The 60,948-nt window shown below is 41.3% G+C and overlaps 2 protein-coding genes across 2 annotated transcripts; both read left to right on the forward strand.

Moving 5' to 3' along the window:
• The first annotated feature begins 6,086 nt into the window (after window positions 1–6,086).
• On the forward strand, window positions 6,087–25,401 carry LOC125452024 (dendritic cell-specific transmembrane protein). Its single transcript, XM_048529909.1, has 4 exons — window positions 6,087–6,193; window positions 15,121–16,184; window positions 21,034–21,366; window positions 23,977–25,401. Exons 2-4 carry the CDS (start codon window positions 15,138–15,140, stop codon window positions 24,082–24,084), a joined length of 1,488 nt encoding a protein of 495 aa, XP_048385866.1. The 5' UTR covers window positions 6,087–6,193; window positions 15,121–15,137; the 3' UTR covers window positions 24,085–25,401.
• Window positions 25,402–32,588: 7,187 nt separating this feature from the next.
• Window positions 32,589–58,518, forward strand: LOC132209619 (dendritic cell-specific transmembrane protein-like). Its single transcript, XM_059646344.1, is given in 8 exon segments — window positions 32,589–32,810; window positions 35,793–35,848; window positions 44,810–45,599; window positions 45,601–45,813; window positions 50,138–50,473; window positions 53,412–53,537; window positions 53,681–53,790; window positions 58,338–58,518. Coding segments are annotated over 8 exon segments (2,034 nt in total).
• Window positions 58,519–60,948: the final 2,430 nt, after the last annotated feature.

Here is a 60,948-nt window from a genome sequence, read left to right on the forward strand (position 1 = left end):
TGAGGCAGCAGTGCTATCCACTAAGCCACCATGCTACCCTGGCTGATAGATAAGAGCAGAAGTGTCAGATGTCCTGTTCACTCTGAAAGCTGGCAGTGAGGGAGCTGGGTCAGTGTCAAGAATACTCCACATGTAAATAAAGGGTATCTTAGTGATGAAATACATGCCTCTTTGGAGTTATTTCACTGTCTAAGCCACAAGAGAGGAGATTCTGTATTCACAGAATTATTACAGCTCAGAAGGCCATTCAGTCCATCATAGAGTCATAGGGCATAAGGATCTGGCCCACCCTGCCGATGCAGAGCAACAAACTGCACTAATCCCATTTACCTGAGGAATGAGGAAGGGTCAGTCAATCTGAAACATTAACACTGATTTCTCTCCGTGGATGCTGCCAGACATGTTGAGCTTTTCCAGCAATTTCTGGCTTTGCTTCTGAATCATAGCATCGACAGTTCTTTCTGTTTCCATTTGTCTACACTTGGCCCATGGCATTTTTCAGTATTCATTCAGATGTTTCTTAAAACTTGCAAAAGTACCTGCCTCCACGTACATGTCAGGCAGCATGTTTCATACATCAATCAACCTCTGGGTGAAAATACTATTTCTCATATCTCTTCTAATTCACATGCTCCTCACCTTAAACTGGCCTGAGAAGTCTGCCATTGGGAAAAGATTATCATGATCTGCTCTGTTTATACTTCTCATAATTTTGTGTACCTCAGTCAAAACCCCTCAGCCTCCACCTCTCCAAGGAAAACAAAACCGGTCTATCCAGTCTCTCCTCATATCTGAGACTTTTCATCCTTGGCAACATCCTGACGAATCTCCAAACCCTTTTCAGTGCAACCACATCCTTCCAATAGTGTGGCAACCATAACAACCCATATATTCTATCTGTAGCCTAAGCAATGTTTTATAAAGCTGTAACAAAACTTCCTCACACCTATATTCTATGCCCCAGCTAATGAAGGTAAGAATCCTGTATGCCTTTTTCATCACCCTATCTATCTGCACTGAAATCTTCATCCATGAATTTGTACACCAAGATCCCTTTGTTCGTCAGTACTCCCTAGGGACCTACCATTCATTTTCTCTGTACTTCCCTTATTTGACCTCCCAAACTGCATCATTGGAATTAAACTCCATCTGCCATTGCTCTGCCCAATTTACCAGCTGATCTATGCCAGACTGGCCTGAGATCACCAACAACATCACCAATTTTTATGTCACCTGAAAACTTACTAATTATACCTTCTATGTTTAAATCCAAGTTGTTAATTTAAATAACAAACAGCAAGTGTCCCAGCACTGAACCTAGTGGTACGCCGCTGGTCACAGTCTTCCAACTACGAAAGCAACCCACCACCATTATTCTTTGCCTCCTTCTCGCAAGCTAATTTTGGATCATGTTTGCCAACTTCCTTTGGATTCCATTGGTTCTGGGCTACCCTTCCACATGGGACCTTGTCAAAGATCTTAGTGAAGTCCATGTAAACCAAATCAACTACACAGTCCTCATCAATATATTTTGTCACATTTTCAAAGTACCTGATCTCGATCTAACATATCCATGATGATTATCCCTGATCGACACCTGTCTTTCTGAGTATTGATTAATCTTGTCACTCCACATTTTTTCCAATAATTTCCCTACCAATGATGACAGACTATCTCATCTGAAGTAACCTGGTCTATCCCTGTTACCCTTCTGAAAAAAGGAACAATATTAGCTATTCTGTAGTCATCTGGTACATCACCAACATCCCATAAACTTTTCTTAATTACAATCTCAATATGTCCTATCATCTCCAAACATTGATGCACATGAACACTCCTGCACAACAAATGCCAACACCTTCTCAATCCTGTGTACAGCTGGATGAACACAGCAGGTCAAGCAGCATCAGAGGAGCAGGAAAGCTGATGTTTCAGGTTGAGACCCTTCTTCAGTTTTTTTTCTGAAGAAGGGTCTCGACCCGAAATGTCAGCTTTCCTGCTCCTCTGATGCTGCTTGGCCTGCTGTGTTCATCCAGCTTTACACCTTGTTATCTCAGATTCTCCAGCATTGGCAGTTCCTACTACCTTCTCAATCCCTTTGTCACTGTACACTCTTTCGACATCTGTGGTTTAATTTACATTGCCTCTTTCTAAACCTTCCAGGAAAATATACCACGTCATGATTTCCTGGATTAAATTCTATGTTTCACTTTGAATACTCATTTTGGCTCTTGTAGTCAATTGGCTAATATCCTCACTGCTTGTCATTTCTCCGATTTTGACGTAATCCAGAAATGTTGAAATTTTACTGAGTATTCTTATACTCAAGAAATTTATATATATCCAAACATGCAATGGTTCAAATCCTGAGATAACACAAATGAAGCAGTTTGTTTTCTGAAGAAAATTCCTGACCCAAAATGTCAACTTTCCTGCTCCTCTGATGCTGCCTGGTCTGCTGTGTTTCTCCAGCTCCACATTGTGTTACTTCTGACTCCAGCATCTGCAGTTCTTGCTATTTCTGAATAGTTCAAATCCTATTGTTTTGGGAACATCATTGTCTACAATCCTCCAGCCTAGAAGAAAAGTAACTATTCACTATAACCCATGTTTCCTTGAGGAAAACTTTGTTTTCAGGGTGAGACTGACCATTCTATTCTATGAGCTTCATGCTTATTAACCAGCCTTTTACATGGTACTTTGTCAGCGTTATTATTGAATCTATATTTATCGCATCCACTTTATCACTCTTAACTGTCATTTCAATCAAAATATTTATTACATTTGTCAAACATGATCTGTCTTAAACAAATCCCTGTGACTTGACTTAATTAAGTCAAGGCCCTGTGAGACCTTATAGTTTATTTTCCCCGTTTATTGTTTCCATAACCTTACCCTTCATTAATATTGAACTGACTGGTCTGTGGGACTGTCATTATATCCTCTCTTGAACAAGATTAGATTCCCTACAGTGTGGAAACAGGCCCTTCAGCCCAACAAGTCCACACTGCCCCTTGAAGCATCCCACCCAGACCCATCCCCCTATAAACGACACACCCCTGAACATTATGGGCAATTTAGCACGGCCAATCCACCTAGCCTGCATGTCTTTGGACTGTGGGAGGAAACTGGAGCACCCGGAAGAAACCCACACAGACACGGGGAGATTGTGCAAACTCCACACAGACAGTCGCCCGAGGCCGGAATCGAATCTGGGTCCCTGGCGCTGTGAGGCTGCAGTGCTAATCACTGACCCACCGTGCCCCCCAAAGAGTAGCCACTCTCCTATTCTCTGGCACCACCCACATATCTAGAGTAAATTGGTAATTATAATAAACCAATATTTTGTCAGCATCTTCTTCCTTAGTAAATACTAATGAAAAGTATTCATTTAGGTAATCTAGCTTTGTTGAGCACCTCCAGGTATATGTCTTATTATGTCTTTCTGTATTTTGTCACTGCTTTCCTTTGTATTACATTTATAATATGTTTCATCCAGGGCCAAAGGGCCTGTTCTGCGCTTGTATTGTTTTATCCTTTGGGGATCTGGATTTTAATGAGGAGGTAAATGGGCTTTTAATTTTAGTTCTCTGAAGGTAACCCACTTTTTTAAAGTCATAAAGCAATTTTTGTACATTGGCTTCAAAAATAATTTCCAAGAAAACATATGATTTAAGCTAACTGATTAGATAAACTATTTGGGGAGTAAATTAATGAAAGTTTACAAAGTTTAAATTTAATGACATCCATAAAGACAGATCAGGGCTACAGTCAGATTTCAGTTAGGAAAATCTGTGCAGAAGTTTAGTTTGCTGTACTGCAGACTTCCAGAGTGGGAAAGGACCCTTAAAACTGTTTTAGCAGTTTAAGTAGACAGGAGTCTTCTTAAAATTCAGTAAGGAGAAGTCAGTAAAATAGCCTGTATCTTGGGGACAGATATTAACAGAAAGAATCACATCTGGTGAATGGGTAGAACGTCAACAAAAAGAAATGAATGCAACCTTGTGAGTTAAGAAAGAAATGCAGAATTAAAATTGGCATGATCAATCAGTAAGGTTGAGTATCTGTAAAAGATATTGTGGGACAAAGTTTAACTTTACCTTCTTGCTGTTTACTTTTAAGGTCTTTCTAAATTGTTACATTTGCGTGGGTATTTTTGTCTTTTGTTTCCTTTTGTGCAATAAACTCTTTATTTTATTAAAAATAACTTCTTATTTTGTGTAAATATGCTCAGTGAATCACAACTATGGTGACCAAACCTCAAAGTAATAAACTCTGAGATCAGAATTATCTTGTCTTAACATGAGCTGGGATCATTACACAGCGATGACTATTAGAGATAACAAAGTGTGGAACTGGATGAACACAGCAGGCCAAGCAGCATCTTTGGAGCACAAATGACTATCGACTATTGTTGGAATATAAATTCACTGAACTAAAGGGGGAAGCTGTTAATGTTTTAAAGATGAGAGTGTGTGAAGCTACAAGACTTAAAAACGGGAGTATTGTGGGGAAGTGTATTGTATAGACTGGAACTTCAAATAGCTTTTACTATTGATAAGAAATTTATGGTTGTAGAATACGTGAAAATTTTAAATCTTTGACTAAGTTTACACTGAGAAAGTTGGCAGATGAACTGAAGATCAAAACAAAAGCAGGAACTCATAGGGACAAAATGCTGGAAATGATCATTCTGCATTTAGATTTAAAAGGGGGGAATCTGAAATTGATGTCTTACTATTAGGAACAGCAAAAGCTTAGCTAGAAATGAAAAGGATATCTTCAACTGGAAAAAAAATACAATAAAAGAGCAATGGAAAGCAAAGGAGGGGGAGAAAGGAAAAGAGAACTGGAATTAAGAAAACTTGAATTAGAACCTGATTCCCAGGGATGGGTTCATTACTGCTTGATTGGCATGTAGTTCTTCTCCAGCTGGTAAGTGAGACCCATGATGATTGAACAAGATTCCAAAGCATTTTTCTTATCTTTGTATTTACAGAACTTCTGCTTTTTAAAATAAAATGAAGCAACACGGAAATAAAGAAAGGGGAACAATGAAATGCACTTTTTCTCCCATGAGTTAGCAAGACATTATAATATGTGGTTATTGACATGATTCTTAATCATCAGTAGAATAAATTCAGAATTTGTCTCTTCTTCTGGGCCGAATTTCGACTGCGTTCTTCAGACAGAAATACAGCAGTAGGGTACCGTGCTCTTTCAGCTGCACCCAAACATGGAAAAATGTGTTGAAATAAGACATGTTGTTATAATGCTGGAGGGGTTGTTGTTGAGCCTGCATTTCAATGGCAGGGTGCTCTGAGAGGAGGGTAATAGTGATGGGGATAGTCAGGGTCTGGCTGGCAAGCTCCAACAATTAAACTAAGGTTGGGGCTATAGTTTCAGTGGGGGCAGCCACGATTGCCACACTTCCATGTGTTTTGTGGGAGTGGCACAAAAGACAGCCCCGGCCTCTACAATACATTGGGACGCAGCAAAATTCAGCTGACTGTCTCCCAATTTTTTGAAGGCTAAATGCAGAAAAGTCATCAAAATCTTCAAGGTGCCTAGGCTCTGTATTTTTGCTGTGAGCATGATTAATGATGCATGTTTTGAAGTGGTCATCTATTCAAAGCCTGAAAAGAAGATTTGGAAAAGGTAAAGTTAATAACATGAGTTAACAGTACCTAGATAAATAGTTAACAGAAATTACCTCTAAGAGGTATCAGCAATTATCTGTCAATTAGCTGAGATTGGTTACTTGAATAAGACCATAGGTTAATAAGATATAGGAGTAGAAGTAAATCATTCAACCAAATCAAATCTGCTCCACCATTCAATGAAATCATGATTGACCTGATAATGCTCAACTCTACTTTCCTGACTTTTCCTCCACAAGCGTTGATTTCCTTAAAGACTAAAAATATGTTTATCTCAGCCTTGAACATACTTAACAAATCAACATTGACTGCCCTCTGTGGTATCAAATTTCAAAGATTCTGAAGTTAAGCAATATTAATGTAGCAGAAAGCTGATTTGGCAATTGTAACTTGGTGTGAGTCATTAACTCTAAGTATATAGTGAGTGTTGCATAGTGACCTCGTAGCACCTTTGTTTAACATACATAAAATTCAGTGTCTTGGCGTAAATCAGAATTTGACACAGAGGGAAAATATTTTGCCTCCAGTAGCCGGTAAGTTTTTTTAATCTCTTGTGTCTGATTTAAGACGTTGTAACACTATTAATTTACTCTGGTAAATTATTAACTGGTTAAATAAATAAGGTTTGGCAGATATGATGGTGTGCTATGACAGCAACACACGGAAGATTCCAGAAAATGTTCCTGTGCCAGGAAACCAACAACAGATTTCAGGTATACCTTGAGTGCTGGTAAAAGATCAGGAACAGAAGAGTGTGATTGCATTTTAGGCAGGCATGGCAATTTATCAGGTTGTGATGAAGGATTTTCAATCTTTGTGACTAATAGGCATGAGCTATTTACTTCCAGTGTTAATAAGTGCAATGTACTTCAAGGAACGAAGTCTGCCATCCTCATCTGGTATGGCCTATATGTGACTTCAGATCCACAGCAATGTGGTTGACTCTCACTTTCCCTCCGAAATAGCCTAACAAGCCATTCAATTGTACTAATCACTACAAAGTCTCAAAGAAATGAAACCAGATGGATCACCTGGCACCAACCTAGCCACTGGAAAAGACAATGGCAGAAACAGACCTGTTGACCCTACAGAGTCCTCCTTTCTAGCATCTGGTAGCTAGTGCCAAAAACTAGGAGATCTGTCTCACAGACTAGTCAAGTTACAGCCTGAGATAGTCACACTCACGGAATCATACCTTACAGACAATGTGTCAGACATAAGCATCCCTGGATATGTCATGTCCCACTGGCAAGACAAACCCAGCAGGGGTGTCAGTATAGTGGTATACAGTCAGGAGGAAGTTGCTGTGAGAGTCCTCAATATTGACTTTGAACTGCATGAAGTCTTGTGGCTTCGGGTTAAATATGGGCAAAGAAGTCCTCTGTCAATTACCACGAGAAGTCCTCCCTCAGCTGATGAATCGGTACTCCTCCATCTTGAACAGCATGCAGAGGATCACTGAGGATGTCAAGGGCACAAAATGTACTCAGTGTCTACCACCAAGGCCGACTTGGCAGTTGTACTACTGATTGAGCTGTTTGGACCTTAAAGGACATAGCTGTTGGACTCAGTCTGAGGCAGGTGGTGAGGCAATCAACAAGAGGAAAAAACGTACTTGACCTCATCCTTATTAATCTGCCAGCTGCAGATGCATTTTGTCCATGACAGTATCAGTAAGAAAAGCTACCACACAGACTTTATGGAGACAAAGTCTTACCTTCTTGTTGAGAATAATCTCTATCGTGTCGTGTGGCATTTATCGCCATGCTAAATGCGACAAACTTCAAATCAATCTAGCATCTCAGGACTGGGCATTCATGAGATGCTTTTGGGTTATCAACAGCAGGAAAGTTGTATTCCAGCACAATCTGTAACCTCATGGCCCAGAATATTGCCCATTCAATCATTACCATTAAGCCAGGGGATCAACCCTGGTTCAATGGAGAGTGCAGGAGGGCATGCAGGAACAGTACCAGGTATATCTGAAGATGAGGTGTCAACCTGATGAAGCAACCAAACAGGACTACTTGCTCACCAAACAGCATAAGCAGCAAGTGATAGAGATAAGCTATATCCCACAACCAACAGATCAGATCTAAACTCTGCAGTCCTGCCACATCCAGTTGTGATTGGTAGTGAACAATTAAACAACACACTGGAGGAGGAGATTCCACAGATATCCCTATCCACAATGATGGAAGAGACCAGGACATTAGTGCAAAAGATAAGGCTGAAGCTTTTGCAACAATCTTCAGCCAGAAGTGCTAAGTAGATGGTCCATCTCAGCCTCATTCAGTGGTCCCCAGCATTACAGATAGCAGTCTTCAGCCAATTTGATTCACTCCACATGATGTCAAGAGATGGACACTGGATACCGCAAAGACTTTGGGCCCTGACAACATTCCGGCAATAGTACTGAAGACTTGTGCTCCATAACTTGCTGACACCCATGCCCCCCCAACACCACTGCCCTACTCCCCTGCCCCAGCCAAGCTCTTCCAGTACAGTTACAATACTGGCATCTACCTGGCAATGTGGAAAACTTCCCACATATGTCCAGTACATAAAAAGCAGGACTAAACCGACCAAGATCTGGACAATATCAGGGCTTGGGCTGACAAATGGCATGTAACATTCGTACCACACACTTACCAGACTATGACCATCACCAATAAGAGACAATCTGAATACCATCCCTTGATATTCAATGGTGTTTCTAACACTGAATTCCCTATTTTCAAAATCTTGCATGATCATTGACCAGAAATTCAGCTGGATTCACCACATAAACACTGTGGCTAAAAGAGCAAGTCAGGGGCTAGGAATACACCGTTGAGTAACTCACCTCCAGTCTCCCCAAAGGCTGTCTACCATCTACAAGGCATAAGTCAGGAGTGTGATGCAATACTCCCCACTTTTTTGGATTATGTCAGCCCCAACAATACTCACAAAGCTTGACACTATCCTGCACAAAGCAGCCCACTTCTTTGGCATTAAATCTACAATCATCCATTCCATCCAAAACCCATGATAGCACTGTGTACTATCTATAAGAGGCATTGCAGAAACTTACAAGATACTCGGTAGCTCCTTCCAAATCCACGATCACTTCCATCTAGAAGGACAAGGGCAGCAGATACATAGGAACACCATCATCTTCAAGTTCACCTCCAAGCCACTCACCATCCTGACACGGAAACATATTCCTTCATTATAGTTCCTTCACTGTCGCTCAGTCAAAATCCTGGAATTCCCTCCTGAGTGGCATTGTGGATTAACCCACTGCAGGCGGACTATAGCAGTTCAAGAAAGCAGTGCACAATCACCCTCTCAAGGGCAACTAGGAATGGGAAATGAATGCTGGCCAGCTAGTGACTCCTGCAACCCACAAATGAAAAAATAAAAATAAGTCTGTCAGGTGAATGGACATAGACTATTAGGTAAGATGCTACCAAGTGAAAATGATTGTGATGGTGTTGGGGTCAGCTTTAGTCAGACGAGTAGACACTCTTCAGCTGAGACCAGGAGTTTTATTGGTTGTGGTACCTGCCTATTCCTTGATTAAATATGTCCCCTTCACAGCTGGAGGTGAAGTTGGAGTGAGTCTAGTTCCAATGAGCCAAAGAGGAACCCATCACATGGGTAGAACTAAGAGAGATGTTCTTCTGAGAGAATCTGAGCAATTAAGCTCCAACTTCAAATCCAAGGCTTCTACTCAGTGGTTAGCACTGCTGCCTCACAGCACCAGAGACCTGGGTTAGATTCCACCCTTGGGTTACTGTGTGGAGTTTGGACATTCTCCCTGTGTCTGCATGGGTTTCCTCCGGGTGCCCAGGTTTTCTCTCACAGTCCAAAGATGTGCAAGCGAGACGGATCGGGGTACTAAATTACCCATTGTGTCCAAGGACACACAGGCTATGTGGATTAGCCATGGGAAGTGCACATTACAGGGCTAGAGTGGATCTGATGCTCTTTAGATGATTGGCATGGACACAATGGGCCAAATAACCTGCTTCCACATTATAGGGATATTATGAGCTTCAAGGATAATAATTTCTGGCTTGTTACCTTTGCCATGTGCCAAATGTGCACAAGGTCAGGCAGATAAAAAAAATTAAATGCATGTCTCAAAGAATCATGTGGAAACAAAACATTTTGGTTCATAGGCACTGATGCTCATAGTGGTGAGGAAAGGGGCTTCCTATTTGAGTGGGGGTCCATGTAATCTGAGCTGAGATTAAAGTACTGGAAAATTGTATAACAAGCTAATTTAATTAAAAGAGGTGGTTGGGTCAGCTGAATAGAAACTTAAGGCAAAACTCAAAGCAATAGAGCAGTGCAATGATGTAAGTAAAGACAAGCAGAGTTGGACAGGAATCAGCAGTGAGTTCCTACTAATAGTGAATCATCAAATAAAATTCATGTAAAGAACAGTAGTTAAAAAATGTAAGCACATTTAACTGAATGCACGTGCCTTCACAATTTTAATAAATTTAACTTGAGGCACAAATTGAGTTGAATGGTTTAAATCTAATCATTGTTATAGGGACGTGGTTGCAAGGTGACCAAGATTGGAAAATAAGTATTCCAGGGTACACGGTATTTCAAAATGATTGACTGAATAAGAAAGGAAGAAGACCCTTAATTTTCTTAAGCAGTTCAGTGAGATTGAGATTGACTTCCATCCACTCCACGGTCATGGGTCCTGAGGTGATTAACACAGACTAATGCTGGATTTTCACACCCTGCTGCAGATAGAGAAGGTTGTTCTTGAAGAGGTGAGTGAATTGGATGCTTAGGTTTTCATACTCCTTTGTGTTTGGCCTCCATCTGGGTCTGCAAAAGGAGTTTGAGATGGCAGGGATTTTCGCAAATGCTGCTTTTTCACTTAGGCTTGAAATTCCCATTAGCTCCAGGGCATCTCTGCGTGAGTTCGTGATGATACTATATTCAGGTCAGCCATCTTCAGCTGTTTTATCAATTACGTGCCTTCCACCATAACGTCAAAAATGGGGATGTTTGCTGATGATTGCATAATGTTCAGCATAATTCACAGCTTCTCAGATACTGAAGCAATCCACATCCAAATGCAGCAAGACCTGAGCAATATCCAGGCTTGGGCTGAAGAATGGCAAGTGACATTCATGCTATACAGAGCCACACAATGCCATCTCCATTTAGAGAGAATCAAACTATCACCCTTTGACATGTAGTAACATTCCCATCACTGTATCCACTGCTATTAACATCCTGGGTGTTAACATTGACCAGAAACTGAACTAGACTAGTCATAAAAATAAATTTAAAAAGGCAGCTTTGGGTCTGACAGAAATGAGGAGGGAACTGTGGGTCTATTAGTCATTTTGCAGATATTTCTACAGATAGTTCATAAAAATGGAATTGGTTTGAAATGATTAAAAATGTTGTGATTCTTCCACTTTGTAAATAATTTCTTTTTTTCGAATTCTTACACAGCAGAGACCTAAAATATCCTGCAAAGTTTTGACTTGGTTGTAAGAGCAATATTTTATGAAAAAAGCATGGGTAATTCATACATGTTGATGCCCACTGAAATAATACTACAGGTAAATTTCTCTGATTTCCCACTGCAACCAACTGCTGTTTAATTCTTGAGCCACACTGCATGACATGAATGATAATAATGCACTTATATAGACATACCACATAATGTGTGCAGTCACCTGATTTCTGAGTTTGTCAAGAATTATCATCTGATTTTTACTTGTTCTGGCTATTCACCATTTTCTTGTATAACTAGATGGTGGTGATGATAAATCCTGACCATAAAGGACATGGAATCTTCATGGAGCTCTATGACATTGAGTGAAAAGGAATATGAATGGCCATACGAGACAGATGAAGTATAATATGGATACATGTGATGTTATCCATTTTGGTAGCAAAAACAGAAAGGCAGCTTATTGGTAATAGACTGGAAAAGCAGGAGGTGCAATGAGATCTGGGTGTCTTTGTACACCACTCACTGAAAGTATGCAGGCAGATGCAACAGGCTGTGAAGAAGGCAAATAGTGTTTTGACATTCGTAGCAAGAGGATGTCTTGCTGCAATTCTACAGGTGAAACGTCACCTAGAGTATTGTGATAACACAGTCCAGAGCTGGAGGGACACAGCAGGGCAAGCAGCATCAGAGGAACAGGAAAGCTGATCTTTTGGGTTGGGATCCTTTTTTCAGAAATGTGGACAGGGAAGGGAACTCGGAAATAAATAGAGAAAGAAGAAATGGGGCTGGGGAAGGTAGGTGGGATGGTGACAGGGCAGGGAGGGAGTGGTGCGGGGGAGGAGCAGCTAGGTGGGAGAGAAAATGGACAGGCTGTGTCAAGTCAAGGAGATGGGGATGAGAGGGCGGGTTGGACCTGGGATGAGGCCAAGGGGTGGGCAGATTTTAAAACTAATGAAATCCGTGTTTAGGCTATTGGGCTGTAGGCTCCCGAGGTGGAATATGAGGTGCTCCTCCTCCAGTTTGCAGGTGGCATCATTCTGACACTGGAGGAGGCCCGACCTAGAGTATTGTGTGCAGCTTTAGCATCCTTATCTGAGGATGCATGTTCTGGCTATGGTGTAGTGCAATAAAGGTGTACAGATTGATACCTGGGATGACAGGACTGATTTATGAAGAGAGACTGGATCACTTAGGACTATATTCACTGCAGTGGTGCAGAATGAAGGGGAATCTCACAGAAACCTATAAAATTTTAGTAGAACGAGACAAGGCATATACAGGGAGGATGTTCCCATGACTGGGGAGTCTAGAACCATAGATCACAGTTTAAGGATATGGGACAGGCTTTTTTAGGACTGAGATAATATAAAGCTTTTTTTAACTCAGAGAGTGGTAAGCACGTGGAAAATGGTTGAGGCCACAATATTGAATATAGCTGTGCACTAAAGAAACAGGCCTTTGGCCCACCATGTCTATGCTGAGCAACAAACACTAGACTATATTAATCCCCTTTACCTGCACTTGGCCCATAATTTACACAGTCATAGAATGAACTATAGAATGCTTTCAAGAAGAAGATGTAGTACTTAGGGCTAAAGTGATCAAAGAGATGGAGAGAAGTGACAACAGAGTATTGAGTTGGATGATCAGCCATGATCATGTTTACTAGCAGAGCATGCTCAAGGGTCTGAATGGTCTACTCCTGCTTTTCATAGAATCCCTACAGTGCGAAAACAGGCTATTCAGCCCAACAAATCCACTAAATCTCCAAAGAGCACCCCTCCCAGACTCATCCCTCTGCAATCCTGCATTTCTCATGGTTAATTCACCTAATCTATACATCCCTGGACACCAGGCAATTTAGCATGGCCAATCCACCTAACCTGTGCATGTTTTGACAGAGGGGGAAACCAGAGCACCTGGAGGAAACACAGTCACAGCGAGAATATGCAAACTCCACACAATCACCTGAGGTTAGACTTAGACCCAGATCCCTGGTGCTTTGAGACAGCAGTCTAACCACTGAGCCACCGTGCTGCCCCTGCTTTTTCTGTGTTTTTATGCTTCATCACAAACCTCGTTCAAATTGTCTTGTTAGGATGTGAATTCCCATTCCCTGGATTACTAACCCACTAGCACAAACCACTACACCATCATCTGCCATAAATCTTTGACCTCACATGCTAATCCTGTTTGAGGTGACTTACTTTGTTTTACCTTTGGAACTCATGGAATATTGTACTAGCCTAGAATTATTTTTGAGTTTTTAATCGTCCTTTGAATAGTTCACATCTGCTTATTTTGAAAGTTGCTTCTCCCTTTATCTGATTATTGTAATCATTTACTCAGTCCAAAAGCAATAACATATGGCTAAAAGCTAAGGACATTGGAATAATTAACTGTCCTCTGAAGCTTGAGAATGACAGAATAAATCATCAATGTCTCTTTTTTTCATGACTGTTGCATTGACTGTGCTGCATCCATTTTTCTCCCTCGTTGATTGGTAGCAGTGTATTTTTTTTACATTCACAGGATATGGGCATCACTGGCTGTTACGGCTATCATTGCCCAGGGTGCAGGTCAGAGTCAAACACAGAGTTGTGGATTTAGAGTCTCATGTAGATCAGACTAGATATGGATGGCAGATTTCCTCCCTTAAAGGACATGTTAGTGAACAAGATGAGTTTTCACACCAATTGATGACAGAGGTCATAGGTTTAGGATAAGGGGTAGCAGATTTAAAAGCAATGAGGAAAAATTACTTCTGTCAGCAGGTCATCACTCTATTGAATTCTCTACCCCAGAGGACAGTGAATGCAAGGACATTGAGTAAATTTAAGGAGAAAACAAACAGATTTTTAATAGTAATCATTGAAGGGATATAGAAAGCAAGCTGAAAAGTGGAGTTGAGATTGAGATAGAATTAACCTTGATTGCATTGAATGACGGAGAAACGCGAGGGTCTGAATTGCTTACTCCTGCTTCTGGTTCTTTTGCTTCTGATCACTGTTACTCACTCTCATCTTTGGAATTATTCCTTGACTTTAAATTTCACTGGCTGCTGTCATCAGATCTGTCCGTAAAACATCAATCTTGGGTCCTGAATTAATAGTTTAATGACATTGCCATGATGCCACTTTTATGGAATTTGGAAGCATAGACAAAACAAACATTTGCAGTTGGAGTTTGGTTGTAAATATTTCATAATTACCAGTTGAAAACAGTAACTGCCCTTTTCAGGTGAGGTAAAGTTAGTATTAATCATAATTTGGCCAAGGTATGCAAATATATTTCAAGACACATTTTCAAGTCATTTTAGAAATTAGAAAATTAAAGATAAGATGTAAGTTTCTCATTAAAATGATGCAAGTGACAATGAGAAATATGCATAAATCCATTTAATTTCTAAACATTTGTAAGTTGTATTAATTTTGCAATTGAGATACTTGAGCAGGTTTCTTTACTATAAGAACCAAAGGAGCTGCGGATGCTGTAAATCAAGAACAAAAACAAAGTTGCTGGAAAAGCTCAGCAGGTCTGGTAGCATCTGAGAAGGAAAAAACAGAGTTAATGTTTCAGGTCCAGTGACCCTTCCTCAGAACTGTTCTGAGGAAGGGTCACTGGACCCTAAACATTAACTCCGTTTTCTCCTTCACAGATGCTGCCAAACCTGCTGAGCTTTTCCAGTAACTCTGTTTTTGGTCCTGATTTACAGCATCTGCAGTTCTTTTGGTTTTTCTTTACTATGAGAGTTTACTTTAGTTTGATAATGTGAAAGGCCTAACTGTAAAGAATATTTCCTTTACTTGTCTGTTCTAACTGCTAATCTAATCATTATTGTGTATAAAGATAACTAGAGCAGGAGATGAAGTAACAATCTCCAGTACTTGCACTATTCTACATCGATTAGTGATCATACATTTATCATTAGTGATCATTCATTCAAATAATGCTTGTAAATATTTTGTTTAATTTCAGTTTCTTCAATCGTGGAAATGTTAATCAAAATTAAAATGGTCGTTCTCAAGAATTTGGCTCAATGTTTTGCAATCCTCTTTAGACTATTTGCATCAGAGCGGAGGTCTGGTCTGAAGAATATCATCTGTCTAATTTCACTTTGCCTTCTAATAGGGCTGGGGGTCAGTGGTATCCTCTATATATCGTTGCGAGCATTATACTGTGGCCTTTCAGTGAGGCTGACAGTGTGTGGAATCTTTGCTACCATCATTCCTGGAGCTTTGTTTCTCTCAAAGCACATCAGATGCTTTATTCTGATTGTCCTCATCTCATGTGGAACGCAACAAGGACGAAACGCTCTGATCACAGCTGGTACTGGTGTGGTGCTCTTCAAATGTGCCCAAAATAGCTTTCATAACTTAAAAGGGTTGATAGAAAGCTTAGAATGCAATCTGGAAAACCTGCTACCATCTATTGAGAATCTTCTGGCGAAGTACATTAATATTCTACAGTGGATTCACCGACAGATCCAAAACTTACCACAAAATGTAATTGTCAAGTTTCCAGTTCATTTTGAGATAAAACACAGTATAAGAGATGGTGAGTTTAGACAAAACCTTAATGAGACTAAAGTTAACTTGGAGGGCCTAGCCAACCACATGATTTCAACATTAGACATGTTTTCCCAAGTTTGTAAAGGAGCAGTGATCATTCTAGGCCTCTTGCTGGCCCTAATATTCACTGCGTTGTATATCAAGAGGTATTTGTCCAACATAAAGTTTGAAAATATTTACATCACAAATCAATTCCTGCAGTTTAATGAGCAACAGAAAGAACAGGGGAAGCCTCACTTGCTCCAACTAACCCAAAAAGAGAGGAAATCTTTCATTAAGATCCCAGCATTCTCTTTCTCAGAAAGAGAAAGGAAAGCCTTGGCAAGTTTCTGTGTTCCCATCCTCATCAAAGTGTGCTTTTGGACAACAGTCATCATGCTGGATTACGGGCTATTCTTGCTTATTTCTTTAATAAAACATCACCTGGATCATCTGCCTCCAATCAACATTACCATGGATTTTCAATTTGTTGTAAGTAGACATAATTTCTTTAACATAAAAATGTTTTCTTTTGGTTAACTTTTGCAACTAAAATGGCCCAGAAGCACTTTATAACTTTACACTTATGAATGTAATGACTTGGTATATGATTCTTTGATGGAAGAGTTACAAGTGGGAAATGGTAGATTGACTCATTGGGATTTCCTGTTTGTGCACACTTCGAGTCAGCAATTTTCCATCACTTAAAGTGAGGGGAAAGGAGATCAGAAAATCCCAGTGTCCATCTGTGAGAGCAGTCTTTGGCAATCAATTCCTTTTCACTGGCCATAGGTTCTTTGAGTCGTTGCATGGCTAATGAGTCTGATCCTAGATCTGCATTTCCAACCATACATTTGGCTGGTGTTTCCAGGAGGCGGAATTGGTTCCTGACCTTGAGATTACATTTTTTCAATTCCTTTACTGTACATGCTCTTGCTGACGGGTGTCCTCCCAGTCAGTTTCTTCTGAGGAAGGGTTTCGCAGATGTTCTACTTTACAGTTCTTGAGAGAGTCTTTGAAGGGCTTTCTTGGTCTTCCCCTTGAATGAGTGCCTTCCTTGAGCTGGTGAAGAAGATTTCTTTGGCATCTGTTGCCAGTCCTGTGGATTTGGTTTCAGATGATCATGTCTGTTACTATCAGATGCTGATGTTAGAATGCTTGTTCTCCCAAGTGATGTGAAGAATCCAAATGAAACAGCATTGATGGTATTTTTCCATGGCCTTGACGTGGTTTCTATATGCAGTCCAAGTTTCTGAACAATATAGAAGAGTCAGAAGCATAATTGCCTTATATATGAGGATTTTTGTACCAGTATGATGTTTCAGTCATTGAAGGTTCTCAACTTTACATGTCCAAAGGCAGCAGCCGTGGATTGAATGTGATGATGGATCTCCACATCAATGTCAGCCTTGGTTAAGAACTGACTTCCAGGGAGGGGAAATGTTCCACTTTTGGGAGGACTTCTCTGTTGATCTTAATACATTAATGACACTATTCTCCTTCCCAAATATATTCACACCTCCAAACAGAGCCAGAAAAGGATTCCTTGGAGATGAAGACTCTGGTCTGAGGGCATTCTAGTGATGCCAATGAAAAACATGGAATTAGCAAACCTGGAAGCTACAACAGGAGCCATGTGAACACAAGAACACTTACTGAGGAATTTGCCAGTGATGCTGTAATATAATTCTGGCATGAGGATGTATGAGGTACCTTCAGTATGTACCAGCAGAGATATTCTGAAGGGTAGAGTGTTCTGACTTGCATAGGTAAAGTTACCATTGTCCTAGTAAATCATAGAGCTGCTCTCTCACCAGAAAGAATGTCTGCTGGTTGTTTAACCTGTAAATCACCACACCTCACGTGTGGGGAAGAGGTTAAAAGGGAGAGTCCTGTGTCATAATCTGAGCCAGTGCAGGAATTGAACCCATGCTGCTAATCAGCTATATAACTAACTGAGCTAACCAACCCTTGCATCAAAAAGCCCAACGGATTCTGACCACTGTGATTTTAGAGCAAGGGGTTGAGGAAGACAAGTAGCAGGAGGAGGAGCTTAATGGCACCAGTGTGTTGCTGCCAGAGATGCATGCCATGGAAAATACAGATCTGAATAGGTTGACCTAAGACTAGAAAGCCACATGGCATACAAATGGAGAATCCACTCAATTAGCATCTTTATTGCTCAGTGGTCTGTTGCTATCTTCTCTCTCATGGCCCATCTGCACCCCCTGCTGTCCAGCAAATTGAGAGCATTTTGCTGCCCCTCCATGAGGCTCTGAATGGCCACAAGTAAGGCTCTCCTGCATCTTAGTAAGACTGAGATTGAGTTTGTAAGATCATTGTGGAGGATCAGAATGTAGTCAATCACTTACCCTGCAGGCAGTTACTATTTCCATGGCAGAGGCCTGAGGCAACCTCCACTCAGTAAATGGATGATTTACACACCACTACCACTGCCTCAGAGGGAATTCATCACACTGGAAATTAAAGTTAATTTTAATGACTCAGAGCTTCCAGCAGTCTCAAGAAATGCCAACAGCTAGTCACCCCTCTCTCCTGTCAGTCAAGAACACCCATGTCTCTGAACACAACACTGCCAACACACCACCCATACCCATATCATTGGATCAGAAAAATTCTCACTTCAGAACTATGGCCCAATAAAGCATCAGTGCCTCAAACGGATATTAGCAGAAACTCAAGAGGCGAGATCCAAGTAGACAATAGACAATAGGTGCAGGAGTAGGCCATTCAGCCCTTTGAGCTAGCACCACTATTCATTATGATCACGGCTGATCATCCATGTAGCATCAACTCCGTCAACGAAATTTTAAAAATGCAGTGGACCATCCAGAAAAGACCACAGAAAGTTCCATATAGGGTTCTTCAGGAGGATGCAGAGGAGAAAGATAAGGAATAGAAGTGAACCTTCAAATAGAACATAGAATATAGATCATAAAATATAGAACAGTACAGTAGGGGAACGGACCCTTCAGCCCATGATCTTGTGCCGAACATGATGCCAAATGAAACTAATCCCTTCTACCTGTCTTCGTCCATATCCCTCCATTCCCTTAAATGCCCATATTGTACCTGCCTCAACATCACTCCTGGCAGTGTATTCCAGATTCCTACCACTTGCTGTGTAAAAAAAAACTTGCCCCTCAAGTATCCTTTGAACTTACCCCCACTCACCTTAATTTTATACTCTCAAGTATTCGAAATTTCAACTCTGGGAAAAAGATTCTGACCGTCAACTTTCTATCTATGCCACTCATAATTTTATAGACTTCTATCAAGTCTCCCCTCAACCTCTGCTGCTCAAGAGAAACGCCACTACATTTTCTAGGCTCTCCTTATAGGTCATACTCTCTAATCAAGCCAGCATCCTGGTAAATCTCTTTTGCACCCTCTCCAAAGCATCCATATCTTTCCTACAATGTGGCGACCTGAATTGGAAGTAACACCCTAAGTGTGGCCTAACCACAACCTTTTAAAGCTGCAACATGATATTCTGACTCTTGCACTCACTTACCCAACCAATAAAGGCAAACATGCCATATACCCTCTTTACCACCCAATTTACTTGCATGACCACTTTCAGGGAGCAATGGACTTGAACTCCAAGACCCTTTTGAACATCAATGCTATTCATAGTTCTGCCATTCACTGTATACTTTTCCTTAACATTTGATCTCCCAAAGTGCAGCACTTCAAACTTACCTAGATTAAACGCCATCTTCCATTGCTTCACCCAAATCTGCAACTGATCTATAACCTGCTGTATCATTTGGCAACCTTCTGTACTATCCACAACTCCAACAATCTTTGTATCATCTGCAAACTTAATAACCCATCCATCTACATTCTTATTTAAGTCATTCATACATATCACAAACAGCAGAAGACCCAGTACCCCTGCAGAACACCGCTTGTCACAGACTTCTAGTCTGAAGAACACCCTTCCACCACTATGTACAAGCCAATTCTGAATCATGTGGCCAAGTCACCGTGGATCCCATGCATCTTAATCTTCTGCCTGAGCCTACTATGAGGGATCTTGTCAAAAACCTTACTAAAATCCTTGTAAACAACATCCACTACTCTACCCCTCATTGATCACTTTTGTCAATTCCTCAAAAAATTCAATCAAGCTAATAAGACATGATTCTCCCTGCACAAAGCCATACTAATTAGGCCATGATTCCCCAAATGTGCGTAAATCCTATCCCTAAGAATTCTCTCCAATAGCTTCCCAACAACCAATGTGAAACTCATCAGTCTATAGTTTCCTGGATTATCCTTATTTCCCTTCAAGAAGATGAACAACATTAGTTACTTGCCAGTCCTCTGGGATCTTTCCAGTGGCTAACAAGAATACAAAGATCTTGGTCAAGGCCCCAGCAATCTCCTCTCTTGTCTCTCTCAACAACCTGGGTAGATACCATCGGACTGTGCGGACTTATCCACTTTAATGGTCTTCAAGTGATCCAACACCACTGCTTTCTTAATCTCAAAACTTCCTAGCATATTAGCATGCTCCACAAAAATCTCACTACCCTCCATATCCTTCTTCTGTGTGAACACTGATGTAAGTACCCATTTAGGATCTCATCTATATCCTCTGCCTCCAAGCACAAGTTACATTCCGTAAGGAAACATTGAGCCTCCCTTGCCCTTTCACTGGGATATTTTTGGAGACCCCTCCCCAATGACCTTAAACAGAGGAGAGTTACCTTGGATTTGTGACAGTGGTAACCTCCATCACGCCCACTGATGGGCTGAATACCATCACAAACCACACTTTTCAATGATAACTACAGAATCACATACATGTACGCAAAGTTACATTCCAAAATTGCATAGACACACAGTGTGCACATACAGGTGGACAAGCAAACAGAGGCAGGCATGCAGACACACAAATACAGACATATTTATACTGTCCCACACCTGCACATACATACATATGTCCATTTTTTACACTGCAGATCAAAACTTCTTAGTTAATAAGCTATTTACTAAATCACTTGCTTGCAGCCAAAGACCCTTCATACAATTATATTGGTACATATATTGACCTGAAATTGCAGAGGTCATTCCCACGACATCTAAAGCCCTTTGTTCTTGCTCATTTGGTAAACAACTTTGTTTAGCCCATTGAACAAGTTTCTGCAGCATTTACATGTCAGTTAGTTTATGGATATTATTGTAGTGACATCACCGAAACAATGGACAATCTGAAAACCCGTGTAAAAATTCCTTATTGGTGCATTCATTTGAATGTTCATATTGAACTGAGAATCTGATTGTTTACTTATTCATCTTTATATCCCCACAGGAAGAAATCACTTTTGTCAAAACTCCGTTGAAGAAGCACAAATCCAGAGAAACATTCTCATATGTAACTCATTTGTCCAAAGCTGACTGCATCCCCCAACCAACTTTGATGATAAGCAAGATATGGACCCCACTTATTGCAATAATTGCTGCCTTACTGTTACTCACTTTATTTTCTGCAAAATTTACAATATTGAAAGTATTGGTTTTGTCATCATTTTATTCTGAGACAGAAAAAAGGCGAATAGAGTTTCTACATGAAAAAATACTACGGAAACGAACCTGGGTCAAATTAATGGGAACAGAGGAAATTCAAAACTTCACAGATGATAAAGTAAGGAATTTGTTGTAATATGTTTTAATACAAACTTTTTACAAGGTTGATTGAAAGCAACATTGTTACTGTAATCTTGAATAAAATTCCATAGCAGTTATTTAAAGAGCTTATCACAGTATTCTAGCTTCTGACCTGCTGTTGTAGCCATTGTGTTTATCTGGCAAGTCTAGTTTAATTTCTGGTCAATGTTAACGCCAAAGATGTTGATAATCATATTGAATCCTAGTTACATCTCTTCTGCCTTTCTTTTATTGATTCCTTCGTCACCACTTTGTTGTCAGACCTTGCCAAAATCCAGGTCTATGGGAACTGTTATACACTGAGAGAGCTACCCTGCTGTCGCTAGGCTTTTTTTTCCTATTCATTCATGTTACTCATTACAAAAATCTGCAACACAAGCATATTTGTGCATGAAACATAGAATTCCAGTACACAAGATGCAGCAAATATTCAGGAAGGCTAATTGGACTACTGGTCCTTATTTCTAAGATTTGGAGTGCAAGAGTAGGGAAGTCTTACTGCAATTGTACAAGGTGCTGGTGAGATCACATCTAGAGTACTCTGAGCAGTTTTGGTCCCCTAATTTAAGGTATGATATAATATTCATTGGAGGCAGTTCAGAGACGGTTCACTAGCCTGATCCTGGTATGGTGGTACTGTCTTATGATCAAGGCTAAACAAATAGCCCTACTCACTGGCATTAGAAGAATGAGAAGTGATTTCATTGACGCATTATAAGATACATAAGGGGCTTGACAGCATAAATGCTGACAGAAAGTTTCTCGTCATGGATGAGTGTAGGATCAAAGGCCATAGCCTCAGAATAAAGAAGTGCCAGTTTAAGACAGAGATGAGAAGAATGTCTTCTCTCAGAAGGTTTTGTGTCTGTAGAAGTCCTTGCCACAGAGCGCTATGGGGAGGGGCGGTGAAGGGGAAGGATGGAGGGCACAGTCTTGTATATATTTGAGGCTAAGATAGATAAGTTCTTGATCAGTAGGGGAATTGAATGTTGCAGGGAAAATGCAGGAAAATAAGCGTGAGGAATGTCAGATCAGCCGTGATTCTATTGAATGGAGGAACATGCTCTCAAAGGTTGAACAACCTACTCCTTTTCCTATTTCTTATGGTTTCATGGAATATGGGTGTCACTAGCTGGGCCAGCATTTATAGTCAATCTCTAATTGCCCAGCAGGCAGTAAAGAATCATTCCTGTGGGTCTGGAGTCACTCGTAGGCTGTACCAGGTAAGGACAGCAAATTTTCTTCCCTAAAAGGACATTAGTGAACCAGATGGGCTTTTCCAACAATCATTAACAGCTTCATGGTCATCATTAGACTCTTAACTCTGGATTTGTATTGAATTCAAGGATTTGCATCTGTTAAATAATAGTAGTTGGGGAAAATTGAAGTCGCTATCTTCAACACCCCCAATGGAAACATCATTCCTTTACCATTGTTTTCGACTTCGTTTGCAGCTACAATCCCTGATTCATTTCTGCCTCTGCCCTTTAAGTGGTGAAATCCTCAGATATATTGTTGACATCTCAGGCAAAACTAGAGATCTCTCTGCTTCTATTCCTATGTGCACTCATTTTAGCATGCATATTGTCACTTTCTCACTCCCCACAGTCCAGCAGCAGACCATGATATCCTCAGAAGTCAGTGCCAGAACTTAGAAAGATTCAAATACTGAGAATTATTTATATTCACAATACAACAAATTGTCAAGGATAAATTTAATTTTCCCCAATAGTTTAACTATCCTGTACAGGACTGATTGCTGAACGAGTATGGAGTATCCAATGGTGGAAAGTGATAAATAGTCAATATGTAAGCATTTGGAGATACATATACAGAATTAGAAATGGATAATCAGAATCATGACATTAACAGATTAATTTTAATGATCTTGCAGCTACATGAAAACCAAATGACTGAGGCATCTACCTGAGTCAGACAACACTCACCCCTCTCTTCCCTCACCTAGAAAGTCCTTGGCATTGACCAAAATAGTCCTTCAGTACTCCCCTGAGTACAGACTCCACATGTGATGTTCAGGCTGGTACAACCAATCTTGCTAATGCTACAAACAGTAGAAGCTCAGATGAGCAAGAACTTATAACGTAAGGAGATCTCCAGCTTCTCAACTGATTCTCGTTGACACCAAAACTATCTGCTCCACTATCCATCTCTATCACTGTCTCCCCCCTCTCTATTTATTTCAGAGCCCTCTTCCCCTTCCCAATTCCTGAAGAAGGGCCCAGACTGAAAACATCAGCTTTCCTGCTCCTCTGATGCTGCCCGACCTGTTGTGTTCATCCAGCTCTATACCTTGTTATCTCACACTCCAGCATTGGCTCTTCCTACTATCTCTGAGTGATCGTTTATTAGTGGCTCTGAAACCAAGGTATGATGTGGATTTCCCTAGAAGGTTGGAACATAGCCTTGAAGTGGCAGTTCCTGGCCCTTCTGCCATTCCAAAGGTGCAGTAGGAGAATGCCTAAAAAGAATGGAGATTTTATAGATAATTTGGATTTTTGAAGAAAAGAAAATGTGGAATAGAAGCAAATATTTTGTGTTTCACTTTTCTGCTGTGTGACTCCTACAGGTCTCATTTTGGTTTCCAATCCTCAGAATGAAGCAAAGAAAGGGTGACTTACTGCAGAAAACAGAATTTCAACACCAGAGCTCTCATAAGTTATGTGTCGAGCTTTGAATAAAGGTGAATTGGAAATTAGGCAATTGTACTGGGCTTAGCACTTTGTGTGATTATGTGACAGACCATTATAACTAGCGACATGCATTCTCTACAATAAACAATGTAAATATAAGTGTTCACATTTTGCAACACAAAACTGCTTTCTATAACTTGGGCTTATTTGAATTTGATTCCAAAACTGTGTTTTGCTATGGACATTCAGTGAGTGGGAAAGTTAGAGTGAAACTTTTTGATGTAACATCAATGATATATTTCAATGACAGCAGGTATGAATGACTGATATGAATTTTAAAATGGTTGACTGTGGGTAGCCCAGATTTTACTGCTCCCAAGCTGCTCCCAAAATTGCAAGCCTATTTCTATGTTTAATTCTAGATTTCTCACACTTACCACATTTCAGTAGTGTAAGATTTTTATTTTGATTCATTTTTGGTTCTTTTATAGTCAAAAACACAAAAAAGACACTTTCAATTGTGTTAATGGAATTTTTGATAAGGCTTTCCCATATTACTTGTGGATTTCTTACAGTTATTAAATTTCAGTGGCATAATATTATTATTTTGATTCATTTTTGGTTCTTTTATTAGCCAAAAACAAAAATCCCCAAAAGAAACGTGCATGATGTTTTGCAAACGTTGTGTGTTCATGGACCTTTTGAAGTTACCTACATGTGAACAGCTTTTTTTTCTCTAAAATTATACGCTTAGAAGGAGGTATTTTTTCAACATCATTAAAGTTTTTTTTTATGGAGCTTTTGGAGAGACTTACACAGTGGCGGATCTGGAGTAAGACTTTTTTTATATCAGAAGATTGCAAGCTGTCTGCTGGACAACTTGAGGAAGAATTATTTTTTAATTTGTTTGTCAGCTAATTGGTTGATTCTATTTAAGATTTATATATTTGAACAGATACTCACTTTTGAGTAACGTTGAGAAAAATAGCCTCTCAGAGGAAAATTGAAGTCAGACCTTGGGCACTAAGAATAAATATTATGTTAGTTGGGGTTTGTCAAAATTTAGAAGAATAGTTATTATATGTGTGGGAATATAAGAAAACAGTGCGATTGAGCTAATATTGTATGACAATTAAATTTATTTCCGTTGCTAATAGGCTTAAACAGAGTGTTGCACTGCTTATCTAGTTGAGTTAATATTGTATAAGTTAAATTTGTTTCTGCTGTTAATAGGGTTATAGTTTACAGATGAAATGTCACGTTGTAATTGGTTTATTGTATTGCAAGGACTTGAAAAAGAAATGTAATTAAATAAAGCTATCAGTGTCTGAATGTTTAAAAATGTAAGGCAAAATTAGAATCAATGCAGTTATACACTTATATCAGCAACCAGAATGTAATTGCCACTTTTTCTTATTAAAAATCCTTGAATTTTTACGTATTGATGACCGGTTATTCTAAGAAGTAATAAGAGTGTATCCATCAACTTGGCGTAGTCAGCAGGATTTACAAAGACTGCAGAGACCCCGAGAACCTTCTGTACGCCCATCAATGCCCCGAGGTAAGGACTCCTCTTTTAATAAAAACGCATTTGTGTAAAGAATTTTTGGTGACAGTCCAAAGCGATTCTATTAAAAGAGCCTTAACACCAATAAGAAGCTCGAGCCCATAGTAAAAGCTAAACATCTAGGCAGTCATAAAGGACCCACGGCCCTATATGAATAGGCCCAACGGCTCTAATACCAGGAGCATAAAAACATTGTTCAAGATATCTAAATCTGAGATGCCCATGACCCTGCCCAATGTATCTGAGGACACACCTTCAAAATTTAAAAGAATACATTGAACAATGATTTGACCGCTCTACAACACTAACAGAAATCCACCAAAAGTGTGGAACCTCCATGGAACAAAGGTCCTTCAATAACATTTAACATGTTTGTGATAAAGCTACCCAACTAAAATGGAAAGAACAGATTCGCTGGTCTTTATGTGTAATGCAACAAGACAGAAAGCTACAGGAAATTATTGAGAAATATAATCATGGCTGTGAAATTAATAATCTGAAAGAGCAATTAAAGTGGTCTGCGCTGAACTAAAAACTACTAAATTGGAACTCCAAAAGAAAAGGGAAGCAAACTGCAGCTCTAGCTTACCTAATGTTCCATCAACTCCTCCTCATCCGAGTGCCCACCCTGCTCCTCAGTACTCAGAAAGCAAACCTAAGATCCGAGCCCTAAGTTAAATTGAGGACACAACTCTGATGACAGTGATTTAATGATGGCAACAACCAACAGGCCTTTAATTTAAGGCCGGTACAGACTAGAAGCCAGAAAGAAGAAATATGAATATACACACGGACAGAACACAAACATGTCAAGCCTAAGCTGGTCAAGAGGTGGTCCAAAGAACTGTTCCATCCTAAAAATGGAGGCATGAAAATGTGGTGTGAAGTGGAAAACCTTAAATATATATACAGTCTCCATCCTTTGGAAGGGGTACAAGTACTGCCCACCATTGTGGGAGGTAACACCATCAGGAAATGTGCTGGGTATGTAAGAGGAGAATTGGGTGAAAATGAGCAAGACCTTGATGATGATGGAAAGCTATTAGAAATTGGTTGAAGGATTATGGCACCTCCTAAAACTGAACGGAGTTCAGCTTGCCAGCAAAGGGGTAATGAGGAATTGAGAGATTACATGGAGTGTTTCGTGGCAGTCTGGATTGAACACTTCAGATTGCTCAGCAATATTGACATTCTGGATAAATTAGATCATAGTAAACTCACACCCCTTAAATCTGCATTCATTGCAGGGCTAAAACCAGAATTGGCGACGTTACGATCTCAGATTGGGAGAACAGTGGAAATACATATGGCAAAATAGTTGAGGCTACAAATCATCTTGAGTGAAATATGGAGTCCAAATTCAGAACTGCAGACTGTGGTAACTACACCGGGGATCTCAACACATAGACATCCAGGCAAATATAATAATTGTGGCCTAGAAGGACATTGGGCAAAAGCATGTGTATAGGGACAGGATGTCCATAGTAAAAATGAGGTGTTGGAGACCAGGGACCGGGGAGTTGGAAGTTTTTGGAAGACGTGGAGGACATGGGCAGTGTCACGGATGTAGGTAGGGAGTTCCTGAACTAAGGGGGAGAGAATGGAGTCGAGATCGGTAGAGATAAGTTCGGTGGGGCGGAAGCAGGTGGAGACAATGGGTAAACCAGAGAAGTCAGGTTTGTGGATTTTAGGAAGGAGATAGAAGCAGGTGGTACAGGGAACAATGAGGTTGGAGGCTGTGAGTAGGAGATCACCTGAGGTGATGAGGTTGTGGATGGTTTGGGAGATAATGGTTTTGGTGGCTGGGGATGGGGTCATGATCAAGGGGGCGGTACGAGGAAGTGACAGAGAGTTGGTGCCTGGCCTCAGCGATGTAGAATGAAGTTATGAGACGATGGTGTCTGGAGGCAAAGAGGTACAGGTAAACCAGTTGCACCGCAAGCTTGAATGTCTTTCTTGGCATGATAGATCCATTCATGGGGACGTCTGGCCCCTTTACAAATGATGGCTAAGTTCCAAAAGAGCTTGTGGCTAACAGGGTTCAAGAAACATGCACAACTTGTGGTAAACTGTTGTGTAATATGTCGAAAGAATAATTCAGGATCAACCATAGTAATGCCACAACTAAGTCCCCCCGGCACCTGCCGGATCCTTCCAACATTTGCGGGTGGACTAATATCCCTCCCAAAATGTCAAGGTATACCAACGTCTTAGTCATTGTTGATAAATTTTCGAGATGGTTGAAAGCATCTCCGGCTCAGCGAATAACAGGCAATCATAATGCTAAAGTCCTCTTTAAGGAATACATTCCCCGATAGGGACTCCTGAGTAGTAGAGACTCAGATGAAAGGACACATTTTACAGGTGTAATGTGCCAGGAAGTGCGCAGACTGCTGAATATTAAATGGGGCTTAATTACCCTCAGTCATCTGGGCAGATGGAACGCATAAATCGGACTCCAAAACAATGCTTAGCTAAGTATCGTCAAAAAAGGACTGCCTTGGCCTCATGCTCTGTCTCTGGTCCTATGTAGCATTCGAACCACCCAAACAGAACCATGGGCCTGAGTCGTTTTGAGGTGATAACTGGCTGACCCAAGTTTTTTACCTGGCACAACATTGGCTTTCATTGGCAGGAGAATTGACTTTAGGAGCCGTAAGGTTATGCTGCAGCTCTACATAACCCTAGTTAGACTACACTTGGAATATTGTGTTCAGTTCTGGTTGCCTCATTATAGGAAGGATATGGAAGCGTTAGAGAGGGTGCAGAGGAGATTTACCAGAATGCTGCCTGGACTGGAGGGCAGGTCTTATAAGGAAAGGTTGAGGGAGCTAGGGATTTTTTCATTGGAGCAAAGAAGGATGAGAGGTGACTTGATAGAGGTGTACAAGATGATGAGAGGCATAGATAGAATGGATAGCCAGAGATTTTTTTCCCAGGGCAGAAATAACAATTATGAGGGAGCACAGTTTTAAGATGATTGGAGGAAGGTATAGGAGAGATGTCAGAGGCAGGTTCTTTACACAGCGAGTGTGGAATGCACTGCTGGCAGTGGTAGAGGAGTCTGATACTTTAGAGAGTTTTAAGCGACACTTGGATAGGCACATGGAGGATAGTAAATTGTAGGGTATGCAGGGTAGTTGATCTTAGTAAGATAATAGGGCAGCACAACATGGTGGGCCGAAGGGCCTGTACTGTTCTATGTTCTATATCGAATCACCACCTACTAAGTGACTCATTGTTAAAGTATTGTGCTGGTGGAGAAAAGATGTTGATAGTTCAGATGATGTGATTGGAATGTGAGAATGGCAGAAAAATGGTGTTTCTCCTGCTAGACTTGAAAGGACAGAGAGTCCAATTGGGATGGAGGGAGGGAGAGAGGACATGCCAACAAATGCTGCTTCACCTGGAAAAACAATTTAGTCCCTTGGATGGTGAGCAGGGACGAGGTGAAGGGGCAGGTGCTACATCTTCAAAAGTTACGTGGGAAGGTGCTGTGGGGAGGTCCATCTTCCCTCCTGCAATGCCAATGTCTGTCCTTTGAGGTAGGTGGGACTATTTTAGCTTGGGATTATGGTCAGTATGGACTAGTTGGACCAAAGCTTCTGTTTCCGTGTCGTATGACTGCAGTGATATAGGGAAACAGGAGAACTTGGGATATTCTTATCCAAGAAAGGAGTGTGAAGGGGAATTTTCACAATGATAAATGTATATATTGTTGACAGAGGCAGGGTCGATTGGGTAAATGGTTAAAACATCATGTTGAATCACGGGTTTAATTAAAAGAGGCACAGAGTATAACAACAAGGAAGTTATGATGAACAGCTTTAAAACACTTCTTTCCTTAATTGGAACACTTAGTTTTGCTGAAGGAAATCATTTGAGGAAGGACTTTATTAATTCAATAGGAATGACAGAAAGATTTACAAGAATGGTTCCAGAGTTACGTGGATAAACTGGCAAAACAGGGGCTGTTTGCTTTAGGGAGAAACTTAAGAGGAAGTGATGAGATATTTAGAGGAAGTAGAGGGGAAAAATCAAGAACAAGAGGGAAGTTGCAAGTAATCTAATTTGGACATGAGGGAACACTGTCTCTGCGAGTGGTTCAGGGCTGAGATATACAGCTTGAAAGACAGGCGGAGGCAGGTCCAAGCATAGTTTCCCAAAGGCTACTGGATAAACAAGTGAAGGGAGGGAATACTTTTCAAGGCTAAGGGAGAAGTCATGAGCCGAGCAGAGAACTAGTATGAATTCAAAAAGCTGAATCATCCCCTTCAGAACAGTAACTATTCTATACTTTGAGAATTCTAAGTTGTTACTTCTATTGGCTGCTCTGGAAGGTTTGAATTAATACAAGTAGTTTGTCACTACCATAGATCTTCTTCACGGCTTCCACATTATTTAGCAAGCTTATGTGTTCTTATCAACTTTAATCATCAGTAAAGTAAATGACTTCATTCCTTTTGTAATCTTCTGTTGCAAATTTAAGCATGTTAAAGGCACAGCAATACTGTTGTAAGAGCTATACTGTGAATACTACTTACCACATTGGCCGTTACATGCTCCAAGCTCAATATTTTGCTGAACGTTGCTTGAATCACTGTGGCCTCAATGAATCCAAGTACACTGGAGTCTGGAGATGCTGTCCCACACAAATATTAGTGAATAAATGCCTAATGCAATTTATGAATATATATTTTGGTTTCCTTAGACCTCTTCCATGCTTATTCATAACAAATAATACTGCTATGTTTATATCAAAAAAGATACACTGTATTAAGCAATGAGAAGCTGATAGTGTGGTTCAAAATGAGCTGACCTTGCACAATAATGGGGGCTTATAACACCCCTGCAGTGGAATTTACCATATCATGTGCCAGCATGGTAGACCAGAAACAAATGAGGAACTATCAATGAGATATCTCTGTGAGATGGAGAGCTTTACCATCTTAGGTAATCTAACAGTATTCCTGAATAATTAATCATGTTGCATCACTGTTTTCAGTTTAGTAAATGGAGGTTAGATTTTTCAGCTTTGAAGATAGACTAGTTGGGCTGGCAAACTTTCCTTAGTCAGAAGTCACATGACACCAGGTTATAGCCCAACAGGTTTATTTGAAATCACAAGCTTTCAGAGTGTTGGTCTTTCATCAAGTGAAAAAGCATAGAGTTACAGAGTTATACACACATGGAAACAGACCCTTGGTCCAACTCGTCCATGCCAGCCAGATATCCTAAATTATTCTTTCCTATTTGCCAAATTTTGGCCCATATCCCTCTAAACGTTTCCTATCCAGATGCCTTTTAAAATGTTGTAATTGTACAAGCCTCCATCACATCCTCTGCCGGCTCATTCCAAACATGCATCACCCTCTGTGTGAAAAAGTTGACCCTTATGTCCTTCTTAAAGCTTTCCCTTCTCATCTTAAACTATGTCCTTTAGTTTTGTACTCCTCTATCCTGGGAAAAAGAAGTCGGATATTCACCTTACCTATGCCTTTCATGATTTAATAAATTTCTATAACGTCACCCCTCAGTGTCCAACCTCAGTGCCCCAGCCTATTCAGCCTCTCCCTATAGCTCAAACCCCTAACCCTGGCAACATCCTTGCAAATCTTTTCCGCACCCTTTCAAGTTTAACAACATCTTTCTTATAGTAGGGAAACAAAATTGAATGTAATATTTCAGAAGTAGCCTAACCAATGTGCTGTATAGGGGCAACATGAAATCCCAACTCCTATACCCTGATTTGGAGACAAGCTCTGAGCACTACATGTACTGATCTCACTCAACATAGCACAGAAAAGAGATCAAAACATCACAGTTATAACTGATGCGAGCTTTGAGGAAAGGTCACCCACTTGAGAAATTGGGCCGAACTTAATGTCCTCCCTAGAGAGGAGTAAGGAGATGGGATTGGACTCTGCTGTGGTAATATAGCAGTTCTTTGATGTTTTCCTGTCAGGGACAGAAGGTTGTGACTATGACTGAGGCAAGTAGAGGGATCCAGGAGCAGTGATGAAGGAGCCTCAGCCTTTGAGCTTTACAGATTTGAGATTCTTGCTTCCTGGATGGATGAGAGTGGGTAGTGTAAGAAGGATGAGCAAACTGAAAACAGCACCATGGCAAGGGAGCCATTCAAGAGGAGGGAAGAAAGAGAAATTATGTTATTCTTTGTGGCCAGGGTTGAGAGTCCCAAAGGCTATACACCTGCCTGGTGCCCAGGCTTCAGAATATCTCATCTGGGCTGCAAAAGAATTTGTGAAGGGAGGGGAAAGCTCCCATTGTCATGGTCCACTTAGGTACCAACATTATAGACAAAAAGAGGAAAGAGGTTCTGCTGAGAGAGTACAGGTGCTACAGATGATCCTCTCTGATGAAGGGTCTAGGCCCGAAACTTCAACTTTTGTGCTCCTGAGATGCTGTTTGGCCTGCTGTGTTCATCCAGCTTCACACTTTGTTATCCCCAATTAAAACAATGTCTGGTTAAATGGTCGTCTGATTCTAATGGATCTGATATCAGCACGGCCATATCAGTGATCTCAAAACCAGTTTTTAACAAAATTCTCTCTGGATTCCGGTCCTGAAATCTATGCAATACCTCAACTAAGCCGAGAATCTACACTGGTGATTTTTTACAGTTTAAGGGTACAACTTTGGCTCTGCTGTCTTATGTAAAGCAGCTGATTCAGTTACCAGTAATTGTAGTAAAAGGCTTGGTCCAATCTTGATGGGGAAAAATAATCATGAAAATGACCCTTCATGAGTAAGAAGTATATAGTTGCAAGGTCAGGATCAGTGACGTGTTAAGTTTGGGTCGGTGTGACGGTCCTGCACAAATACGTGGACAATACGAAAGCCACAGATTTGCAAACAGTATGGGAGCAAAATGTGCACAGCCTCTCGGAACAGTTGGAAAGGGTGCCATAATATGTGGGTTTACCCTTTCCATCACACATTGATGAATCCTCTGAACCAAAGATGGACATGATGAATGTAGCTGCCTTGACATCTTTGCTGCCAGAAGAAGACAGTGAAATTCAACCGAGATACTGCTGCCACAAGAGGCGATTTTCTGTGCAGTACACGTTGTTATATCAGATGCCAAGTCAGAGGAATCTGACTCAGTCCTATAAAGCCCCAGAGGCTCTCCAGCCATTGCCCTTGGACTTAGAGGGGAAGGAATATAATGATTGTAACAAGGTGAGCCAGCTGGGCATCATAGAATATGAGCTCTCTGATTGGGTCTGTTAATCTTGTCCAATCAGGGAGCCCTGGATGACAGATAAGAGATACTGGCGCTCTGATAGCTTACTCTGAAGAGGCAGTACTCAAGTCACAGACTGTGCATGTAAAAAAAGTGACTTGGTGATGGCATACTGGGTTCTCTGGATTTATTTCAAATACTCACCCATAATATTCACTGGGAACTCTACTGAGATCCTGAGGCTTCACTTAGAAATTACCACTGTGGTCCTTAATGGGTCCTACTCTTTCTCTTGTTATCCTTCTTCCCTTAATGTACCTGAAATTAATTTAAGGTTTTCTTTTGATTTGCTTGGCAGTATCTTTTCATATCCCTTTTAGCTCTCTTAATATCCCTTTAACGTTCCCTCTTCCACATTCTGTACAACTCTAGGGCCTCTGTTGTTTTGAGCCTTTGATATCTGTCATAAACCTCTCTTTATCTTTTAATCTAATACTGTGTATCTCATGATATCCCAGGTTCACATGATTTGATGATTCCAACCTTTTTCTTTAATCAAACATGTTGGTCTTGTACTCTATATAAGGTGTTCCTTAATATATATCCCAATGCTCTAAACCAGATTAACCTGAAAGTATGTGCACCCAGTCCACTGTGACAAAAGCATATCTGATTGTATAAAAATTAGCTTTCCCTGAGTAGAGAACTTTGATTTCAGTCCCATTTTTGTGCTTTTCCATGCCAATCTTGAATTTAATAGAGTGTGTTCCTCCACTGATACTTTAACCACTGCCCAGCTTCTTTACTTAAAATTAAGTCCAGGGCTCCCTGGTTGCTCCAGATCTTTTATACAATGACTATCTCAGTTAATGTCGATGACGTTGAAATCCTCTAACATCACTACCGTATTACTTTTCCATTTTCCCAAAACATGCATGTATATCTGCTCTTCTATTTCTCTCAACTGTTAGGGGGTCTCTATTAAATTCCCAGTAAAGTGATTGCTCTACATTGGTTTCTAAGTTCTATACATATGTTTTTATTTGAGGAGCCTTGCTACCTGCCATCCTTCCCTACTGCTGTAATAGATTCCCTGATTAAAATTGCAACACCTCTTCCTCTTAACACCTTCTTCCATCTCTGACCTGAACATTGCATTTCCTGGAACATTAAGCTATCAGTCCTGTCTCTCTATCAACCATGTCTCCATAGCAGCAATTACATTATGCCTCCATGTTTCATTTGTGCTTTCAACTCATCGACCTTGTTCATCACACTCCATGCAAGCTTGCCAAACTTCCTTGTGCCTAATTGGCCTTATATGACTATGCCTTCCTGATCCAGAACCAGAATAATTAACTGCAGGAGAGTTGGCTTCAATGCACTGGATAGACTGGAATAAAAGATTGGAGGGAAAAACAGAAACTGAACAATAGAATACCCCTAAAGAGGAGATGGCTCTGGTCTAGTCATAGGTATGTGCCTTCCAAAGGGTGAGTGACCAAATTCAGATTTCCCGTTGGTGGAAAAGAAGTTTGTAATTAAAATGAAGAAGATAAAGTATCTTTATAACAAGTATCAGATAGAAAATACAACTGAGAACCAAAGGATTACAGAAAGCTCAGAGGGGAGCTGGTAAATGATATAAGAGAAACAGACAGAGATTATGAAAAGTAAGACTGGTCACTAATATTAAGGAAAATCTCAATTTTTTGCTTTGACATGTTATTAGTAAAAAGATGGTAAAAGGGGCTTGGTTAATTAGAGGCCAAAGAGGGATTTGTATTTAAAGACGGGGGTGTGGTTAAAGTATTAAATTAATGCTTTGCATCAATCTTTACCAATGAGGCACAGGGCATGGTGACAAATGAGGAAACTCAGTCATTAGAAGGGTTCAAAATTATTAAGGAGGAAGCGTTGGATAAGCTGACAGTACTTACTTTTTACTAGGCTTGGGGCCTGCATCCAAGGATATTGAAGGAAAAGAGAGCAAAAATTGCAGGGACATTGAAGGCAGAGAGTGGTGGTGGAAGGATGTTTTTTCTGGCTGGAGGTCCATGGCTAGTGGTGTTCTACAGGATTTCTTATTGGGACCTCTGCTGTTTGTGATACAGCAGGATATAGATCAGTTGCGGATATGGGCAGAGAAATGGCATGTGGAGATAATCCAGGTACATGTGAGGTGCTCCAATTTGGAAGATCAAATGTTAAGTAAAAGATTGCTGTTAATGGCAGGACTCTGAACAGCATTGACGTACGGAGGGATTAGGGGTTCAAGTCTATAGCTCCCTTAAAGTGACCATACAAATAGACCAGATGGTAAAGAAGGCATATGGCATGCTTGCCTTTATTGGTCAGGGAATTGAATACAAGAGTCAGAATGTAATGTTGCAACTTTATAAGACTTTGGTTAGGCCAGTCTTGGAGTATTGCATTCAATTCTAGTCGCCTAGTTACCAGAAGGATGTGAAGGCTTTGGAGAGGGTGCAGAGAAAGTTTACCAGGATGCTGCCTGGATTAGAGAATATGATTTGAGGAGAGGCCAGAAAAAACTTGGTTTATTTTCTCTGAGGCAGCAGGCGCTTAGGGGAGACTTGATGGAAGTCTAAAAAGTTATGAAATATGTAGGTAGAGTTGTTTGTTCCACTTTAAACAGTTTAGAAACATTCCAACCGGAATGTTATGAATAGATTTGCCTAGGCACCTCACAATACTGAAGCAATCATCAATATGAACATAAGCCAGTACCAGTACAAAACAATTCCAACTTTATTAGGAACAAAGTTGCAATAATCTTTAGTACTAAACTAATTTTTAATACTATTTAGCCTCTTAAGGTTACAATACTTCCTGAGTCTCTTTAAGATTTGCACAGCTGCTCTGTCTCTGGCTCTGCTTCTGGGTCTGTGAAGCTGCTTTCTTCCTCTCTGTCTGGATGATCTGCTGGTTTCTGCATCTTTTCATGCTGGTCTCTTCAGAAGGCCTCAGGCCATTCCAGAGATTCCGAGGGCGGTTTCAAGAGCTTCCAAGAGAGGTCAGCAAGTGAATGCTGATTTTTTTATACCTTTTAGATGGTATTCTGGAACTTTCTATGGTTCTGGCCAATCAGGGAGATACACTTAAAGAAAGAGTCAATCATATCGATGGCACGCTACTGTCAGCTTCTTTGTGTAGCAGGACCTCATGCCTTTCTGCCTGTGCTCTCCTTTGTTTAATGGATTTGTAGCTAGCAGGAATGACTATTGCCTTTTACTTTATGCTAATGCCATTAGCACCTGGCTGCTGTGTTTGCAGGGTATCTGGTGTATGGGTTTCATGATTTCAGAGTTTTACTTGGTCCGTGTACTCAGCATCCCTTGCTGTTTGGCTAAATGAGCAACCTGTCAGTGTTTTAGCAGCCAGGTGACGAAGGAGCATGAGCTATTGAAGCTTGTGATTTCAAATAAACCTGTTGGACTATGACCTGGTGTCATGTGACTTCTGGTACCATTCTAGTTCTATGTTTTTTGACATTAACCACAACCTCTCGATCTTCCCAAGCCTGTGGAGGTGCCAGAAGATTGGAGAATTACAAATATCACGCCCTTCTTCAGAAAACATTGCAAGAATAAACCCAGGAATTACAGACCAGTCAGTTTAATTTCAGTTGTGGAGATGCTTCTAGAAACAATTGTTCAGGATGGAATTATTTGTTATGGTGGATTGATTTGAAAGAGCTATCATAGATTCCAAAAGGGGAAATCATATTCAACTAATTAGACAGGGCCAATCAGGGTAACACTGTTGATGTGGTGAAGGTGGACTTCCAGAAGGAGTTTGATACAGTATGACATGGCAGATGTGTGCAAAAGGTTAGCGCTCATGGGATAAAGGGTAAGCAGCAACATGCATATAAAATTGTTGGAGGGATAGGAAGCAGAATGTAGTGGTTAAGTGAATACTCTTTTGGGCTGGAGGAAGTACTATGGAGGTCTTCCTCAGGAATTGGCATTGGCACCCTTGCTTTTCCTGGTTCATGACCAAGTTCTTAAAATGTAGGAAACACTTTCAATGTTTACAGGTGATTCAAAACTTGGAAACATTGTAAACTGACAGTAGCGTGCCATCTATATGATTGACTCTTTCTTTAAGTGTATCTCCCTGATTGGCCAGAACCATAGAAAGTTTCAGAAAACCATCTAAAAGGCATAAAAAAGGGGAAGCACTAAATGAATATTTTTCAAGGGTATTCACTCTAGAAAACGATGACATTGTCGAGGAGAATACTGAGATACAGGCTACTAGACTGGGTGGGATTGAGGTTCATAAGGAAGAGGTATTAGAAATCCTACAGAGGGTGAAGATAGATAAGTCGCCTGGGCCGGATGGGATTTATCCTAGGATCCTCTGGGAAGTCATGGAGGAGATTGCCGAGCCTTTGGCATTGATCTTTAACTCGTCATTGTCTACAGGAATAGTGCCAGATGACCAGAGGATAGCAAATGTGGTTCCCCTGTTCAAGAAGGGGAGTAGAGACAACCCTGGTAATTATAGACCACTGAGCCTTATCTCAATTGTTGGAAAAGTGTTGGAAAAGGTTATAAAAGATAGGATTTATAATCATCTAGAAAAGAATAAATTGATTAGGGATAGTCAGCACGGTTTTGTGAAGGGAAAGGTCGTGCCTCACAAACTTTATTGAGTTCTTTGAGAAGGTGACCAAACAGGTAGATGAGAGTCAACCGATTGATGTGGTGTATATGGATTTCAGCAAGGTGTTTGATAAGGTTCCCCACAGAAGGCTATTGTACAAAATGCGGAGGAATGGGATTGTAGGAGATATAGCAATTTGGATCGGAAATTGGCTTGCTGAAAGAAGACAGAGGGTGGCAGTTGATGGGAAATGTCATCCTGGAGACCAGTTACTAGTGGTGTACCGCAAGGGTCGGTGTTGTGTCCACCGCTGTTTGTCATTTTTATAAATGGCCTGGCGTAGAAGGATGGGTTAGTAAATTTGCAGACGCCACTAAGGTCGGTGGAGTTGTGGATAGTGACGAAGGATGCTGTAGGTTGCAGAGAGACATAGATAAGCTCCAGAGCTGGGCTGAGAGGTGGCAAATGGAGTTTAATGCAGACAAGTGTGAGGTGATGCACTTTGGTAGGAGTAACCAGAAGGCAAAGTACTGGGCTAATGGTAAGATTCTTGGTAGTGTAGATGAGCAGAGAGGAAGCCACACCGGGTACAGTGGATGCAGTATACCACATTGGCAGATGTGCAGGTGAACCTCTGCTTAATGTGGAATGTCATCTTGGGGCCTGGGATAGGGGTGAGGGAGGACATGTGGGGGCAAGTGTAGCATTTCCTGCGGTTGCAGGGGAAGGTGCCAGGTGTGGTGGGGTTGGAGGGCAGTGTGGAGCGAACAAGGGAGTCACGGAGAGAGTGGTCTCTCCGGAAAGCTTCCTCTACATCGGGGAAACCAAGCGGAGGCTTGGAGACCACTTTGCAGAACACCTCCGCTCAGTTCGCAACAAACAACTGCACCTCCCAGTCGCAAACCATTTCCACTCCCCCTCCCATTCTTTAGATGACATGTCCATCATGGGCCTCCTGCAGTGCCACAATGATACCACCTGAAGGTTGCAGGAACAGCAACTCATATTCCGCCTGGGAACCCTGCAGCCTAATGGTATCAATGTGGACTTCACCAGTTTCAAAATCTCCCCTTCCCCTACTGCATCCCTAAACCAGCCCAGTTCGTCCCCTCCCCCCACTGCACCACACAACCAGCCCAGCTCTTCCCCCCCACCCACTGTATCCCAAAACCAGTCCAACCTGTCTCTGCCTCCCTAACCGGTTCTTCCTCTCACCCATCCCTTCCTCCCACCCCAAGCCGCACCCCCATCTACCTACTAACCTCATCCCACCTCCTTGACCTGTCCGTCTTCCCTGGACTGACCTATCCCCTCCCTACCTCCCTACCTATACTCTCTCCAACTATCTTCTTTTGTCTCCATCTTCGGTCCACCTCCCCCTCTCTCCCTATTTATTCCAGTTCCCTCTCCCCATCCCCTTCTCTGATGAAGGGTCTCGGACCGAAACGTCAGCTTTTGTGCTCCTGAGATGCTGCTTGGCCTGCTGTGTTCATCCAGCCTCACATTTTATTATCCTGGAATTCTCCAGCATCTGCAGTTCCCATTATCTCTGATACATTTAAGTCGTCATTGGATAAGCATATGGACTTGCATGGAATAGTGTAGGTTAGATGGGCTTGAGATCGGCACAACATCGAGGGCCGAAGGGCTTGTTCTGTGCTGTAATGTTCTATGTTCTAGAACAATGTAGAGCTCCCAAGTGTCAAACAAATTGGTGGAGTGTGTGAATTGGTAGCAGATCCAGCTCAATGTGGAAAACAATAGAGTGAGTTTAAACATTTTACATTGCTTGAATTCTCATTTTTTTTAGTTCTGGAGATTTAACCTCTCTACCTTAAATGAGCAAATAGTTTGAAGAGTTGAGGATGGGCAAATCTAACACTGCCATCTGTTGCTTCAAATTTTAATTTTCCTGAAAGCCATCAACAGAACATCACAAATCCTAGAAAATGATAGCCTCTATCTGAGACAAAACTAATTCCTTTGATGTGAACACAATTTCCCTCGGCCTTGATACTTCTGCGTTGTTCAACACTCCATTCTCCAGATCCTCTCTTTCAACTACTCTACAAAGCAACGAGTCTTTATTTTCCTAAAAACATCCGACAAAAATGATCTCATCAAGTTGTCTATCCCACCAGATAGAATAAGCTAGTAAAACATTAGCCGAAATCATATCTTCACTCTCAAGCTCCTTACATCATTAGAGGCAAAATTAACATGTTGGGAATTAAATTAATACAAGGGACTCCTTTCAAAAATAACACAGCAATATTAACAGAAGTTGCTGGAAAAGCTTTGCGGGTCTGGCAACATCTGTGTTTAAAAATCAGAGTTACCATTTCGCATCCAGTAACTCTTCCTCAGAACTCTAATCTTTTCTTCACAGATACTGCCAGACCTGCTGTGCTTTTTCCAGCAACTTCTGTTTTTTTGTTCCTGATCTACAGCATCTGCAGTTCTTTTGATTTTTAATGAAGTGACATATCGGTTCTTGTCTAAAAATTGTGAGTGAAAAGAATGGAACATGTCAAGCTGAGTGTGCCGGGTTACGGTCAGAACCAAATCTTTCAAAAAACTTGTTTTGTGACTTGGCATCAATTTCAGCATAAAATGTTATAACATCGAGGATTTCAATGTTTTAAATGACCTTTGTGCAATTATAAATAAATACATATTCCACTTATTCAGGCACTGTAGATTTTCATAGATTATCCAGTAGTTAATGCTGCCTTTTTTAAAATCCAATCCAAAGCCTTTACGTATCCTCTCCATAAATAGCACCTGTCATTTAAAGACACTTTGTGTAACTTCAAATTTAGTCACTGAGCAAACAGCTCGGTTACTGAGCTGTGACTTTGATTCAGCAATTTTACAAACGTGATACCAGTGTTTCTTCAGATTAGTTCGTTAGTAAATGTTTTACACTTATTTTGAAAATGATAAATGATTATGAATGACTGAAAATAGACTTTAGTTTTGTGTTCATTAACATAAATGAGTTGTAAATTCAGCCCTTCATGAACTTTCTAGCTCAAACCACTGAAACTCTTCCCAACGGTTTTATTAATTCTACACTTGGCTTTTCTGATGTCCTTCAATAGCTTCTTGCACTCATAGCCCAGTCCTCTATCCCAATCTACATTAATTTGGCATTGACTTGTTTTATGAGCTCCTTGGATACCAAACTCTCATTGTGTCCTCCAACAAAGTCCCACCTGACTCCACAGTTTCCTTCAGGTCACCTTCCCAGCTCAATGTCTACGTCTGGACTGCAGTGCAATCTCTGCTCCACCATTTACCATTAACTATTCTCCTCACTTCTTTATAAAATCCGCCCTATACTTCTAAGTCTTCTAAATTGCTCGAGTTTTCAGAGCTCTGAGATGCAGAGCGACCTGACTGACCTCATGAATTGTGTATTATTGCAAACAAGGCTGAAATTCCCCATTGCTAGTTGCTCCAAAGGGAAATTAAGAGTCAGCTTTGAGGCCCCATTTCTCTTTTTGATAGCAAAGAAAAGAATTTTGTAAAAGCACGGCAAGTTACAACACAGAAAAAGGACTCTCAGCCCATTGTATCTGAACTGATCAAATAAACTAGTTACCTATTCTAATCCCACCTTTTAGCATATAGTCCTTGACCTTGCAGATCAAAGCGATTCAGGTGAAGATCCAGGTTCCTTTTAAACGAGTTGAGGGGAGTCCTTCTCAACCAAAAGCCGGGCAGCAAATTCTAGACACCCACCTCCCATTGGGTGAAAATGTTTTTTCTCATGTTCTTTCTAATTCTATTACTAACCACCTGACTTTCTCTTTGTCTCTCTTGACCTGTCAGCAAATGTAAATTCTTGCTTGCAATGGATGCAATATCAGTTTCAAGGAGAAAAATTTTAAAAAGGGTGGTTCACATGTGGAATTAACTTCCTGAGGAAGTGGTGGATGTGCAATTAAAACATTTGAAAGACATTTGAATAAGTACATGATTAGGGAAGGTTTGGAGGGATATGGGCCAGGAGCAGGCAAGTGGGACTATTTAGTTTGGGATTATGTTCAGCATGGTCTGGTTGGACCAAAGGGTCTGTTTCCATGTTGCATGACTCTAAGACTATGATACACCATAGAACTTGCCTAAAGCTGAGGGCACCAAATAGCCATTGTAATGCAGCTGGCCAGTTATGCAAGGGAATTTGGGCCTCCATTTCAAGCTGGGTGTCAGCAATGAAAATGAAAATCAGGGGAGTTGAAAAATAATTTACATTAGTGGTGATTTAACATCATGCCCAAAGTCACAAATAGATGTACAAATCTCATAGATAATTGAAAATTCATCTAACTTTTAGAAAAAATATATTTGGAAACCCATCAAAAAATATAATCTTAAAGCCTGAAGAGAAATCTTCTGTTAATTTGAAAATTAATTGCTATTAATGCAATGTGGAAAATTGTGCCAACTGCATATGCTCAGAGCAAGCTTCATTCATCAGCTATATTCTTCAGCTTTAGGTTAAAGGATTAATTTCATCCCCAGTTATGATATCGATGGACACAAAATATCCTTATGAAGAGAGGTTGACTGAGCTCAGACTCTTTTCATTGCAGAAAAGGAGGAGGAGAGGGGACCTAATTGAGGTATACAAGATAATGAGAGGCATAGATAGAGTTGATAGTCAGAGACTATTTCCCAGGGCAGAAATGGCTAACACGAGGGGTCATAGTTTTAAGCTGGTTGGCGGAAAGTATAGAGGGGATGTCAGAGGCAGGTTCTTTACACAGAGAGTTGTGAGAGCATGGGCTGCGTTGCCAGCAGCAGTTGTGGAAGCAAGGTCATTGGGGTCATTTAAGAGACTGCTGGACATGCATATGGTCACAGAAATTTGAGGGTGCATACATGAGGATCAATGGTCAGCACAACATCGTGGGCTGAAGGGCCTGTTCTGTGCTGTACTGTTCTACGTTCTATGCTCTATACTGGGCAAAGTTTACACTATCAAGAGATATATTATTAAATAGGCCTACTTTTTCCCACTTGCGTGTCCAAGTCTGAAAGCAGGACAAATAAATAGATATCTGTAGCCTTCCTTGTATAGTAAGCTTGGGTATTACTTTTGATGCATTTATTTTGGTAATGTTCTTCATTTAAATATTTTTAAATTTTATTTACTAAAATGAAAAAAGTGCTTTTTCCCTGTCAAGATCCTGGGACAATGCAAAGCATGGTTGGAGGAAGATATGGCTGCCAATTTGTACACAAATTAATCTGCACAAATAGTAATTATTAAATGACCAGAATACTTAAGTTTTGGTGGTATTGATAAAGTGTTAAATGTTGGCCTAACAACCAGGAGAATTTCACACACTGTTATCCAGATGGTGCCTTGACATCCTTATGTCCATCTGGGAGGGCATACAGAGTCTATTTCTAAACTATAGCATCTCCTTCAGTGTGATCCATAACAGGCAGAAAATGAATGTGATTGGCACAGCAGTATGGAATAGCACATAGCTAACAGATTCCAGAGGCTTCCAACATTGCACTGGGGGTCTTTGTACAGGAGATGGAAAGAACAAGAGATTCTGCATCCACAGTCAGTCAGCAAGTCAATCTGTGATATTAAGAAATGCCTGGAGGCACCTGATATCTCAAAGATTATGGGGTCAGACAACATTCCAGAAATAGTATGGAAGACTTGTGCTCCTGAACTTACTGCACTCATACCCAAGCTGTTCAACTGCACCTAGCACCTACTAGACAATGTGGACAATTGCCCAGGTATGTCCTGTACACAAAATGCTTGGTGAATCCAAAGCTGACAATTACCGGCCGATCTGTATAATCTCGATCATCAGTAAAGTGATGGAACATATATCATGGTAATACTTTCATTTGACTCTTGTTTAGATATAACTTGCTCAGTGACACTCAGTTGCCAAGTCACTCAGTTCCCAGCCTTGGTTCAACCTAGACAAAAGAGCTAAACACCAGAGTGACTACCCTTGACATTAAGGCTGCACTTCATCCAGTGTGGCATCAAGGAGCCCCAGCAGAACTGGAATCAATGGGAATCAGGGAAATCTCTTCAATAGTTGGAATTATGTAGTCACATGAAGAAAGATGACAGTGGAAATTGGACAGCAATCATTTCAGCCCCAGGACATCACTGCAGAGATTTCACCTTCTTTTCAGGCTTACAGGCCGTGACAGTCCTCTAGATATCCTCTATCAGTCAGCCAAGCCAGCGTGCTGCCAACAATGCAAGCACAGGCCTTTGCTAAGGTGGTACAGTGCATGTTTAGGCCATCTGAGTCCAGATTTCAGTTTTCTTTATTACAAGTCAATGAATTCCATCAGCCAGGAAACAGTCAAAAGCAGTGATAAATAAAAGACAGGTACAAGAGGATTGCATATTGGTAATTAGTTTCATTCTGCCCAACGTAGAAACATCCAACCCAAAATTAGAGGGCATAGATTTAAGGTGAGAGGGAAAAGATTTGAAAAGGACCTGAGGTACAATTTTTTCACACAGAAGGTATGATATATGGAAACAGGTGCCAGAAGAGGGGGCAGAGGCAAGTGCAATTACATTATTTAACAAATATTTGAATTGGTACATGAGTAGGAAATGTTCAACATCCAAATGCAGGGCATTTTAGGAATTCCAGTTGGCATGGGCAAATTGGGCTAAGGGATCTGTTATTCTATCTCAATCAACAAGTTGGAAGACACTAGACGCATTAAGATTCATAGCCACATCACAGTAAGGTGAGCTTTACTCTGCAGCAGTTGACAGAGTTCAGTGATGCATTCAGAAGTAAAGCAAGAACACCTCAAATAATAGTCATCACCAAAGGTGCTCCCAAAACAGCCTTCCTGGGTTGTGATTTCCTATTGTGAGAACTTCTCCCCGACCTCCACCCTGTTCAAGCAGCTTGTCCTGCTCTATGTTCTACATTCTAGTATGCATCATCCCATAAGGAAGGCCTACGCCTGCATCCATTTTCAAGAACTAAAGCTTTGTGCAGGAACATTGAAGTCAGCATTAAATGATACATAATGATAAAGTTCTGGGCAAGGGTCACCAGACCGGAACGTTAACTCTGACTTTTTTCTTCACAGATGCTGCCAGACCTGCTGGGCTTGAACAGCAACTTCTGTTTTTGTAAATGATATTTGATCCCTGCTTATCTTAAAAACTTAAAACTGTAAATTACAGCAATAGAAGTGTTGCAGAATTGTAGAAACAGATAAAATAAATATGCCACTAAGGATTGTAGGTAGCTGATGACTTGTTTTATGTCTTTTCTAATGTGATTTCTGTTTGATTTACAGAGAACATTATTTGAAAAAAAATGCGTTGTTTCAGGATAATAAAGCAACAGTCAGAGATTCTTTGGGACCTGTTTGTGTCAGAACGGAAAGCCGGTCTGAAGAATATCTTGTGTCTGATTTCACTTTGCCTTCTGATGGGGCTAGGGACCTGTGGCATTCTCTATATATCTTTGCAAGCATTACATTGTAGCCTCATAGTGAGGCTGGCAGTGTGTGGAACCTTTGTTGCCATCATTCCTGGGGCTTTGTTTCTGTCAAAGTACCTCAAATGCTTTATTCTAATCATCCTCATCTCATGTGGAACACAGCAAGGACGGAATGCTCTAATCACAGCTGGCACTGGTGTAGTGGTCTTCAACTGTGCCCAAAACAGCTTTCATAACTTAAAAGAATTGTCACAACGCATCATCTGCTACTTGGAAGGTAAGATGTCATCTATCAAAGATCTTCTGGAAAGATATATTAAAGTCATTAACTGGTTGCCCAAATCTCTAAATGAGCTTGCACAAAAATTAAACATTTCAATTCCTTCCGATGTTGCAAGACAGCGAATAGGTAAAGAGCTGCAAGCTTACCTCAATGAAACAAAACATCACTTGGAGAACCTCAGTTGCCGCATCATATCAACATTTGACAGTGTTCTCATGGTTTCCAAAAGTGTAATAGCCACATTTGGTCTTTTGAGGGTCTTAGTAGCCACTGGGCTGTATGTCAGGAAGTATTTACACAATACAGAGTTCGAAAATGTATTCATCACCAAGCACTTTGTAGAGCTGGAAGAAAGGAGAAGCAAGCAAGGGAAAGCTGCTGTGCTTCCACTCACAAAAAAAAGAGAGAAAACATTTAATTAAGATCCCATCACTGAAATTAATGGCAAAGGAATGAAAAAACACTGTAAAATTCTTTGCTCCTATTTTGGCAAACCTGTTTCTTTGGGCAATTAGTATACCGATTGATTATGGACTGTATCTGCTCATTTCTTCAATAAGAATACATTTTGTGTCTCTGCCTACTATGGGCCTTAATTTGTCCCCACAAGTAAGTAACAGAAAGTCTGCATAGCTTTTAGAGCAGCAATTGTTTCAAATATGTACTATAAAAATAATAGACCTTTGAAACTTGATAGTTTGTATTGTGATCAATATGTCAAACAAGCTGATTTGAAGGTTCTGCGGGGGACAGTTTCCAGCATAATAGAGGGAACTAAACACCCGTGAAAGTTCTGTTTCTGAAGAAGGGTCACAACTCAAAACATCAGCTTTCCTGCTCCTCTAATGCTGCCCGGCCTGCTGTGTTCCTCCGACTCCATGCTGTCTTATCTCTGAGATACATGAAAGGCTTCTGTTTCTCTTTGTCTTGACTAGGTCAATGAGGAGGCTACACATGAGCAATAAAGAAGAAAGGGTCTCCTGGTGTTCTTGTTTCTATCCAATCCTGTCACCTATGGTCATCCTACAATCTATCAGCTATTCAGAGGTTTTGGTTGAGAGCAGCAGGTGGTGTGACAGTCCCTCCCCCAATCTTGATTAGAAGACCCAGCCACAATACAAACAATGGTTCTGAAGATGAGTCAGACAGGATTTGAAAGATTAACCACGTTTTTCTCCCCACAGATGCTGCCAGACCTGCAGAGTTTCTCCAGCACTTTATGTTCTTATTAGCAGAATGCCAGCAACCATTGTATTTTGATTTTATACATGATGGTTACTTGAATCTATGAAAATGCCCAAGGTTTGTTTAATAAAATTTTCCTGTTTCTACATCATCTTATGTTGAGAAGAAATTGTAGGATTTGTAGAAATTAGAATATTATAATCAATGGGCAGTAAACACAACTTTTAATGATCTTGTATAATGATTTAGATAGAATTGGTCACTGATGCACATTTTATTATTTAATGAACTGACATCAGACAGTTTACACCATCTACAAACTGCTTAACTGATCATAAGATACCACCCTATATTTAAATAATGATAAAACCTTGAACAGTTGTAAAGCAAACCATGGAATGTTACTTGGAATGGAAAGGCTTAACATTGAGGAAAGCTTAGATTGTTTTCTTCAGAATATGGATACTTATTTGAGGTGTATTGATTGTTAAAAACAAAACTCAGACATACCTCTGGAACAGAGGGGCTTGAACCCAGTCTTCTGACTCAGAGGTGGGGTCACTACCATTGTGCCACAAGGGCCCCATGTAATTGCAGTGTATGTAATGATTGTAGGCCTAGGTAGGGTGAATATAAGAATCTGTTTCCCTTAGCAAGCAACCAATAACCAGGTGCAAAGGCTTAAAGTAACCGCAGGAGTACTAGGGTAATGAGGAGAATGCTTTTCATCCTAAATGGTGATTAGGTTTTAATAATCACTGCCTTACAGCGTTTCAGAGGAAGCAGTTTTCTCTATATCTCAGAAAATCTTGGACATGTTCCAAGTGTTGCAAAATTGAAGAGTGCTCTTCTTCAACTACCACAATCCAAACAGTATAAATTTCTCCTTCCTAACAACTAGTTCTTGAATTCATCCTAGTGACTGGGAGAATACATTTATAATTAGAAAAAACAAGATCTGTTTATAACAAGCAATAGTAGGAACTGCACATGCTGGAGAAACTGAGATAAGAAGGTGTAGAGGTGGATGAACACAGCAGGCCAAGCGGCATCAGAGGAGCAGGAAGGCTGACGGTTTGGGCCTAGACCATTACTCAGAAATGGGGGAGGGGAAGGGTGTTCTGAAATAAGTAGGGAGAGAGGGGGAGGCGGATAGAAGATAGATAGAAGAGAAGACAGGTGGAGAGGAGACAGTTCAAAGAGGTGGGGATAGACCCATAAAGATGAGTGTAGGTGGGGAGTTAGGGAGGAGATAGGTCAGTCCAGGGAGGACGGACAGGTCAAGGGGGTGGGATGAGGTTAGTAGGTCGGAGATGAGGCTTGAAGTGGGAGGAGGGGATAGGTGGGAGGAAGGACAGGTTAGGCTTGTGGGGACAAGCTGCGCTGGTTTTGGGATGTGGTGGGGAAGGGCAGATTTTGAAGCTTGTGAAATCCACATTGATACCATTGGGCTGCAGGGTTCCCAAGCAGAATATAGTTGTTGTTCCTGCAACCTTCGGATGCCATTGTTGTGGCGCTGCAGGAGGCCCAGGATGGACATGTCATCTGAGGAATGGGAGGGGGAGTTGAAATTGTTCGCGACTGGGGGATGCAGTTGTTTAGTGCGAACCGAGCGTAGGTGTTCTGCAAAGTGGTCTCCAAGCTCCACTTGGTTTCCCGGTGTAGAGGAGGCCACAACGGGAACAGTGGATTCAGTATACCACATTTGCAGATGTGCAGGTGAACATCTGCTTGATGTGGAAAGTCTTCTTGGGGCCTGGGATGGGAATGAGGGGGGAGGTGTAGGGGCAGGTGTAGCACTTCCTGCTGTGGCAGGGAAAAGTGCCAGGTGTGGTGGGGCTGGTGGGGAGTGCGGAGCGGACAAGGGAGTCACGGAGAGAGTGGACTCTCCGGAAAGCAGAAAAGGGTGGGGAAGGAAAAATGTCTTTGGTGGTGGAGTCGGATTGTAGATGGTGGAAGTGTTGGAGGATGATGCATTGGATCCGGAGGTTGGTGGAGTGGTACATGAGGACAAGGGGGATTCTGTTTTGATTGTTATTGTGGAGAGGGGGTGTGAGGGATGAGTTGCGGGAAATGCGGGAGACACAGTCGAGGGCGTTTTCGACCACTGAGGGGGGAAATTTGCGGTCCTTGAAAAACAAGGACATCTGAGATGTACGGGAGTGGAATGCCTCATTCTGCAGCATCTGTATTATTTAAAAATGAATGACTTCAAAAATCTGAGATGCAGAGAGATTTAGTTGTTCTGGTGTAAGATTCACAAAAGGTTAGTGTGCAGGTACATCATATAACCAATAAGGCTAACTGGATTCTGTCCTTTATTACAAGAAAAATTGAACATGTAGGTAGGGAGTTTATACTTCAGTTATATAGGGCATTGGTGAGACCACATCTCACTGTGAATATACTGTGAATAGTTTTTTCCTTTTATTTAAGAAATAATGCAAATATATTGGAGGCAGTTCAGAAAATGTTTACTAGAGGGATAACTGGAATGAGCCTGTTGTCTTACGTGGAAATGTTCAACAGACTGGGCTTGTTTCCTCTGCTGTTTAGAAGAGTGTGTGGTCACTTGATAGAAATGTATATAATCCAGAATATAATTAACAAGTTGGACGTGGAAAAGATGTTTCTTCTTGCGGGTCAGCCCAGGACTAGGAGACGCTGTTTTAAAATCAGTAATCACCCATTCAAAACACAGATGAGAAGAATTCTATTTCTCACAGCTGTGGACTAACTTTGGAATGCTCTGCCTCATTAGATGGTAGAAACGGGGTCATTTAAATATTTTTGAGATAGAGGTTGATGGATTCTTGTCAGCAGAGAATTAAGGTTATTGAGGTAGATGTAAATGTCGATTTCAAAACGTAAACAGATGAGCCATGATCTTACCAAAAGGTAGATCAGACTGGCAGGGCCCAGTGGTATTCTTCTGCTCCTATTTCATATGTTTGCAAACTTAACATATTTTAAGTCATGTTTGAGTGCACTTATTGATACATTATACCGATGCTTAGGATATATGTTATATTGTAACTGGACAATGCAAGGCCAAACAAATTTGCAGCCCAGAAAGACGCCATCGGGTATATTGAGTCTGCTCCAACTCCATCAAAGACCAGTCCAGTCACTCCCACTCCCCATTCTATTTTCACATCCTGCATTTCTTTTGCATTTCAGGTATTTATTCAATTCCCTTTTGTAAGCTACTGATTCTCCGAGATCGTGTATTCCAAATCATAATTACTCATTGCATACTTCAGCCATTGGAAATAGTTTCTCTTGTTTACTCTTTTTTTTGGCATTAATTCAGGGGATTTTGGTGTCACTGGCTGGACCAGCATTTGTTGCCCATCGCTTGTTGCCTTTGAGGTGATAGTGGTGAGCTTGAACCACTGTAATCCATTTGCTGCAGGGAAACCCACAATGCAACTAGGGGTGGAGTTCCAGGGTTTTGACCCAGTTACACTGAAGGAGCGTGATATATTTCCAAGTCAGGATAATGACTGGCTTGGAGGGGAATTCACAACTGATGGTGTTCCCATGTATCTGCTTCACCTGTCCTTCTAGATGTTAGTGGTCATAGATTTAGAAAGTAAAACTCAAGAAAATTTGGTGAATTCCTGCAGTGCATTTTGTAAATGTTATGTACAGCTGCTCTTGAGCATTGGTAGTGAGAGAGTGGATGTTTGTGGATATGGTGCCAATCAAGGGTTCTGGATGGTTTCAGTTTCTTGTGTGTCATTAGAACTTCGGTTATCCAGGAATACACATTAACAGACGTGTTTATTTCTTTTATTTTCTATACGCAAATATTTCATATGGTGTACCTTTGTTTCCGAGTGATTGCTTTCCTGAACCAACTCTTACAATTAATGACATGTGGATCCCACTCACTGCAATAACATCAGCCCTTGTGTTACTCACCTTGCTTTCTGCCAAATTTGCAACATTGAAAATATTGATCTTGTCATCATTTTACCCAGAAGCTCAAAGGGATCGTGCATACTTTTTGCATGAAGACATAATCAGGAAAAGATTAAAATGCAATATCAAGAAGTCTTTGAATGTGATGGTCAACACGGTAAGATGACAAAAGTTGGTATCTATTACTTTTCAGTCATGGTATAGTTTCTTTGTGCCCCTTCACCTTGCCATGTAAATTCATTGTCAGGGCTGATATATGAATAATATTTATTAAAGTTTAGCTACTGTGGACCATTTCCAAGTTACCTTTGATATAATCAGAAAATACTGCTTCATAAAGAAAGGGAAAGAGCTGCAGGAGTAAAGCGGTAAAAAGTAAATCACATGGTAAGGTGAAGGGGCATATAGAAATTATGGTATGACTGAAAATAGTTCTGTTGCAAAGAACAGGACATTACGTATTAATATAGTTTGCTCCCAGTACAGTGTAACTGCAAATCTGCATCAATGACAGCATTCTCTCTGACAGTATCTGTACCAATCAGAGTCCAGTTGCCAATTAATCAAACTCTCCTGTCATGCAGGTGGTTTGCCCCTTGAAATGGTATTCTTGCAAATTATCCTGATGCATGATGAAAAGCTTTGATAAAATGTCTTTTTTTCAAACATACTTAAAAAAAATTATGTGGGTGTTTGTAGTGATAGATCCAGGTGAATATCATTGACTATGAAGGAAATCAATTTAAACAGGAGGTTTAGAATCACCTCAGTTCAGGAGAATGACTCTGAGCTGGCTGATATGTAGTGTGCACAGGCAAATAAAGGGTGATTTGGTGATGGGTTGCTGGCCTCTGTGTAGTTATTTCACTGGTGACAAGAGAAAATAGTACATGCCTGAAGAACATTTCACTTGCTACAGTCATCCTTGAGTTAGGGTAAGTATTTCTGGCATCATGCCTTTATTTGGGAAGCTTGACTCATTTGATCCTGCTGTTGAAGGCAGTATGTGGAAAGAATGCAGAATTGTTTCTGGCAAATTACATTGGGGCAGGTGAAAAGCAACGAATAATCCTTTTAACTGCTTGTGGGCCTGCAACATTGTCGATTAAAAGGAGCTTAACTTTCCCATAGGCACTTGATACTAAAACCTTCCAAGAGTTGACTGAGTTGGTTAAGGAATACTACAACCTTAAACCTCCTCTAATCCTGAGACACTCTTGGTTTTATTTAGCTGTTAGAGAATCGGGGGAATCCATACAGGGATTTTTAATAAGGTTATGACGATTGGCAAAGGCATGTGATTTTGGGTTAACTCTGAATGAAATGCTGAGAGACTATTTGGGATGTGGGATTAATCACATAACCATGTAGAAGTGGTTATTAGCTGAAATCCAACTGCACTTCAAACAGACACTGTAACTGGCTTTATCATTAGAAAGTGTGGCAAGTTGAGCATGGGAGCTACAGGGCATCCCGATGGAAGTGGGTACCCCCGCCAATCTGACTGAGCTGGGGGAACACCACCTGAGTGTAGGCAATCACGCAAGCATTTCCCGAGCAGAGGGTTCCTAGGTCTGTCCACAGCAGAATCCCACAACAAAGCCAAGACTCAGCGAAGTGGCTAAAATGTTCTTCAGAATCTTGGCCAGCAAGTCATTGTAGATGCTGCCAAATACAGACTTGAGACAGCAAAGCAGGCCTGTATGAGAAAGAAAACCCATAGGCCAGTACCCAGGACAGTGCACACACTGGAGACTACCCCTATTAAACAATTAAATTGCTTAGCAATGACCAAATAAGAACTGATTAAAATTGTTTGATTGAATGGTCACCCAGTTCCCATGGAGGTTGACACTGGTGCAGCTGTATCTGTGATTGCAGAGGTGTGTTTAACAAGATTAATTTGGGACTCCAACCCTTAAGATTGTGTAAGAGATCATCCAAACTGAGAACATATCCTGGGGAACCCTTGCAGGTTAAGGGTACGACTTCGGTTCTTGTCTGCTATGAGACGTGCAGTTACTACTGATATTAGTAAAAGGCTTTGGCCCTATTGCAACAGAATTCACCTAGGCTGGCTCAATATTTTTTCAATTAGAAAATAGCTGCCTTAGTGAAGATCTAGTGAAATATCCAGGAGTTTATCAGGAAGGGCTTGGGACTTTTAAAGGGGCCAAAGCCACTTTACATGTTGACCAGGAAGCAATTCCAAGATTTTGCAAGGCTCCCCGGCGCCATTTGCCTTGCAAGCAAAGGTAAAGGTGGAAATCTGGAGGCTGGAGAGCGAAAGAATCATCAAATCAGTTTGCAAAACGGACAGCACCAGTTGTACCGATTGTAAAGCCTGATGGCTCAGTTCGCCTTTATGGAGATTTTAAGCAGACAGTAAACTGCTCCTTACTGCTGGACAAATACCCACTCCCTTGCATAGAGGACTTGTCTGCAAAGTTGATGGGGAGGCTGTCCTTTACGAAGCTGGACATGAGCCAAGCATACTTGCAATTGCGACTGGATGAGGAGTCCCAGAAGTAAGGGTTTATGCCAATATGCAAAACTGCCATTTGGGGTATCATCAACCTGCACCCTTTGCCAGTGGGCCTTGGACATTTTACAAGGGCTACCTCAGGTTTCCATTTATCTGGCTGGCATACTAATAACAGGGAAGACTAATAAAGAGCACTTGAACAACTTGGACATAGTGGTTAAATGTTTCCCACAGGCAGGTGTGCATCTTAGACAGAAAAAATGTGTTCCAGGCACCCCAAGAGATCTACTTGGGTGGCAGAGTCAACAAAACTGGGTTACATCTGTTGGAAGATAAAGTGAGGGCAAACAAAGGAGCCCTGGCACCCGTGTCCATACCGGATCTTAGGTCTTTCCTTGAGTTAATGAATTATTACGGAAAATTCATACGTAATCTGGCCTCCACCCTTAACACCTGCTATTGTAAAAGGGTTAGCCTTGGCAATGGCCACATACCAAGAAGTAGCCTTTAGGGAAGCAAAAAAGCAGCATCATCATCTCAAATATTGACCCACTACAATCTGAAGTGAAAGATAGCACTGACATGCGATGCCTTATCATATGGCTTTAAGGTAGTGTTGGCTCACCATAGGCCCAATGGAGAGGAGTGTTCAATCATGTACACTTCCCAGATTTTCGCTGATGGTGAACACAAATATGTGCAGATAGGGAAGGAAGAGTTGGCTGTCATCTTTAGAGTGAGTAAGTTCCACCAGAACCATTACAAACACGAATTAGTCATAGTAACAGATCACAAACCCCTGCTAGGGCTATTGAAGGAAGACAAGGCAGTGCTGCCCATAGCTTCTGGTAGAAATCAGCTTTGGGCCCTTATTCTCAGCACATACAACACAAGTTAGAACACCATCCAGGAAGCCAAGTGGCGAATGTGGATGCCTTGAGCTGTCTCCCACTGGTAGATACTCCACCAGTGGTACCTACCCTGGAAGAGTCAGTTTTGGTTTTAAACTTCCAGGTCACCCTTCAAGTCACTACTGACAATATTCAACTGTGAATACAAGAAGATCCTATCCTATCGGAACTAAGACGGTTGGTGGTAATGAGAGAAACAGAAGGGCCATCTCAACCCGGATTGAAACCTTTTTGGACCCAGCGAGACCAGATCACCGTAGAGGATGGCATATGACTATGGAAAGCAAGGGTGTTTGTACCAACTAAAGGTCACCACCAGATACTGGCTGAAATCTACCAGGTTCATTTAGGAGTTTCCAAGATAAAGATGCTAGCAAGAAGCTATGTCTGATGGCCAGGGTTGGTTGCCAACATGGCTGTATCGGTGGGACAGTTTGGTAACTAGGACAAAAATTGCCACCAGCTGCACCCCCACATTTGTGAGAATGGCTGGGTTAATCCTGGACTCGTTTGCATGTTGACTATGCCGGTCCTTTCATGGGTTCAATCTTCCTGATCATTATGGCCACCTATTCAAAGTGGTTGGAAGTGTATAAATTTTTTCAGCAAACTCAGGGATGATGATTGAGACGTGAGTCTGTGAGCATTGTTCACAATACATAGACTCATGGAAGTATATGTCATGGACAATTGGACGTCATTTACCAGCAGGGAATTCAAATAGTACCTAAAGTCGAACTGCATTCGGCACATAAAGACAGGTCCACACCATCCATCATTCAATGGTCTAGCAGAAAGAGTGGTCCAAACATTGAAGGCATGCTTCAAGAAGCAGCTGACAGCATCACTGGATACCAAACTGTCCCAGTTCCTGTTCAATTACATGGCCTTCCCTCACACAACTGTAGGGTTTTTTCCAGCAGAGTCACTGATAGGGAGAAGACTCCGCACCAGGGGTTAAACCTGATATTCCCAGGCCTGGGAGGAGGGTGAAACCACAGCAGGAATGCCAATGCCAGCTACAGGCCTCCTTTAAGTGAGAGAAACAATTTAATGAAGTTTGGTGCTGGAACCATGGAAACGGCTCTGTATGGGTATGAGGTGAGGTTGATATGAAGTCACGTCCCAAGACTAGTGAAGTTCGGGCAAGTGATACAGTCCTGAAACAAACATGTAGATCATCTGAAAGCGTTGTCAGCTTGCAAACGGGGCCGGAGCAAAATGTACTTGGACCCTCAATACAGCCAGAAGGCCCATCAAAAATCATAGATTCTCCCTCTCAAGCCAGTGTCAGGGGAACCTCACAGTTTAAGATAAATGTAGCCTTGATACCATTACGGCCGGAAGAAGGGGAGGAAACGCTCATAAGACACTCCAGATGCAAAAGGCATTATGTTCCACCCATGTTAGAGATCAAATCAGAGGAACTGGACCTGAGGTGAAATGTCTCAGGAAAAGCTACAAGAGACTGACCAGACCTAATCCCTAGATTTACGGGGGTAGGGTATGCAGATATAGTGACTGGAACTGGGTGGATCTTGGTTCTTAATTGGGGCTGTTAACCCAGGCCAATCAGGAAAGCCCTGGCTGACCAATATGAACTGTAAATTTAGAATCTCTTCAGTTCAGGGGACTAACTCCACGCTGGCTCTGTGCAGTTATTTCAGTGTTCAATAGTCTCATGTTACTGAGTGATATCACTGAACCAGTCCCATCCAATCCACAGCAGGAATTTTAACTGGTTTCTCATCTCCTAAATCAAGTGCACAGCACAATTGTCTACACAGCACAGCTATCCGAGAGAGAAACAATTGCCCATCAATTAGCGCGTTTGCTCATCGCTATCTGTTACCACTCAATCATGGCTGTTTAATCTCTTTACTAAACAAGTATCGATCTATCTCTCTGTCTTAATTACATTCAATGACAAAATGGCCTTCTCTGGCAATGAGTTCAACAGATTAGCCACCCTCAGGCTGAAGAAATTCTTCCTCATCTCAGTTTTAAAGGGTCATTCCTTCAATCTGAGGTTGTGCCCTCAGGTTCTAGTCTCTCCTACTAGTGTAAACATTTTTGTCACTTCCACACTATCCAGGCCTCTCAATATTATGAAAGTTTCAATGAGATTCCCCCTCATCCTTCTAAACTCCATTGAATAGAAACCAAGATTCCTCACACTCCTCATATGATAAGCTTTTCATCCCTGGGAACATTCTTGTGAACTTCCCCTGGATCCCCTCCAACGCCAGTGCATTATTCCTTAGATAACACTGCCCAAAATTGCTCACAATATTCCAAATGCAGTCTGGCCAAAGCCTTATCCAGCCTCAGCAGCACAACACTGCTCATGTATTTTAGCACTCTTTAAATGAATGTTAACATTGCATTTGCTTTCTAAACTGTCAACTCACCTACAGGATTAACCTTAAGAGAATCCTGAACTTAGACTCATAAGTCCCTTTGTGCTTCAGATTTCCAAAGTCTTCCCCATTTTGAAAATAGTCTACATCTTTATTCTTCCAATGAAAATGCATAACCTCACATTTTCCCACATTATATTCCATCTGCCACTTAGTTGTCCACTGTCCTGGCATGTCCAAGTCCTTCTGCAGCCTCCCCGCTTCCTGAACACTACCTGTCCCTCCACTTATCTTTGTGTCAGCTGCAACCTTGACAACAATGGTCTCAGTTCCTTCCTTACCACAACCTTGTAAAACTCTCAATGTTGACAGCTCTGTCAACAGAACACCAGCTTTTGGAATAGTAGACAAACAATGATAATGGCCACAGTTATCAAATCTAAATGTTGAAATTGAAAGATGAGGTAGTATTTTCTGCACTTAAAGCTGATTGCCTCTCAATAAATGGATAGGGCCTGGATGTTTTCATTTTTTCAAAAACAGTAGAGCCTTTTTCAGAGCTTTCAGTACATTGAAGTCCCTTCTAACATATTTTTCCGTATTTATGAAAGCGTCACTTCCTCAAATGGGAAAAGTAATGTAATGACTTAATAGCAGTAATATACTTACATAACGGTAGTTAATATTATGATCAAGATACATCTGTCGAACAGATCTCTATGATGAATTGTTGCATTAAAAACACATCTACATTAAAATACATTATCTGAGAGTGACATTTGAAGGTGTCAACATATTTTACACTGACCTTTCAGAATATTCCTGACCCCTGACACCTCAGCTGGTTTCCCCCAGTGGTAATGAAATCGCAAAGGAGGTGTATTTAAGGGTCTCCAAAACTTGCATGAGCACACGGAAATAGTCTGCCGGCGAAGAAACAGTTTTCCTGTGATTCTCATTGAAGATTCCCAACCTTGGAAATGGTGCGTGCATAATTTTCACCAAAAGTCTGAGGTTTTAAGGCATTTTTTGAAAATTATTTTTCTTATGATTTTGAAATAACTCCCATTTGTACTACATTATTCTTGAGGAATAGATACTTGGTAAGTGGTTATGAAAGATACATGCTGTGGCATGAGAGTGGCATAGATAAGAGATCTGAGGGGATGAATGTGGAAGAAGGTGGTCGAAGGTATAGGGGCATAAAGTGGCATAGGCAGTGTGAGGAAGCATGGGGTGCCATCGGAAGAGTGGCTGAAGGATAGGACTGTCAATGTGGGTTCAGGGAGCCTTTAGTGCCTGATGGGCACTAGGCTGCTCTATTGGAGAACCAAAGTGGGTCTTCTAATCTTCCCATCTTCACATCAAAACTCCACATACTCTCTGTTGTGTTTCACAAAATGCACTGTGAACACAGAGTTTGTGTGAAAAGGTTATTTGCTGGCCAAAGAGTCAGATGATGAAGGCATTATTTTGGAAGACACAAAAGTGTGGAGGTCAGGTTTTCCTAGCACATATGAAAATCTGGACTGAGGTCTATAACTGAACAAAGACATTTCAAGATCTCAGCCTCAGTACAAACAAAAACTTGCTATTGTGTGTACATCAAGAAATGGCATTCACTGTTTTATGCTCTTATATTCTGACTGTTAGTTAATTTCTCTTCAAGAGAATGGAGATATTCAGCAGTGAACAGAAAAGAATAAAACTCGAAGCAGGCATTGGTAATTCAGCCCCTTTAACCTGCTCCGCTATTTAATATGAGCATAGTTTTAACTCGACGTTGCTGAATACTCCCCACAACTCATTACTAATTAAAAGTCTGTTCATCTGCTCTATAAATTTATTCAATATCCGGTGTTCACCAGTCTCTGGGGTAGTGACTTCGACAGAATTATGACCCCTTGACAGAAGGAATTTCTCCTAATTTATTTTAAATCTGCCACCTCATTCCCTAAAACTACGATCTCTCTTTTGGGATTGCACAGCAAGGTAAACATCCAATTCCACATCTATTTTGTTGCTTCCCTTTAATATCTTTTCCTGAGTCTTCTAAAGGCCTATTTCCAGCTTCTGATCAATCAATCCAATGCTAGATTTTATCTTCCGAAATTTGAGGCATTGCCTGTGGTTGAACATAGCACCAGATTCTGTTGTGGAAGGTGGCAGCGTCTGCGTGATTTTAGCAACATTTTAAAACTTTTCTTGCACCTTCATGATTAATAACGGCTCAATCTATGAGCAGGGGAATCTTTGTAATTCTAGCTGTGACCACAATACTACCCCTCTAACTATGCTGACCATCAGTGCCGATTCTCTGGGTCCACTAGTTATGTATCCATACCATGTTCAGAAATCCCAAGAGCTGACCATATTTTTACATCTGAACTCATGCATGAGGAACCTTGATGATAACAGCAACCCTGAAAGGCAGCAAGACGAATAAGGCTGATTGTTTGTTTGGTGAGCAAGTTTTCTGTGCAAAGACAGAGAATGTTGAAGAAACTAAACACATCAGGAAAGAGAAATAGAGTTTATGTTTCAAGTCCAATATGGAGTCTTTTTCAGAATCTTGCTGCACATCTCAACTGGCATCCATCCCACCATCTGGCCACTAATTAGCCATCTGGCACTTTACTAGGGGCACAGATACAGGAGCCATCAGTGTCCATTTACCTCTTTCATCTCACTGAGAAAGATCGAATCCAGCCCACAGTGTTTCTATGTTTCCTGGCCTGTTTTAGTTAGCTGTGTTCTAATTAAAATTCACTTGCCATCCTTTTAAGTTCCTGAATTTGCTTTGGAGAAAGCAAAATCTTGTGTCTTGTTGGTCAGGCATGCAACTGATTCTGGCAGATGTGACTGGATTGCAAAGATCTCTTGTCCTCCACACCCTGACACAGCCGGACTCTGAGTGATGGACTGGCCTGTTGGAGGAGGCCTGTTGCAGTGAGATGGGTGCTTGAGGCTGATCGAGATGTGGCAGACACACTTTAATGAAACAAAATATCCCTGGACTCACTTCTGACGTTATGATGGAAGGAAAGTCATTGATGAGGCAGCTGAAGATCATTGGGCCTAGGACACGACCCTGAGGAGCTCATTTCATTGTGAATGAAACCTTTGAAGAGCAGGTGTGCATGCTGGAATGGATAGAGATAGAGGAAGCTGATGTGCTGAAAATTTTGTCAAACATTAAGATTGACAAGTCACCAGGCCCGGACCAGATTTGTCCTCTGCTGCTTTGGGAAGCGAGAAATGCAATTGCTTGGCCACTTGCGAGGATCTTTGCATCCTTGCTCTCCACTGGAGTCGTACCTGAGGACTGGAGAGAGGCAAATGTAATTCCTCCCTTCAAGAAAGGAAATAGGGAAATCCCCGGCAATTACAGACCAGTAAGTCTCACGTCTGTCGTCTGCAAGGTGTTAGAAAGGATTCTGAGGATTAGGATTTATGACCATCTGGAAGAGCATGGCTTGATCAAATGCAGTCAACACGGCTTTGTGAGGGGCAGGTCATGCCTCACAAACCTTATCGAGTTCTTTGAGGATGTGACTAGAAAAGTTGATGAGGGTCGAGCTGTGGATGTGGTGTATATGGACTTCAGTAAGGCATTTGATAAGGTTCCCCATGGTAGGCTCATTCAGAAGGTCAGGAGGAATGGGATACAGGGGAACTTAGCAGTCTGGATACAGAATTGGCTGGCCAACAGAAGGCAGCAAGTGGTAGTAGAAGGAAAATATTCTCCTGGAAGTCAGTGGTGAGTGGTGTTCCACAGGGCTCTGTCCTTGGGCCTCTACTGTTTGTAATTTTTATTAATGACTTGGATGAGGGGATTGAAGGATGGAAGTTTGCAGACGACACAAAGGTCGGAGGTGTCGTTGACAGTATAGAGGGCTGTTGTAGGCTGCAGCGGGACATTGACAGGATGCAGAGATGGGCTGAGAGGTGGCAGATGGATTTCAACCTGGATAAATGCGAGGTGATGCATTTTGGAAGGTCGAATTTGAAAGCTGAGTACAGGATTAAGGATAGGATTCTTGGCAGTGTGGAGGAACAGAGGGATCTTGGTGTGCAGATACATAGATCCCTTAAAATGGCCACCCAAATGGACAGGGTTGTTAAGAAAGCATATGGTGTTTTGGCTTTCATTAACAGGGGGATTGAGTTTAGGAGTCGTGAGATCTTGTTGCAGCTCTATAAAACTTTCGTTAGACCGCACTTGGAATACTGCGTCCAGTTCTGGTCGCCGTATTATAGGAAAGATGTGGATGCTTTGGAGAGGGTTCAGAGGAGGTATACCAGGATGCTGCCTGGACTGGAGGGCTTATCTTATGAAGAGAGGTTGACTGATCTTGGACTCTTTTCATTGGAGAAAAGGAGGAGGAGAGGGGACCTAATTGGGGTATACAAGATAATGAGAGGCATAGATAGAGTTGATGGCCAGGGACTATTTCCCAGGGCAGAAATGGCTAACACGAGGGGTCATAGTTTTAAGCTGGTTGGAAGAAAGTATAGAGGGGATGTCAGAGGCGGGTTCTTTACACAGAGAGTTGTGAGAGCATGGAATGCGTTGCCAGCAGCAGTTGTGGAAGCAAGGTCATTGGGGTCATTTAAGAGACTGCTGGACATGCATTTGGTCACAGAAATTTGAGGGTGCATACATGAGGATCAAATGTTGGCACAACATCGTGGGCTGAAGGGCCTGTTCTGTGCTGTACTGTTCTATGTTCTATGTTCTATGACCATTCAGCAGCATTAGCCTTTGAAACCTGCCTTAGATATACTGGTCCCATCTTCCAAAACATGTTAAAGTTGGGAGTGTCAGAGTTGAGATAAGATTGCATCAGAGTGTTTCAGTAATTCCATTGTTTGA

The sequence above is a fragment of the Stegostoma tigrinum genome, chromosome 5 (assembly GCF_030684315.1).
Source record: "Stegostoma tigrinum isolate sSteTig4 chromosome 5, sSteTig4.hap1, whole genome shotgun sequence".
Lineage (NCBI taxonomy): Eukaryota > Metazoa > Chordata > Chondrichthyes > Orectolobiformes > Stegostomatidae > Stegostoma > Stegostoma tigrinum.

Bases quoted from the DNA above. Each gene is read 5' to 3' on its own strand.
- LOC125452024 (XM_048529909.1), top strand. From the start codon at position 15,138: ATGTTAATCAAAATTAAAATGGTCGTTCTCAAGAATTTGGCTCAATGT. The intron at 16,185-21,033 runs GTAAGTAGACAT...ATATCCCCACAG, and splicing joins CCATGGATTTTCAATTTGTT to GAAGAAATCACTTTTGTCAA. The intron at 21,367-23,976 runs GTAAGGAATTTG...TGACTCCTACAG, and splicing joins AAAACTTCACAGATGATAAA to GTCTCATTTTGGTTTCCAAT.